Source organism: Sprattus sprattus (genome assembly GCF_963457725.1).
Source record: "Sprattus sprattus genome assembly, chromosome: 20".
NCBI classification, from domain to species: Eukaryota; Metazoa; Chordata; class Actinopteri; order Clupeiformes; family Clupeidae; genus Sprattus; species Sprattus sprattus.
The window spans coordinates 17,254,489-17,316,793 of record NC_137918.1 but is presented as its reverse complement, the minus strand read 5'-3'; the positions used below and the strand labels follow the sequence as shown (position 1 = coordinate 17,316,793).

The following is a 62,305-nucleotide window of genomic DNA, read 5'->3' as shown; positions in this document are numbered from 1 at the left end:
CTGTCTGTCTGATCATCTCTTCCCCTGCACTCTTATTCTATCACTCTGTCTGTCTGATCCTCTCTTCCCCTGCACTCTTATTCTATCACTCTGTCTGTCTGATCCTCTCTTCCCCTGCACTCTTATTCTATCACTCTGTCTGTCTGATCCTCTCTTCCCCTGCACCCTTATTCTATCAATCTGTGTGTCTGATCCTCTCTTCCCCTGCACTCTTATTCTATCACTCTGTCTGTCTGTCTGATCCTCTCTTCCCCTGCACTCTTATTCTATCACTCTGTCTGTCTGTCTGATCCTCTCTTTCCCTGCTCTCTTATTCTATCAATCTGTCTGTCTGATCCTCTCTTCCCCTGCACTCTTATTCTATCACTCTGTATGTCTCTCTGATCTTCTCTTCCCCTGCACTCTTATTCTATCACTCTGTCTGTCTGTCTGATCCTCTCTTCCCCTGCACTCTTATTCTATCACTCTGTCTGTCTGTCTGATCCTCTCTTCCCCTGCTTTCTTATTCTACTGTATTTCACTATGTATGTCTGTCTCTCTTCCCCTCCACTTTATCTGTCTGATCCTCTCTTCCCCTGCACTCTTATTCTATCACTCTGTCTGTCTGTCTCTCTTTCACCTTCTCTCACCCATTCAACTCAGGTGTTATTTTCAATCTCATGAATTCAGGTTTATTTGGTCATTCATTTTTTCAAATGGCATCCAATATGTGTATTAAATTGCTATTATTTACAGTTGTACCTTTTCATTTGGGTTATATAGTACATTCAGTTTATTGTATTAATGAACTACATCAACCATTCATGTAACTAATTTGTCAATTACATTAAGTAAAGTCTCACAATTGTCATATATCCTATATGGTAATATTGTAGGTAATTTAACATTTAGTTTAAATTAATTCATACTTACTATACAATATTAAAAATATTAATGTAATTCGTTTTTTGTATTCATTATTGTTTTGATTCTTGTTTCTACTGAAGCCAGTAGTGTGTCCATGAAGAGAAGCTGAGCAATGGAAACACCAGGAGACGCTCCAGAGGGACAGAGGTAATGCATCATCTGTTCTTCAATTCTCTGTGTTCATTTCCCTTTTCATAAAAGCAACTCAGTCACTCTCCAGCACCATTTGTGAACAACATGTAAAACACAGGTGCTATTTTATGTGATAGACACGTCCACCAGGAGAGACCTCCATCACCTGCACCCACTTGTGTGTCCATGAAGAGTGACCGGTCAAATGATAACCCCCTCAACTTCCAGAATGAAGATGGTACAACTGCATCAAGGCAAGTCCATGAAACAGAATCATGTCAAGATTATGCTAGGGAGGGTTAGTTAGGAAGTCAACAAATAGTGAATTTATCGTGTTACAACCAGATATTTGGTCAAAAAACACTTCCAGCTTCCCCTTTTAAGAATATTCAGTTAGATTTTGGGTGTAAATATCTCTGTAGTAAGTCACGGGTGCTATTTTGTGCAAATCCCATGTCCGTCGGCAGAGCCCTATTGAGATGCATTTGGACATCAGTAAAGTATTTGTAATTTGCAATGACATCAGAATAAACAGAGTTACAGAGCTCTAAGTAAGGTAATTCATTCAGTCTTATATTTATTAAAAACTGCCCAGACTACAGGTAACTTATCCAGGCTGTCGGCTACTTTAGTTTACTTGCTTTTCATATGGAATTGTGAGCACGACAGCATCATTAAACCTCTGGCAAATTCAGTTCAATGGCTGAATTTAAATATCCAAATCAAATTTGGAAATTATGCTACCCATTCATATTTTGTAATTGTATTTCATTTAAATACCAACATTCCCCTTCCAGATTCCCCTTTTATGAATAGTCACTCAGATTTTGGGTGTAAAAGCCTCTGTAGTAAATCATGGGTGCTATTTTCTGTGATAGATACGCCCGTCAGGAGAGACCTCCATCACCTGTGCCCACTTGTGTGTCCATGAAGAGTGACCGGTCAAATGATAACCCCCTCAACTTCCAGAATGAAGATGGTCCAGATGCATCAAGGCAAGTCAATGAAACAGACTCATGTCAAGGGTATGCTAGGAAGGGTGTGTTAGGAAGTCAACAAATTGTTTATTTAGAGTGTTACAACCAGATATTTGGTCAAAAAACAAAGAGTCTGTCTATAAATACTTTGTAACTGTATTTAGTTTAAATACCAACATTCCCCTTCCAGATTCCCCTTTTAAGAATAGTCAGTCATGTTTTGGGTGTAAAAGCCTCTGTAGTAAATCAGGGGTGCTATTTTTTGTGATAGACACGTCCGTCAGGAGAGACCTCCATCACCTGCGCCCACTTGTGTGTCCATGAAGAGTGACCGGTCAAATGATAACCCCCTGAACTTCCAAAATGAAGAGTGTGCAGATGCATCAAGGCAAGTGCATGAACCAGACTCATGTCAAGGGAATGCTAGGAAGGGTGTGTAAGGAAGTCAAGAAATAGTGAATGTATCGTGTCACTACCAGATATTTGGTCAAGAAACACTTCCAGCTTCCCCTTTTAAGAATAGTCAGTTAGATCTTGGGTGTAAATGCCTCTGTAGTAAGTCATGGGTGCTATTTTGTGCAAATCTCATGTCCGTCAGCAGAGCCCTATTGAGATGCATTTGGACATTAGCAAAGTATTTGTAATTTGCAATGACATCAGACTAAACAGAGTTACAGAGCTCTAAGTAAGGTCATTCATTCAGTCTAATATCTATTAAAAACTGCCCTGACTACAGGTAACTTATACAGGCTGTCGGCTACTTTAGTTTACTTGCTTTTCATATGGAATTGTGAGCACAGCAGCATCATTAAACCTCTGGCAAATTCAGTTAAATGGCTGAATTTGAAAATCCAAATCAAATTAAGAAATTATGCTACCCATTCATATTTTGTAATTGTATTTCATTTAAATACCAACATTCCCCTTCCAGATTCCCCTTTTAAGAATAGTCACTCAGATGTTGTGTGTAAATGCCTCTGTAGTAAATCATGGGTGCTATTTTGTGTGATAGACACGTCCGTCTGGAGAGTACTCCATCACCTGCGCCCACTTGTGTATCCATGAAGAGTGACCGGTCACATGATGGCCACATCAACTTCCAAAATGAAGATGGTTCAAATGCATCAAGGCAAGTCCATGAAACAGACTCATGTCAAGGGTATGCTAGGAAGGGTATGTTAGTAAGTCAACACATAGTGAATTTAGAGTGTCACAACCAGGAGTGAGAGATTTTATTTCTGAAATAATAAAATTTTTGAGGTATGGTTTTGGAATAAGCACATGCTTAATTACAGTGCATGAAATGCCCTGTATTGTTATTCCTAGGCTTCTTCTTCTTCTTATTACAGTGCATGAAATGCCCTGTATTGTTATTCCTAGGCTTCTTCTTCTTCTTCTTCTTCTTCTTCTTCTTCTTCTTCTTATTCTTGTTACCTTTTTCTGCGATTAATTCAGCCCGAACCGCTTAACGTAGAAACTTCATTCAAACTTTGTCGCGTAGGTCTTGTAAACGACACTTATGCTATGTATTTTTCACTTTTCAAAACTTTATACTTTTTAAGATATTAAATAAAAACGAATCGAAATTTTCCCATTGACTTGCATTGGGCCATTATGACGTCATAATAGGGTCTTTAAACTGGCTTGCACCTGTGCTTTACTGACAGCTGCGCCAAATCAAAGGAACCTCTTTGTCCCTCTCAATTTAACTGTAACTACACTGTAAAAAAGCAACTTGTATTTGTTGGCCTAAAACAGTACTTTATGTTGGTAAAACTTGAAAATATATAGCCCTCTTTGTTGTGACATGCGGGAAAAAGCCAACTGTCCGTTGGCACTTTACAATTGAAGTCTCATTCTGGCTGTGCTGCTGTCTCTTGCTGGAGTCCAAACAGGTACGTTTTAAATCAACCTTTAATTAAATTAAAATGATGCGCGAATTTTATTCTGAGTTGTGTTGTGCAGTAGGCCTATGTTGTACGTCGTTTAATGGAGAAAGCGACCAAGACATTTACACAAAGCTTTTCAGTCATTAGAGAAAGCTAGCATCAGTCAGGCAACCTATTCAAACAGGACAGGCATGTTATCTTCTGACTGTTGGTATTGTGTTAAAGTAACACAATGCAACAATTATACTTCAGGATTATGGTTAGGATAATCAGTTTAACCTAAAAATAACAGCTTGAAAAAAATTGGGGCGCTACAATGACTTTTAATATAGAGAATTGCATCCGCGCCATTGCTATGCAGGGTCTATAGGCACATAACTTCGTTCTGTAGTTTTGCCGCCCAACTTTCCACTGTCTGCTGAACTAGTAAGCTTATTTGCCATCTTGCTTTGTCTTGTGTTGCACTTGCTTGACTGTGTAAGGACAGTTGTTGAGTAACTAGTTTGTAATAATGTCAAAGTCAGCACATTTCAAGAGATTTCGTCAGTTTTAGCTGATAGCATATAGCTAGCGTATAGCTATTGATCCGTTGTGCTGCTTTAATTCGTGTTTGCCAGCTTGTTACAGATACAAAAAAGACATTAGGGTATTAATGCTAACTCAAAATTGTGGTTGCAACATTAGCTGACATTTTATGCCATCTTTCAGAAGTGTAGTGTTCCTACACAGTGGTAGTCATGCTCCGTCTCTGCTCCAGGTAGCAGGTGAGCAGGCTGGTTTAGTAGGGACAGAGAGAGCGCGGGGCCAGCGACAGGTTGCTGCTCGGTTCTGCAATTAGTGTGCTGCCTGCCCCACCAGTGGCGGCTGCTGATCTTTCAAAGAGGGGGAGCTCATTTTTTGGGTACATCATACAAATATTAGCATTGTCTGCCATCGTGTGTAGTTTGTTACCTGGCTAGTTCACACTTACGACCAGTGGCGATTTCTTTAAAGCTTGGCTTCCCCTAATAGGTGGTGGGCCGAGGTGCGATTTCGTGCATTTTAACGTTCCCTGGATATGGAGAAGCCATGTTTTTGTAAATATGTTCTACGTTTGTATTCACGTTTAGACAAAAATTGTTGCCACTTGCAGTTATTGCTTATTAAGTTGTTATCGATAACTTTATTCCCGAGGCAAATGGAGAGGGCAGCTACACTTTGGGTCCGATAATCGTGACGTTTTGACGTTGTTATCCAATCGCGTTCTTGGAATTGCTCCAGTGAAGTTAATGAGCAGTCCAACAACACTGTTTACATCTTTGTCCATGTAGTGTGAATTGTGGAATATATAGGTCATTTTTAGACGTTTTTGATTCAGTTTTCAGATCGAGGTGATATAGCGGCTTTTTCTTGTTAAACAAAGGGTATTTTAATCTTAAAAACAAAAAGACATTGCTCTGTGGGGAGCCTTTTCATAATGTTGTCAGACACTGATAATGATATGAGCCTGTCAGTGACACAAAAAGCACCTCCAGTGGATATACCTTCACAGTGAGCAATCGTAATCGTAGCAATCATTTTGGATATTGAAAAGGACAGCTGCCTGCATATTTACTCTACTTCTTATATGTCAATTACATCTTGTAATGTTTCATGCAACTCTTGTTTCAGACATCTGACATCTCTGCACATAGACAAACTGCAGCTTTAAAGGGCCTTCCCTTGTAAACATTTTTTTTTTGGTTGGTTTTTCTGAAACATGTTACATGGTCTCGATAGTTTGCATTTACTTGCCCCTTTTGGAAGGGATTTGATACAGTATAAATAAAACAAATGTTTTGAATGTATATGTTGCGTCTGTAATTATCTATACATTTGATTAGAAGTTCCTGGTTATAAATTATAAAGTTGAGTTACATTATAAACTATTGCAGTGTGCGATTTTAAATTCCTCTTAAATTATTCTGCTAAACCCATTTAAAGTGAATTCTGTATAAGAACTCATTACAATGTAAAATTATAAATTACTACAATTTACAGGACAGTTAGCTGAAGTGAGGATTTAAAGTTATTACAACGTTAAATAATAAGTTAGTACAATTTAGGGGAGAGTTAGCTGAAGTAAGGATTAAAAGTTATTACAATGTTAAATAATAAGTAAGTACAACTTAGGGGAGAGTTAGCACAAGTAAGGATTAAATGTTATTACAATGTTAAATAATAAGTAAGTACAACTCAGGGGAGAGTTGGCACAAGTAAGGATTAAATGTTATTACAATGTAAAATTATGAGTTAGTAGAACTTACTCTTGAGTTGACCAAAATCAGAATTCAGAGTTGAGCAAACTCAAAAGCAAAACTTAAAATATTGAGTTTAATTGCCCAACTTAAAATTTTACTGAAGTTTGTTGCCTTAAATTTTTACTGAAGTTTGTTGCCTTAAAATGTTTAGTTCACCCAACTTTTTTTTTTTTTTTTTTTTTTTTACAGTGTAGGAACATTAAGACACCTTCCATTCTCTACTTTTTTTCTCTCCATGTCTCCATCTTTCTCTCTATCCCTCTCAGTCTATTTTCTCTCACACTCAATCTCTCTTCTTCACTCCATTTTTATCTCCTTTTTTCAATATTTTCACTCTTTTTCTCTTTCACTCTTCTTTCCTTCTTTCACTTTTCTTTCCTTTCTTCACTCTCCTTTCTTCTTTCCTTCTTTCACTCTTCTTTCCTTTCTTCACTCTTCTTTCTTTTCTTCCACTCCTCTTTCCTTTCTTCACTCTTCTTTCTTTTCTTCTTTCCTTCATCCTCTCTTCTCTCCTTTCTTCACTCTTCTATCCTTTCTTCTTTCCTTCTTTCACTCTTCTTTCTTTTCTTCTTCCTTTCCTAACTTTTGCATTTCATGCACTGGTATTTCCTTCAGGAAATGCATTTTCTAGTTCTTGTTACCTTTTTCTGCGATTAATTCAGCCCGAACCGCTTAACGTAGAAACTTCATTCAAACTTTGTCGCGTAGGTCTTGTAAACGACACTTATGCTATGTATTTTTCACTTTTCTAAACTTTATACTTTTTAAGATATTAAAGAAAAACGAATATAAATTTCTCCCATTGACTTACATTGGGCCATTATGACATCATAATAGGGTCTTTACTGGCTTGCACCTGTGGTTTACTCTGCCGTGCTAAGGCAAAAGACCGTAACTTCAAGTTTGGTCAAAAATGAGTTTTTGACGTATTTGTAAAATATCAGCAGTAATTAAACAAATGTACTGATATTAAATGTACTACTAACATGCCATTATCAAATTAAAGCCAGTGACATCAGTATTTTGGTTGATTTCACGATGTATAGGCTACCGACAGTTAGCATACCAAGCTAGGTAGCATTACCATTAGAATTGCATGGCAGATATGCTAAGCTATCGGGCTATTCCCCCACCCAGTGCCTGTGGCTAGTCCGAAAAAGGTGCATCTAAATCGGGTAACTTCGCTTGGCGAGCGGGGGCATGTGGAGGGGGAAAATGGGCCTCATTCTCTATCGTTCTCTCTCTCTCTCTCTCTCTCTCTCTCTCTCACACACACACACACACACACACACACACACACACACACACACACACACACACACACACACACACGCACACCCCAATGGACTGACATAGATGTTTTATGTGTTTCATGTGACAATTCAAGTTCATTGTTTTATGTGCTTAATGTGATAATTCAATGGTGTGTGTGTGTGTGTGTGTGTGTGATAATCATTGTATTGGTAATTGTGATAAATTAAATAGTATTACTACTGATTAATTAATAGGGTCATTATTCCATTGTTATCATACCACTGAGCTTTAACATAGAAGTTACTGCCTTCTGCCTTAGTATGCTTCACTGACACCTGTGCCAAATCCAAAGAACCTCTTCTCTCTCTGTCCCTCTCAATTTAACTGTAACTAGGAACATTAAGACACCATCCATTCTCTATTTTTTTTTCTCTCCATCTCTCCATCTTTCTCTCTGTCAACTTTCTCTTCTTCACTCCATTTTTATCTCCTTTTTTCAATATTTTCACTCTCTCTTTATCTCTTCATCCAGAGCCCCTCTTGTTCACTCTTCTTTCCTTCTTCCACTCTTCTTTCCTTTCTTATTTTCTTCTTCCATTTTTCTTTCCTTCTTCCACTCTTCTTGCCTTTCTTTTTTCCTTCATCCACTCTTCTTTCCTTCTTCCACTTTTCTTTCCTTTCTTCACTCTTCTTTCCTTCTTACACTCTTCTTTCCTTTCTTCTTTCCTTCTTTCACTCTTCTTTCTTTCCTTATTTCCTTCTTCCACTCTTCTTTCCTTCCTTCACTCTTCTTTCCTTTCTTCTTTCATTATTTCACTCTTCTTTCTTTTCTTCTTTCCTTCTTCCACTCTTCTTTCCTTTCTTCACTCTTCTTTCTTTTCTTCTTTCCTTCTTTCACTCTTCTTTCCTTTCTTCTTTCCCTCTTCCACTCTTCTCTCCTTTCTTCACTCTTCTTTCCTTTTGTCTTTCCTTCTTCCACTCTTCTTGCCTTTCTTTTTTCCTTCATCCACTCTTCTTTCCTTCTTCCACTTTTCTTTCCTTTCTTCACTCTTCTTTCCTTTTGTCTTTCCTTCTTCCACTCTTCTTGCCTTGTAGAACCTGATAATGTAATAATTTCCTGATAACGTAATAACCCTGATAATGTAATAAAAAAATCCCTCATAAGTCCCTAAAAGATGTAATAAAACCTGATAATGTAATAATATCCCAATAATGTAATAAAGTGCATTTCCCAATAATGTAACAATCGCCATACCAATAATGTAATAAAATGTTACATTAATTGGAAGTTATTACATTATCAGGTTAGCCTCAATTTTGCAGAACCTGATAATGTAATAAATTCCTGATATTGTAAAAACTTTGGTCAGTGCTGAAATGTTGGGACACCAGTTATTCAGACCAAGTAGTGATGCTGTGTAGACAACCACCCACTATTGTTTTGCTCATATTTTGATCCCAATGGTATAGGCCTTTAGCCTCGCAAGCCAAACCTGTACAGCAAGAAGCTGTACAAGGGTCTGGCACAACATGATTTTCAGTGTGGGCGGGATTAACGGTTGTCTGTTAAGTTGCCTCTGCACGCAATGCCACACAATAGGAATGGCGCTGCAACCAATCCGAGCGACTGACGAATGACAAAAGACGATTTGATTGGCCTGGTACAGTGTAATTTTTAAGGGACATTGCCACACAAAATCAAATGAGAATTTGATATAAATCAAATAGCGAAATGTCAGCTATTGATGATCAATGAGGACTTAGAAACTCAATGTTCTATGTGCCCATTAGCTGCCGGTCTATAACATACCAAAATGTTCTCATTATTTCTCTATTAGTTGATTACCACTGAATATCCCTTTCACCATTGTAAAAATTGTGCATTCGCAATCATATAAAATATATACTGTATCTGCTAATAGTGAAGCAGCAGGTCTCTGGACAGCTTCACTGTTTGGACCTCTGAAACTGGAGACCTGATGCTACAGCACCAACCAAAGTTATTACAATATCAGGTAATTATTACATTATCAGGTTTTGCAAAATTGAGGCTAACCTGCACTTTATTACATTATCGGGGTATTATTACATTATCAGGTTTTATTACATCTTTTAGGGACTTATGAGGGATTTTTTATTACATTATCAGGGTTATTACATTATCAGGAAATTATTACATTATCAGGTTCTACATGCCTTTCTTTTTTCCTTCATCCACTCTTCTTTCCTTCTTCCACTTTTCTTTCCTTTCTTCACTCTTCTTTCCTTCTTACACTCTTCTTTCCTTTCTTCTTTCCTTCTTTCACTCTTCTTTCTTTTCTTCTTCCTTTCTTAACCTTTGCATTTCATGCACTGGTATTTCCTTCAGGAAATGCATTTTCTAGTTTTAGTAAGCAACTCAGTCTTTTCGCTAGGTTTCTGATAGAGGCTCAAAACCCTGTGGAAATATAAGACCAGCTTTTACAGCAGAGTTGTCACATACTGGAGACTTGAAACAAGAAAGAGGATGCAAACGCTCAATGCGTGTTTTACTTAAATAAATCAAAGTGCCACGATGGGCAAACAAGGCAAAGTTCACAGGACTGGAGAACACAGTACGTCTTGCTGATCACAAACAATTACACACAAAGACAAAGGAAAGGTCTAAGGCTTACATAGGAGCTTAATTAATACATTGGCTACAGGTGAGAATTAAACACAATTAACACAATGGCTACAGGTGAGAACTAAACACAATTAACACATTGGCTACAGGTGAACCAAACATCTAGGAAACCAAACATCGAAGAAACCAAACATTGAGGAAAAACTAAGCTGTGAGGGAAATACTAAACACAGGAGAGGATGAACGGGTTGGAGTACCATATGGAACAAGAGCAGGAAAGAAACAGAGGAGCGTGCAGCTGAGGTTGTGACAACAGTGTTGCCAAATACATGTATATCACCAAAGTACATCAGTTAGCAAGCTGGCTGGTTTTATTCAGGGTCAACTGTTCTTTTGTTGATGTTTAAAGGTTAGCTCCATATTTCATCAGTTTGATTTCCCATCCCCAGAAGCCAAATGGAGGAGGGTAAACCAGATGATGTCATCAGTGACCAGTTCACCCAGAGTCAACATGGGGATCTGAAGCATATATTCCAGGTTTGATGCAAACATTAAATGCAGTGTACTGCTATGGAGCATATGTTGATATTAAGTAATATACACCTGATGGAAATTGATAAAGTCATAATTACCATTGCATACATGTATGCTCTTGTGTGTGTGCGTGCCATGTGTATTCACAGTCTGTCCCTCACCCTCACCCATGGCCTATGCTAAACGGAACCTCCCTAGACATCCCCTCTCTACTCATGGCCTATGTAATACACATACCAGGCCTTTGTGTAAGCATGTTCCGGAACATTCCGTGGGGTGGAGGGGGGGGGGTGGTCACCTCACCTCCCCTCCCACTTACATCCCCATTTGCCAACCTTGACCTATCACCCCAAGGTATCCCATGATTGACCAGTATCTAAACAGTAACACACCCCCATTGACCTGTAACCTCCCATAGCTGACCTTATAAAAAGTAATACTGTACTATGATATTCAGTCTTTACCCTGTCTACATGATTTGGAATTGACTCCCTGCAGGCACACGTGAGGAATAAACACCAAGATCTTTGATTCACCTCGTGGTTCCATTGTCTAAAGTTTATTGTTGGATTCAGAGCTATCTCTGGGTGTCTGAAACATACCAGACCTACTTACACATCAGGTATGACCGTCATAAGTAGTAAGTTAGCACAACATGCAACATTTAGCCAGCGAGTAGTCAAGCAACCTCTTGGTTTGGGAAAGATGGTACATTTAGATGTTGATATGCAGGTGTCCACTAATACTGATGTGGGAGTGGACACACACTACTGGGACAGGTCCCTTAAACTTAGCATGGAGATCCTAAAGCACGCTGATGTTCTGGACAATTATCTTATTACCAATGTAAGCATTATATTAAAATTCCAGATCAAATTGAGTTTTATCATCTGCTTCAAAGTGGTCAATTTGGAGGGTTACAGACAATGATTTATTTAACATCGTCTGATATCATTTATTTCAAAACCAGTAAGATAGGGCTGTTAGTGTTCGAGCTAATTCAGCGATTCCTTTATTGACTGCTGCTTTCGCTTGTATTTGCTTGATCGTTCCCGTCTTGTGAAGGCAATGCCTCGACCGTGGCTTCCAATACGTGACAAAGTAATTTCAGATAACCCAATCGGAAGGATGCGGAGATTCAGTTTTGACTGCCGCAGTTGTCAATGCAGTTAAAAGTTGAATTAAGGGTTGCCACATCATGAGCTTTGTGTGGGGATGCTATCAATAACTCATAACAATATTGCAACTCATCACAATATTACATGAATTAACAATACTAATAACTGATTTCAGCGACAATTTGATGAATATGGGGAGGGATTCAGGAGTAGAAGGCAAATTATCATAAAGCCATTAGATATCTCTTAAGCTGAAAACGTAATACGGGGGGCGGGGGGGGGGGATGGGGGGACTAGACTCGTTAAAAATCGTGGGTGGGTAAGGGAAATGTGTACGATCAACGTGTGGATGGGGAATGTGGCTGGAGCGCTCACCGATGTTTCGGTTCGGGGGCGGGCACCTAAAGGTTTCTGAAGCAGAGGCCACTAATCATTATTATGCTGGCTGAGGTTTAACGTTCATAGAAGCAAATAATTCGCACATTTGTTTCATAAGCTTAGCATCTCTGTTTAAATCCGATTTACGGGTAGAATTACGTTTGTTATCCCGTTTGAAATTCTTAATCTTATTGGGACATTTGTCAGCCCAATGTCCATCCTTTCTGCATACAAAGCACTGTCCTTGCTTAGGAGGGTTCACTTGCGATGTGTTACCTGCGGGAGTAGTATACATGGGAGAAGGGGCTGTTAAATTTGCATAGGGATTGGGGGAGTTCTCTGTAGCACAATCAACAGCGGCTATGCGTGTGGCCGACACATTATGAGAGTGCATTCTCTCAACTAAACTGACATCAATTCGCTGGCCCCATTGTATAAAGTCAGGCCAAGTGTTGAGCGGGGGCAGGGTGCTAAAATATCGGGCCTTCAGTTCAGATTTAAGACCTGAAATTGCAGTGAGTATCATTACATCAGAATTAAATATAAACCAGTCTCCCGTCACCTCACAGTAGCGCCTATAGCGATCTTCGAAACGTTTAACATAATCAAAGAATGGTTCTTCCTCAGCTTGCCTGAACGCACATGAATCAACATCACTGGCAAAGCCATTTCGAGACAATTCTTGTTCACTATTCACTAATTTAAAACAATGGTGATAGTTTGCAGTAGCCTGTGAGTAAGTGTCCACTGGCGGTTCGTGTCCCTGAAGTTGACCTGGAGCCATAGGGGCGATCAACATCTGCGGACAAGGAACAACGGGAGAGCATAGGAGATCAGAAACATTACGGGAGTTAGTTGCATGAGCGGGAGGGGGCGTAACCTCTGGTTTAACTGCGGGAACAGTCGCATTTTTGTCCTGTTCTGCTTCGATAGATTGACCGTTGAAGCCCATTAAAATACCATTTTGCTTATCAATCAACAGAGCACACAAATACATGCCATAGTTTGCCTTTTGTTGTTGGTTCTTTAAACCATACCACAAGTCCAAACTCTGTCCAATAGCCCACTTGCTCCTCCATCCATCTCTTTTCATTTTATCGCATCTCCTCTTTTGTGTGTCTAGAACAAATCGCGCTAAAGAGACACTAGCACATATTAATTCAGACCAAGAGATTGCTATGACCAGACAACGAAGTTAAACACAATACACAGCACGCTTGAAACAGACCGCCAAGAGATTTGATTCGTTATGGATCTAGTAATATTCAATATAAATCAATTTTAGTGAACAGGACTTTTTATTTTATGTGCAGAGGTTTCTTTTGTTTGATGTGAGACCTCCCTACTTCATCCGAACAGGTTCTTCAAGGTTAGCTCCCGGTTAATTGGAGAGGCTTGATGATGGAGGACGTTTCTATCTGTACAGCGTTACAAACAGAGCCCACCGCTACTCTCGGACTCACTGTTGTCCAGACACGTGGCCACAAGTAGGCTACAAATCCGACGCCCGCGTCTGAGACTTTGTTTGAATATATATTGGGACTAACCTGAATACGATGCCTTCCACTGTGCGCTGCAGTGTCGGGTATATATATAAACTACTTTACAGACTATGTGGAACTTCAAGTGCTTTCCACAACTTTATCTCACTCACTCCAAACAAAAAAAAACGAATTCTGCACATAGAATGAAGTGTAAGTCGCTTACCTGTTCACAATGTTATGAGGATTCCCATGTTGATTTTCGTAGAGTTAATACTCCTGGCGAATCGAAGGACCAATATGATAGCTCTGAATCCAACAATAGACTTTAGACAATGGAACCACGAGGTGAAACAAAGATCTTGGTGTTTATTCCTCACGTGTGCCTGCAGGGAGTCAATTCCAAATCATGTAGACAGGGTAAAGACTGAATATCATAGTACAGTATTACTTTTTATAAGGTCAGCTATGGGAGGTCACAGGTCAACGGGGGTGTGTTACTGTTTAGATACTGGTCAATCATGGGATACCTTGGGGTGAAGGTTGGCAAATGGGGATGTAAGTGGGAGGGGAGGTGAGGTGACCACCACCCCCCCCCCAACGGAATGTTCCGGAACATGCTTACACAAAGGCCTGGTATGTGTATTACATAGGCCATGAGTAGAGAGGGGATGTCTAGGGAGGTTCCGTTTAGCATAGGCCATGGGTGAGGGTGAGGGACAGACTGTGAATACACATGGCACGCACACACACAAGAGCATACATGTATGCAATGGTAATTATGACTATATCAATTTCCATCACACCACCATTCCAAAGTGTGGAATTACTCACAATTGTTCATTTAATTAAAATAAGATGACCATAGTTATAGATATAGTTATAAGTTTATATGTTTAATCATTAGGCCTGTAATGGCATATTATGGTTATGACAGCGTCATGTCATTCTCATGTCAACCCTTTCAAATAAGGTGTTACCGATTGTACAAAGAAAGTTATTAATGCAAGAAATCTGGTTACTGAATACATCTTACCACGGTGTCCACAACACCCTTTACAGAACAGTGCAGACTAGCCTTAACAGGGAGATAAAGAGAGGCACACACACACATACACACACACACACACACACACACACACACACACACACACACTGGTGTATAATTCCATATCGATTAATATTAACCTCTTTTGTATCAATCAGCAGTGGAAGTTTAGGTGCATAGTTTTGAGTTCATAGCAATGAGAAAACTGGACACAAGAGAACAGCCAGCGATGGTTAGAGTGCCTTCTGAATCAATTGCAGTCTCCTTGCTCTTGGGCCTATGACCAGTTAAAGAAGGGAAGTCTGATCCTTCATGAAGAAGACCTGACTGGCATTGATGTCAATGTCAGAGAAGCAGTACACATTGGCATTATCACTGAGACCTTTAAGGAAGGATCAGTACTTTACCAGGAAAAGAGGATACAGTTCATGTTCAACAAAATACATATAAGGGATGAAGTGTTGTGAGTTCGTATTTAATATTTTCAACAGACAAGCGTTTAGATAATGTTGTATGAATTGATCCTATGTTAAAATTCACTGAGCTGTCATAGGCTCAACCGTCCCGCCCCATGTTAGAAGGGCACAGTCCCTTTTTCCATTTCTTTGGTCATTTTTAATGTCCCGCAACATTGTTAACATATGGTCATGACATAAGGTGCCAGTGTCTGTCTAAATGTTAAGTTTTTAATCTCATTACTCTCTCCCAGGAACCAGCTGACAACTGTAGTATCTCTACCCTATATATAGTTCATTCAGCAGCATGTTTCTGCAGTGTTCTAAAAACAGATGTACACCACAACAAATCCAATACCAGCCACGATGATAATCACATATACACGTATACCATAATATTATGTGTGTAAGGTTAGCTACCTGGCATTCTGTTATTATTTGCTGTCTTTTTCACAGTGGCCTTTTAATATTGTAATGACACTAAGGAATGCAGTCTTAAAGAATATGTCATACTGAGAATCATTATGTAATAGAACATTACTTTGTAATTAAAAATAAAAAGTTTAGGGTTAAGATTAATATAGTGACTAATTATCCTGCAAGTGTCCATTTGTTTAGTCACATAGTTGGCGTTGACTGGGGGTTCTTTGACGCTTGCAGGGGCGCTGCCAGGAATTTTGGGCCCTATGAAAGATTCTAGGGGAGAGGCATGTTTGCGCGCACAGCGCGCCGCAATTTTTTGTGGTGCCCATTTGAAATAAATCTTCATTATCAATGATAAATACAGCCGCGGAAAAAATTAAGAGACCACTTCAAAATTATCAGTTTCTCTGGTTTTACTATTTATTGGTATGTGTTAAAGTAAAATGTACATTTTTGTTTTATTCTATAACCTACTGGCAACATTCCTACCAAATTTCAAATAAAAATATTGTCATTTAGATCATTTATTTGCAGAAAAATGACAATTGGTCAAAATAGCAAAAAAGATGCAGTGTCTTCAGATCTCGAATAATGCAAAGAAAACAAGCTCATATTCATTTTTAAACTACACAATACTAATGCTTTAACTTAGGAAGAGTTCAGGAATCAATATTTGGTGGAATAACCTTGATTTAAAATCACAACTTTCATGTGTCTTGGCATGCTCTCCACCAGTCTTTCACATTGCCGTTGGGTGACTTTATGCTACTCCTGGCGCAAGAATTCAAGCAGCTCGGCTTCTTTCCATGGCTTGTGACCATCCAGCTTCCTCTTGATCACATTTCAGAGTTTTTTTTATGGGATTCAGGTCTCGAAATTGGGCTGGCCATGACAGGGTCCTGATCTGGTGGTACTCCATCCACACCTTTACTGGCCTGGCTGTGTGGCATGGAGCATTGCCCTGCTGGAAAAAACACTTCTCAGAGTTGGGGAACATTGTCAGAGCAAAAGGAAGCAAGTTTTTCTTCCGGGACAACGTTGTACTTTGCCTGGCTGAGGTTTGTAAAAGACCATAAGGATTGAACCAAAGCGGACTGGAGGGTCTCCTAGTTTGTCTTCTCTGATGAGTCCAATTTCACAGTAGGTGCAAGACTCTGTGGCTTGTAGGCCTCTCCAGGTCTCCGTCTAACCATCAGACGACCATGTGTTGGGCAAAGCTGAAAATTGGACTCATCAGAGAAGACGAACTAGGAGACCCTCCAGTCCGCTTTGGTTCAATCCTTATGGTCTTTTACAAACCTCAGCCAGGCAAAGTACAACGTTGTCCCGGAAGAAAAACTTGCTTCCTTTTGCTCTGACAATGTTCCCCAACTCTGAGAAGTGTTTTTTCCAGCAGGGCAATGCTCCATGCTACACAGCCAGGCCAGTAAAGGTGTGGATGGAGTATCACCAGATCAGGACCCTGTCATGGCCAGCCCAATTTCGAGACCTGAATCCCATAAAAAAAACTCTGAAATGTGATCAAGAGGAAGCTGGATGGTCACAAGCCATGTAAAGAAGCCGAGCTGCTTGAATTCTTGCGCCAGGAGTAGCATAAAGTCACCCAACGGCAATGTGAAAGACTGGTGGAGAGCATGCCAAGACACATGAAAGTTGTGATTTTAAATCAAGGTTATTCCACCAAATATTGATTCCTGAACTCTTCCTAAGTTAAAGCATTAGTATTGTGTAGTTTAAAAATGAATATGAGCTTGTTTTCTTTGCATTATTCGAGATCTGAAGACACTGCATCTTTTTTGCTATTTTGACCAATTGTCATTTTTCTGCAAATAAATGATCTAAATGACAATATTTTTATTTGAAATTTGGTAGGAATGTTGCCAGTAGGTTATAGAATAAAACAAAAATGTACATTTTACTTTAACACATACCAATAAATAGTAAAACCAGAGAAACTGATAATTTTGAAGTGGTCTCTTAATTTTTTCCGCGGCTGTATATTGTATAATGGGCTGAAATGGAAGGCACCCAATGCATTCACTTTAATTATGTCAAATTAAGATTCACTAGCATTAATAACTGATTATAAAATCCAACATTCTATAGGTAGGGACTGATATTATTGTTTCGAAATACTAGAGAGATATATTAATGCAAAGAATAGAGAGATGTCGGTAGTTATTTCTTGTATTTCGAATTTGCTCGTTCACACTAACGAAATAGCTAGCTAGCTTGCTAGCTTAGTGTTAACATAGCCCACTACATTACAATATTCCCTTTCATTAACCTCAAGTAAACCTACATTTGAGCAGGTAACAATCGTTAACAACTACAGATAACAGATACAGCCACATTCTGTAACTACCTGTACTTACAATTTCACTCCTTGCACCGTTTACTTTGAGCTAAACTCCATGGCTATAATCCTGGCTGTCTTGAAGAGACGTTAGGCAGAAACAAATACATTGTAACGCAGACCACTTTGATTGACTGACACACGCACACATTGTTCAAATCATACGCTGGACACTTTATTAGTATTTCTACATGGGTTTAGATAATGATCAGGCTATAATAAGACCACATCGGCTATGTAATCGCTGACAACCGGGACGATTTCATAGTGGTTGGTGTAAACCGGGACATTAGCGTCCCGACAGGTTTTTGCCGGGACGCGGGACACGCAACTCAAAATCGGGAGGGTCCCGGTAAAACCGGGACGTCTGGTCACCCTAGGTTAAGACCTGACCTCAGCCAGCCCAGCCGCTCTGTACACCTGCTGCCTGCCAGTGCCAGCATCTCGCATTTCGGATGCTGTTCGAATCAACGCATCGCCGAACCATTTCGCAAGCGCTCAGGGGGAAGGGCAAATGACAATATGTTAAATAACTAACGAAAACGTTATGGAAAACGACAGTTGTGAGTTTAATACGTTTATTTCCAATTACCATTTCTTTGTAATGAGACATTTTTAAAAAAAAAGGCAAGAATATTAATATTATATTATTAATTGACATCTGCGGGCCGTGGGCCGTGCTGCGTTGGGCTGGGCCGTTAGAATCAGTACCACCTTTCCCCGCCAGTCAGCGCCCCTGGACGCTTGTCTGTGAAATAAATGAAATCCAAAGCTGTCTGTGTACAGTTCCAAGTGGTTTGGTTTATTAACAAAATGGATTAATATTAATGGAAAAATATTAATGGTCACAACTGGTTTGAAAATCAAATTAATAAAGGTTTAAAGCACAAAGAGCAACGAGACCTATCCTTGCCAATGAGCATAATCACAGCGCAAGGTCAAAAGCTGTGTGCTCCTAGTCAGCCGCGCCTTCAACAGGTCACACTCCTATTAAATGGCCTTTCGAACTGTAGAGGGTACAAATTCTCAGAAAATAGAAATTAAAGCAAGCATTAAAATAACTTATTACATAAATACCGAAATGGTTCCTACAATAAATGTTACGCAATGCCCTGCAGAGCATTATTAGATATTTGTGCTTTAGGTGTTAGAGGAGAAGATCATCACCTTTGTGAAGAATGAGCTGAAGAGATTCAAGAGAATGTTGAGTCCAGATTACCAGATTACTGAGAGTAAAGAAGAGGATGAGAATGACGGCAGAGAAGGGGCTCTGAAGATGGCACTGTACTTCCTTAGGAATATGGAGCTGAAAGATCTTGCTGACAAACTTCAAGAAAGTAAGAATTCTTCCTTTATTTACATTTGCATTTTTTTCCCATAAATTATCTTAAATTATGAAAAATAGAAATAGCTATTGTTTTCCCTCAGTGTCAGTGGCTTGTCAAACATTTTTATGTTTTATTTTTTTAAATAGAGATGTACGTAGTTTTTGAGACTGAGCTCAAAAGAAATCTCAAGAACAAGTACCAGAGTGTTTTTGAAGGAATATCCAAGCAAGGGAGCTCTGCTCTCCTAGAAAAGATCTACACAGAGGTCATCATCACAGAGGGAGGAAGTGGAAAAGTAAATGAAGAGCATGAAGTCAGACAGATTGAGTCAAGATCCAAAAGACCAGCTGGACAGGAGACATCAATCAGATGCAGTGACATCTTTAAACCCTTACCTGGCCAAGACAAACCAATCAGAAGTGTTGTCACAACCGGAGTTGCTGGCATTGGTAAGACTGTCTCAGTTCAGAAGTTCATCCTGGACTGGGCAGAGGGAAAAGAAAACCAGGATATCCACTTCATATATCCACTGCTTTTTAGGGAGCTCAACCTCATGAGAGAAAAACACCTGTCTTTGATGGATCTCCTCCACCACTTTTTCACACAAATAAAGCAGTCAACTTTTCCCAGCCAAGGGAAGCACAAAGTGTTGTTCATCTTTGATGGTCTGGATGAATGTCGACTCCAACTAGACTTTCAGAATAATGAAAGTTTGACTGATGTGACAGAGGTCAACTCATTGGACGTACTCCTGACAAATGTCATCAAGGGTAATCTGCTCCCCTCTGCTTTACTTTGGATTACCTCTCGACCAGCAGCAGCCAATCAAATCCCACCTGATTGTGTTGACCGGGTCACAGAGGTACAAGGGTTCAATGACCCACAGAAGGAGGAGTACTTCAAGAAGAGGATCAGTGATCAGAATCTTGCCAGCAAAGTCATCTCTCACATCAAATTATCAAGGAGTCTCCACATTATGTGCCACATACCAGTGTTCTGCTGGATTGCTGTTACTGTTCTTGGGGTGATTCTTGGCTCTTCAGGAGGTGGACAGATTCCAAAGACTTTGACAGAGATGTATACCTATTTCCTTATTTTCCAAACCAAACAGAGGAGCCTAAAGTTTGAAAATGTGCATGACCTTGATCCACAGTGGAACCACAAAGTTATCCTTGGGCTCGGAAAGTTGGCATATGAACAGTTAGAGAAGGGTAATCTGATTTTTTATGAAGACGACCTAAAAGAGTCTGGCATTGATGTCAAAGAGGCAGCAGTATACTCTGGCATCTGCTCCCAGATCTTTCGACAAGAATCTGGGCTTCATCAGGAAAATGTGTACTGTTTTCTGCATTTGAGCATCCAGGAGTATCTTGCAGCTTTGTATGTGTTTCTAATGTTAATAACGAAAAAGAAAGACCTAATTTCTCCTAAACAAGCCTTCAGAAAAGTCTTTAAGATTTTAAAAATTAAATCAGTGCAAAAATCCATGATCATCTTCCACAAGAGTGCTGTGGACAAAGCTTTGGAGCATGAAGATGGACGCTTTGACCTATTCCTCCGTTTCCTTCTTGGCCTCTCTTTGGAATCTAACCAGACTCTCCTGCATGGCCTACTACAGAGAGGAGGAAATAAGATCGGCAATGAAGAAACAATCAGTTACATTAAGGAAAAGATCAGGAATGTTCCTTCCTCAGAAAGGGTCATCAACCTCTTCCATTGTCTGAATGAACTCAATGATCACTCCTTAGTGAAAGAGGTCCAGAGCTTCCTGAGTGCTGGGACACTTTCTGGAGCTGAACTCTCACCTGCCCAGTGGTCAGCTTTAGTGTTTGTGCTGCTGACATCGGAACAGAAGCTGGATGTGTTTGACTTGAAGAATTACATCAGATCTGATGAAGCTTTCCTCAGGCTTCAGCCAGTAGTGGAGGAATCTCAGAAGGCTCAGTAAGTATGGTGGCAGTGTGTATTCTTAGAAAAGAAAGGGTTAATGACACTAGCTGGGTTTCCATCTCACTTTTTAATGCACAATTTGACCATTTGAATAATTAACCTTGACTGGAAACTTTTTGAAATTAGTACAAAATCTTCAAAGGCAAATAAGCATTTGATTTGCTAGCGGAATTTGGATTAACTCGCCGTTCTGGTCTGAGTTTCAATTTAATTGGTTAATTCGCATGAATTTGCATATGTTGCAATTTATTTATGATTTCCAGTTAAAGTTGCCCTGACAATCTTATGTTGTGATCCCACAGCTGTCCACGACTCCTTCCTTAATAAGTAAGGTGTCCATTTTGAATTTGCATAATACAGATGATGAAGGTACACTGATTCACATTTTGTTTAGCCAAATTTTCATGAATGTTCATAAAATATTGGAATGAGTTAGATGGAAACCCAGCTAATTCTTTTGCTTTTGCCATTTGGTCTGATTTGTTAATTGGTTTAGAAGCACAACACTAATATACAGACGGCAGCAATGTCCTTTTCATATAGTCACTGGTGGCTGTTTTTCCCTTAAGGCTCAATAGCTGTGGCCTCACTGAAAGGAGCTGTACAGCACTGGCATGTATCCTCAGCAAACCATCTTCAAAACTGAAAAATGTGGATCTCAGTGACAACAGTATTGGAGATATTGGGGTCCAAGAACTCTGTAGCGGACTGGAGAACCCACACTGTGCACTGGAGACACTCAGGTAAGCGATTTTGATTCTTTAGTATTCCCTAGGAATGAGATCTTTGGGATCATTTGTACTGTTTCATTTATTGATGATCATAATCCATGGGAAGACAGTGGTACAGGGGGTAGAGAAGTTGTTTAGTAATCAGAAGGTTGCTAGTTTGATTCCCTGTCGAAGCGTCCTTGAGCAAGACACTTTAAAGACAGTATTTTCAGGCACGCACAGTCTTGAAGATCCTTCCTTTCAATTATAAAAGCTCACTGAACGAACTGAAGACGTTGTCTCATTTCACAAAACTAATATCAAGTGCATTTTGGAGCAAACACTCAGATGGAAATAAAATGTTTAGAGCACAATGTGTTTCCCAAACTTTTTACAGTCCCGTACCCCTTCAGACATTCAATCTCTAGCTATGTACCCCCCCCCCCCCCCCCCTTCATATATCATATATATTTTTTCATGTTTGTAAGCCCCCCCCACCCCCCAAACACACACACACTCACCACAGGTTAAAGAAGAGTGCCCTTGAGAGGATGCACAGAACTCTGCAATGTCTCTGCAATGTCTGGTTTGAATTTAAATAGTTTTCCACACAGTCTGTGCCTGTATTTTGTTTTCATGCTCGTCAGAGCTGAGAATCACACAAGTATGTCTGGGCAAAGTCTTTACACTGAGGTGCGTTGTTATGCCGTGTTTGACAATGTCTGTCACAACAAGTTGATTTGCACTAAAAAAAATTGTAGCTTGGCTTGCAACAACTGTACTACTGCAAACATCCTTATCTGAGGTAGACTTGGAAAAGCAACCTGGGTTGCTTTTGCCGGCAGGCGCATCCTCCATTGTAGGCCTTTTACCAGTAGTAGCGGTTGGTGTCTCTATGGATTAACTCTTTTTAGGCATCTATCCATTTTCGTGCAGCAACTGGAATGAGCTCCCGCTACGCTACACTAGGTATCAGCGAGTGAAATTGTGACAAGAGCCAACCAGTGTGCCTATGTTTTGACTAACCTACCTGTAGCTATTTTTGGCAGTTTCATTATTTCGCTTACATGAGTGTATTTTTGGCATTGTGACTGGAATATTCAGACTATTTAAGATGTCGTGTCTGTTTGAAAATGTAATGGGCTGTTTCACTTTGAAAATGCAAATCACATTTATTTCCCCTAGCGTACCCCTACGTCCCTTTGTGTACCCCTGGGGTTACGCGTACCCCAGTTTGGGAAACACTAGTTTAGAGTATCATGAAACCACAATGTCACAAACTGTTTCATGGAAAATCTGGATGACTAGGTGACTCAAATATGTTTTCTCCTAACGTGGATTGTCACAAAACCAAAATCCTTACTTTTAGTTCATTAACACTGGGACCTTGTGTCATGTCTGCACTGAACCCTGCTCGGGCCACTTCCCCCTCTTCCTGACTTCAAACTCACACACCTCTGCTACAGCCTCAGTCACCTTCATACTCCCAGCTGCACTTCATTCACAATCACAATCAGTACTGAAAGATCCTCGCTGTCCGTCTTTTGTCCAAGATTAGATTTGCAGATAGTAAGGAACTTGGGAAAGTGTTCAGCGTAAAAATTATTTTATTCCAGCGCAGCACAACAATAAACTTGCATATCACGATACACAAGATAATTCTTTCAAAGTAATTACAAAGAGCCAAGTCTCTTATAATGTACAATTAACATATAAACAACTAGAAAATGCATTTCCTGAAGGAAATACCAGTGCATGAAATGCAAAAGTTAGGAAAGGAAGAAGAAAAGAAAGAAGAGTGGAAGAAGGAAATAAGAAAGGAAAGAAGAGTGGGAGAAGGAAAGAAGACAGGAAAGAAGAGTGAAGAAAGGAGAGAAGAGAGGATGAAGGAAAGAAGAGTGAAAGAAGAAAAGAAAGAAGAGTGAAGAAAGGAAAGAAGAGTGGAAGAAGAAAAGAAACAAGAGTGAATAAAGGAAAGAAGAGTGAAAGAAGGAAATAGTTGAAGAAGGAAAGAAGAAAGGAAAGAAGAGTGAAAGAAGGAAAGAAGAAAGGAGAGTGAAGAAAGGAAAGAAAAGTGAAAGAAGGAAAGAAGAGTGGAAGAAGGAAAGAAGAAAGGAAAGAAGAGTGGAAGAAGGAAAGAAGAGTGGAAGAGAAAAAAAGAGTGAAAATATTGAAAAAAGGAGATAAAAATGGAGTGAAGAAGAGAGATTGAGTGTGAGAGAAAGTAGACTGAGAGGGATAGAGAGAAAGATGGAGAGATGGAGAGAAAAAAAAAGTAGAGAATGGAAGGTGTCTTAATGTTCCTAGTTACAGTTAAATTGAGAGGGACAGAGAAGAAGTTCCTTTGATTTGGTGCAGCTGTCAGTGAAGCACAGGTGCAAGCCAGTTTAAAGACCCTATTATGATGTCATAATGGCCCAATGTAAGTCAATGGGAAAATTTAGATTAGTTTTTATTTAATATCTTAAAAAGTATAAAGTTTAGAAAAGTGAAAAATACATAGCATAAGTGTCCTTTACAAGACCTACGCGACAAAGTTTGAATGAAGTTTCTACGTTAAGCGGTTCGGGCTGAATTAATCGCAGAAAAAGGTAACAAGAATAAGAAGAAGAAGAAGAAGCCTAGGAATAACAATACAGGGCATTTCATGCACTGTAATGACATGACATATGGGAGGGGAAGGGTGTGTCCGTGGGTCAATATGGGAGGTATCAGTATTAGGGGATATGACTGCTAATTAAACTGGTTTGAGTTCTAAACCTAATGAAATTGTATTGAATACATCTTGGAGTACGGATCTCACACACCATCATTCTTGATAACAGCGTTTTCCTTTTCTCTCTACAGCCTGTCAAACTGCAGAATTACAGAAGAGGGCTTCAGTTCTCTTGCATCAGCACTGAGATCAAACCCCTCACACATGAGAGAGCTGTGGCTGAATGGGAGTAAAGCAGGAGACTCAGGAGTGAAGCATCTTTCTTCTCTTCTGGAGGATCCCGACTGTAAACTGGAGAAACTAGAGTTAGTATTACAAGCCAAATACTGAGTTGCTATCAGTGAATTTGTCAGTGACAGTGACTTATCATGCTCTTCACATGTAAAGGGTCACTATTAATCCACCAGAAAACACTTTTAATCACTCTGATTTTCCATCTTTATTACATACACACACACACTTTCACACACAGCCAAACACACACACAAACTTACACACACACACATATACAAACATACACAGACACATGCACACTTACAGACAAACTCTCACACACACACACCAACACACACACACTTTTACACACACACACACACACACACTTATGCGCACACACTTAGAAACACACAAACAGACGCACTTACACACATACTTACACACACACACACACACAAAAACACACAAACACACAAACACACACACACACTCTTACGTGAACACACTCATACATAAAAACTTACTAACACACAGGCAGAATATACAGTACATATTATAATTTTTTTCTCATCACATTTTCTTTTGTCTTAAAGGATATACATAATATTTTCCTTTTCTTTCTACAGCGTTGGACACTGCAGTATAACAAGAAAGGGCTTCAGTTCTCTTGCATCAGCACTGAGATCAAACCCCTCACACATGAGAGTGCTGGGGCTGACTGGGAGTAAAGTAGGAGACTCAGGAGTGAAGCATCTTTCTTTTCTTCTGGAGGATCCCAACTGTAAACTGGAGAACCTAGAGTGAGTACCACAAGACCAAATACTGAGTTGCCATCAGTGAATTTGACAGTGACTTATCATGCTCTTCACATGTAAAGGGTCACTAATAATCCACCAATAAACACAACTTATGAATCAGATTTTCTATATTTCTGACACACACACACACACACACACACACACAAACACCCACACATGTACACAAACACAAACATACACACCCACAAATACACACACACATACACACTTACACACTTACACAAACACCCAAACACACATGCACACTTAGACACACACACACACGCACAAACTTACACACAAACTTATTAGCACGCACACACACACACATACACACTTACAAACCCACACACGCTTACTTACGCAGACACTTACAAACACACATACACACACAAACAAACACACTTACACACATGTTTACACACATTATATACATAGAGAGTGAGTATCACAAGCCCCTTTTTTCGACTTTAAACTCACACACCTTAGAAGGCTCAGTAAGTATGGTGGCAGTGTATTTTCAGAAAGTTAAGGGTTAAAGACACTAGCTGTGTTTCCATCCTGAAGTCCACGCTCCCTGTGCAGGGAGATGGTTGTTTTTATGGAGAATTGCTTTTAATGCTCAGCCAGCTTTTGACAGAGACTATTGCACCCCCAGAAACATTTAACCCTTTTCTTTTCAAATGTATACAGTTTGAAACAAAAATATAAATAAGCACTTTGTAAGGACAATAGGACTAGTCTCTTTCACCTTTCAGTGTCTGGGGGAGGTTTCAGCTCCTAACTACCCGCCCATTAGCAAATGCCAGCTATTCATATGATAAGGAGATGGTAATATAGTGATCGCTATAGGGTCATGATGTGGCAAGAAAACCTGTGGGGGGTAGAGGGCCACAAAGACATTCCAGGGCCATTACGTAATAGCCATTGTCTCTGACCAAGGTGTCCCTTGTCTGTTTATTCCTTCTCATCAATATGCTTTTGTAGGGACAACACCTTTAGAAGAGGTACAGGTAACTCTAAAATTATAAATAATTATGTAGTAGTGAAACCACACAACCTTTTTGTATTCTAAACTTACATTTGTAAAACTAACACCTCTGTAAAGTAAAATGTACATTTTAGTTTTATTCTATAACCTACTGGCAACATTCCTACCAAATTTCAAATAAAAATATTGTCATTTAGATAATTTATAAGCAGAAAAATGACAATTGGTCAAAATAGCAAAAAAGATGCAGTGTCTTCAGATCTCGAATAATGCAAAGAAAACAAGCTCATATTCATTTTTAAACTACACAATACTAATGCTTTAACTTAGGAAGAGTTCAGAAATCAATATTTGGTGGAATAACCTTGATTTAAAATCACAACTTTCATGTGTCTTGGCATGCTCTCCACCAGTCTTTCACATTGCCGTTGGGTGACTTTATGCTACTCCTGGCGCAAGAATTCAAGCAGCTCGGCTTCTTTTCATGGCTTGTGACCATCCATCTTCCTCTTGATCACATTTCAGAGTTTTTTTATGGCATTCAGGTCTCGAAATTGGGCTGGCCATGACAGGGTCCTGATCTGGTGATACTCCATCCACAACTTTACTGGCCTGGCTGTGTGGCATGGAGCATTGCCCTGCTGGAAAAAACACTTCTCAGAGTTGGGGAACATTGTCAGAGCAAAAGGAAGCAAGTTTTTCTTCCGGGACAACGTTGTACTTTGCCTGGCTGAGGTTTGTAAAAGACCATAAGGATTGAACCAAAGCCGACTGGAGGATCTCCTAGTTCGTCTTCTCTGATGAGTCCAATTTCACAGTAGGTGCAAGACTCTGTGGCTTGTAGGCCTCTCCAGGTCTCCGTCTAACCATCAGACGACCATGTGTTGGGCAAAGCTGAAAATTGGACTCATCAGAGAACTGATATTCTGTCTTTAGGGTTTTGCTCCGGGGTTATCACAATTCTTGATTTGCCTTTCTTTTTCAGAGTTGGAGGATCACAATTTACTTTCGAGGCTGTTCCACTCATATTCCGGAGCTTCCTCTCTGTAATGTTCTTGAGATTCACTTTTGGCATGTAATTATACAGAGTTGGGCTTACTCTGATACTGAGGTAGTCATTTCGCAACTTGGGACATGTTTGCTACTCGTGAGTATCTAACCTGTGTCTTTCAGGTAGATTTTTAAATCTTGCGCTTCGAACCTGCGCTCTTCAGGTTTCTGGTGCTCTGCTCTAGCCGCTGAGCCACCGTGCTGGTACAGATGTCCGCTCGTCGGTGCGAGCAAGTCACTGGTTTATCATTCCCCCCTAAATGGTAGGGGGTTTTCCCCCGGGTATTTCTCTTCTGTTACTGGAGCTTCTGATCTAGTTATAGTTAGTTTAAGTGGGAATAGTTTAGTGGACTTATGTGAAGTTTAAATTATGTTCACTTAAAGGCGCCCAAGGCAACATTAGAGGCTTGAGACTCGAATAATAAACGTTCAATTTCTAGTCTTTTTTTACACATAGTAAGTTTCAATAACACCACCATACCATTACATATCGACATTCAAGGAGCAAAGATGAGATGTCGTTGTGTGGTGAGAACTGATAAAAAAATCGCCTGGCTTCTATTTTCCATGGTAGATTGCAGGTTATGCTAGTTATCGCAGGTTATGTTAGAAATGGCTTGGTGGGATGGGGAAAGATAACATCTTTCCATCCAAACGCAAATTTAGCTAATCGAAATCTGTAAGTGGTTTCCAGATATATATATAGTTGATCTGTCTTATTTGACGAAGCAGTGAGTTAGCTGTCTTTCAATATCTCTTGTCGAATTATCTGACATGTTTACGGCGGTATGTGTTTAAAAGTTTTAAGTTAGGCTATGTGCTATGTTCCTAACTTATATATTATTATTTCACCTTAATGTTCTTGAGATTCGTTTCTGGCATGTAATTATACAGAGGCAGGCTTACTCTGATAACAGTCATTAAGAGTCGTTAACAGTCGTTAAGCAACTTGGGCCATGGTTGCCACTAGTGGGGATCGAACCTGTGACTTTCAGGTTTTTGAAATCAGTGAAGCAGTGACGGGGTGCCTCCCCGGGGGGGGGGGTTGTTTTCAATCCAGGTAAATTCAATTAACATATGAAAACCTCGGCCAGCTGGGCAAGGGGAAGGGGGGCCTTTCACACCATTGGGCTTCCATGGCAATACACAGGGTCGGCGACTGTCGTAAATCCCACATTTCATGCAGTGATTGTCATTGTCATTGTCATTACAATTACACAGAGTGCAGGTACAGAGGCAACGGAATGTAATGAAAGGTTGGAAGATTACAGCATAACATAAGGGGAGGGAAGAAGGGAAAACAAGCCCCAGACTATGCTCCTAGAGGAAAAAAACACCTCAGCGCATAAGCACATACATTTTAAACATGACTTGCAATGGGGAAGGGGGATGGAGGTAAGCCAGAGACTGGGTGTTCTAAGCCCAGCCAGTGGGGGTATGGAGGTAAGCCAGTACAAACAAGCAGCCATCCAGCCCTGCCTGCTGCCTTTCAGCGCTGGTCACAGACCCGCCTGTAACACTGGGGGTACGAAGCGGGCGAAGGCGTGGGCTGGGGGTCATGGAGGGTGAATGCATATTAGTGTGTAATATGTACGTGTGTATGTATGTATGTATGTATAAAGTTTGTGAATGAGTAGGCCTGGGTTGTTGCATTCCTAGGCGCCAATCAGTCAGATTCTCAGTTTGCAAGATTGTGGTTGCCATGGAGACAGCCTTGATCAGGTCCCGGACAGAGACAACAATCCACAGGTGTCTGTGGGAAGGGGGTAGGGAATGCAAGAGAGTCTCACTGCAGCGCTCACCAGGGAGAGGTTGTTGTTCCAGCATCGGCCTTGGCCAAGGCCCGTTCTGGTTTAGGTGACCGAAAGCAGATAAGATTGGGATTGATTGGTCTTGCAAGTAGCCGCATTCCAATTTGCACGCCTACTCTTTTGCCATTTTCTCCCATTTTTCCATCAGGTCTCCGAAATGATCCATTTTCCTTTGCAGATCCGTGAGCTTCTCCGTGTTGTTATCCATGTGGCGGTTTAAAGCACCAATCTGAGTGCCAACAGCTCTGCCCACCGCATCAATCATGTTGGGCAGCCTTAGGGGACTTTTGACAGCTGTCACCATTTCATTAATTTTCCGATAATTCAGGGCAGCGCCTTATCCAATCAGCAGAAAGCCTGTAATCATGGTTCCGAATAGGTAGATGTCTTCAATGTCTTCCATGGAAAGGGCCGCTAGGCACACGACACGCCACTCCTCCCACGCATCCATCGAGTAGCCAGCTGGCACTCTCCTTACTCCCTACTCCCTTCACTCGCTTGTCGATTCTCACGCTCGCATCACTTATGGGTTATACCTCACGATGAAACAAGCTCCGGATCCCTGATCTCCGCAGCCATCACAGTGTTCTCCTCTTCCAGGTCGTTTAGTTTAAGTTCTGGTCCCACGCTCCTGCACCGTAAGGACCAGTATTTGGTCTGGTTTCAATAAACTCCCTAGCCTGGTGACACCAGCCTACGTATTTCCGCCTGAATTGATTTCAAGCTCATACTCAGTCTGGCCCAACCCCATTGACAATCGTCTCCAGAACTCAAAATTTTGCAGGACCAATCAGCGAACAGTTCAGAGCTGTGACGCAAAACTCGCCTTGGAGGAAAAGACACGAAAAGCTATCGGAAAAGTTGTCTCAACTCTCGAGAACATCAGAAAAAGAGTATTTTCTTGTAAGTTTTATGATTGGAAAGGACGTCGTAGCTCTTCTCCCAACTGGCTTTGGGAAGAGTTTAATCTACCGAATGCTTACTAAACGTTGCTGATTGGTTAAGGGAACTCCAATGATTTTAAACCTCAAGATAAGCACCCGCCCATCTCGGAAACCAAAATGCATTGGGTTGGCCCAGACTGAAAGACGGAATGAAATGGAGTCACAGGCTGGTAATGGCCAGGCTATAAACTCCCACCTCCCTGCAAACTCTGTGTCGTCTGATGTTTCGTGACACCTTAAGTACTGCATTCTTGCTGCATTATTTTCAACCTTTCAAATGCTCTGTCATCCAATATACCTGATGTAGTCAACTACTGATCCCCTCAATAATCTACACAAATATACTGCATGTCATGATATGTATATGTATGTATATGTATAATGTGAAAGCCACTAGAGACGCTGTTGTTGAATAAACTACCATAAGATTATGGAGGACCAAACCTGCCATATTTACAAATGAATGAATGAATAAATAAATCTCCACATCCATGCATTTAGACAGAAATAATTCCTATTCCTATTTCTATTTCTATTTCTATTCCTTTTCTCAATATGTTAATGAGATGTGTCTATCAAAAATAGGTAAGCGGTATTTGACACACCATTGGCTAATCGTTTTCAATGCGTTGTATTCGATTATGTTAGGGGACGTTCTCTCAACTAGATATTTAGTCATCATAACTAGCGATAGCGCAGTTCGCTAGATAGCTAACTGCAAGCAGCTTAATTTAATTTGGAGCAGACATATGTGTATTTTGCGATGTATTGAGTTGGGAGTGGGGTCTCACACACTGTTTAATCCACAACTGGCAACTTTCCTCCTTTGTTTTGGGCTTTGGAAATGCAAACAAAAACGACGTGTCCCTATAATCTCTCAGGGTACCCTGTGTCAGATCTACAAGTCCCGTAGGCACACTTTCGCCATGTTACTCAGACCTCAAAGTTGTCGGACCTTCTTTTCTCAGTAGCGGTTGCTAAGGTATGATTGGATATACATTTTAGTTTTCAACGAGATCGGCCAGCCTGGCCAAGTCTCTGGCAATTGCTCTTTTGATTAGCCAATGGTGTGTCAAATACCGTCTACCTAGTTTTGATTGACACATCTCATTTACATATTGAGAAGAAGAAATAGGAATAGGAATAGCAATACGTAGAAATAACAATAGAAATAGAAATAGGAATAGGGATTATTTCTGTCTAAATGCATGGATGTGGACATTTATTTATTTATTCATTCATTCATTTGTAAATATGGCAGGTTTGGTCCTCCATACAAGAATGCTGCAACATCTGGCCCACAATGTCTTGTTGTGTTTGCCTTGACTGAAATATGACTATATTATCACTGTAGACTCTCAGACTGCAATATCACAGAGGAGGGCTATGCTAGTCTGGCTTCAGCCCTGAGGTTAAATCCTAATCATCTCAGAGAGCTGGATCTCAGAGGAAATGATCCAGGGGAATCAGGAGTCAAACTGCTTTTAGACCTAGAGGAGGACCCGCAGTGTAAACTGAAAAATCTCAGGTAAGGCGCTTCAAATAAATAAATGCAAATAATGAGACTGCTATTACGAGTGTATACAAGTTCTATGACTACAACAAGTCTTCTTCATTGCACTCTACTTTATTTTAAGCTGTTGACTAAGGACCATAGATGAACATTATATTGAATGTGACAGGATGAGCTCAGCTGTTGCAGTAAAAACTCAGCCTGCTAGATTTAAAGCTGCTGCATCAGGCCAAGCAGACTTATTTAACTAATACACTATACCAATGGGAAGCAGTGCTTCCTTTCCCATGAGCACCAGTGATGTTTTTTTGTGTCAGACAACAGATATGTTTATTGTCTCTATTTGTACAGGTTCCTGAAGGGGAGTGCTGCTGAGGAAGCATGTGCTGCTGTGGCTTCAGCTGTGGGTTCAAACCCCTTACTCATGACTGAGCTGGATCTGAGTGAGCTCATACCAGAAGCCTTGGGAGTGACTCAGCTGTGTACTTTCCTGGAGGATTCCCACTGCAGACTGCAGAAACTGAAGTGAGTTAATGCTGTCACATTCTTTTTAAATAACATGCATAAGCTGCATTCTTCTCTTTTTGGAGGATGGAAGTCTAGTTAAGTCTTTAGACCTTGAAGGTGCTTTCTATAAGCAATGAATACAGAGGTTTTCTTAAGTGACAGTTGGCCAATATCTAGCTCTGAACTATGTCCCAGAAGAAGCCTGTTAGCTTAGACATTATCACAGGGTTAGAGATCTCTGCTGTAGATATGAACTACTTTATTGCATTACCAGAGGTACACACTCAGGAAAGCATGCCAGTAGACACAAGTAGCATTCCCACCAATGATAATCTCTCTAGATGTCCTCACTTTAGGGAGGTGAACCTTCTTACAGTCAAAGTCAATCTTGAGTTGTTGATTGGCAGCAATGTTCCAAAGGCTTTAGAACCATGGGAAGTGGTCAACAGCCAAGGAGATGGGCCACACGCAGTTACAACCAAATCTGGCTGGGTTGTCAACCGTCCTCTAAATGGATGTTGATAGCTGTCCTAAAATCACGGCAAACACAATATCTGTTGCAAACCTGGAGGAGCTGTTGTTGCAGCAGTACGACCATGACTATAGTGAAAGCTCAGAAGACAAAGAGGTTAATGTCCTTTGAAGGCAACAGATTCATGACTAGAGCAGATAACTCTGAGAGGTGGTGCCACAGGACGAGCTGAAAAGATCTGATGGCAAAGTCTGGGAGCAACGTCCCACATCACGGTGTACACCACCTCAAGAAAGGTTCCATAAGGGTAGTTTTCCATTTGGGTGCAACTTTTCATGGCACATGTTTAAATTCTGAACTTTGGCAAGGTCCAGATTTGACAAGCTCTGTCTTTAATGTTTGTAATGACTTTCCTAGTCAACTATAGTGTACTTTTTCACTTATAGCATCTGTATGCAAGACAATAATGAGTGACGACCAACCACATTTGTGACCCGGCACGCGAAAAGGGGGAACAAGTCGGCCGAGACGATTTCGAGAAAAACGCAATTGAAGGTTTTTTTTTTCAAAATTAGTGATCCTTGTTTTTTTGCAGAATGTGCAAGTTGAAGTCATGAAGAAGCCACTCCATGTTTCAGATAACAGTATTGGTTACCTTAAAAGTATACATTTTGTCGTTGAAGTCGGTACAGTTTGGTTAAATTCAGCTTCGCTCTCCTGACGCTCGGGGGGGGTGTTACCTAATTTCCATATGAACAGCTGAATCGCGTTTGTTATTTTTTTCGACCAATCAGCTGCACGTTACAAGCGATTCACATGGCTACTTATACAGCATCATACTCCACTACTCTTATCCAGATGGCAATCTGACTTTCGAATCTGAAGATGAGTGCACAGATGATGAACGCGATTTCATCAAACTGGAGAAAATCCCTAGTCTACAGCTGACCTTAGCCGACGAGGAAGAATCTTTCGGCCTTGCAGCAGAGGAGCTGGAACATACCATACCAGACGCTATCTCTACGGTAACTTTGACTGCAAATGCAACGCAAGAAGAAAGGAGAACTCTCTCCTCGGGAGACATTCGTGTAGCAACAATCTTTCTCCAGAGCTTATGTACAACATACTAAGTGATTCTCTAGCAGCCGAGAGAGAGTGGCAGGACATGCGAATCATTGGACATCTTGAGGCAAACAGACGTTCAGTAGTTACTTCGGAGATGACTACATCCACCAAAAAGCCAGCAGCAGACGTAAAGGAAAGGGAATTAACCCCTAAGTTAAAAACATGTAATCTACTTCGGCAGCGGAGCATTTTACTCCCCTGCAATCTCTACGTTCAGAGACAGACAGCAGGAAAGGTTAATAAACGGAATGAAATAGCTACACATTACACACGCTATGCTTCAATAAAACTCAGGTTTTATGAGACACCAACAGAGGCTCAACAGACAAGTCTTACCATTGAAGATCTTTTTGCACTCCGACGTTCGTTCTGAAAACTATCTACATCCAACCAGCGAGGTTTATCCATGTTGTTGTGGAGAACGAGAGTTGCACCAATCACACTTCTTACATTGGACATATCCACCAGCCTAATTAGAATCTGCATTGTCTACTTAGCAGAAATATCTCCATACGGTAGATTTCCCTTTGTTGAGTATCATTTTAAACTTTCCATATAACTGTATTGCCCCCGCTTGTCAAGTGAAACGTGTCCAGAAACAAGGCTCCTTTGTCTGGATAGCCAGAGCTAGCATAACTGCCATTCAAATCCAATGGTAATGCTACCTAGCTAGGTATGCTAACTGTCGGTATCCATCGTTAACTCGTTGATCGTTAACCATCATGTCACTGGCTTTAATTTGAGAATGGCATGTTAGTAGTACATTTAGTTGTACATTTAATATCAGTACACTTGATTCATTACTGCTGATGTGTTACTTATATGTTACTTATTAGCAGCTAGCTACCTAGCCACTATGTGTTCCAATGCGTTTTCAGTGCCTGTTAGCATGACTCATGATGTGAAACTTATTTGTTTCCCTTTTCAGAATTGTCAAAAACAACCTGACTGATATTATCAAACACTTTTTAAAATCTTTTTAATAGTATCTTTGTTCTTATTGTCTAATGTATTGGATTCATATTGACTTCTATTTTGCAGTCCTGGTTTATACCTTGGATTATGGGAATGGAACATTTTATCCTGTGTATTAATGCATGCTATTCAAGGCCTTTTGTAATAAAAGCATTTCCATTTTAGTACCTTCTAATTCTGATTCATGTCCAGTTCAAGTCCTAATGAAAATAACACTACATCATTAACAAGACTACACAACTTGAGTCTTCAGTGACACCTGTAGGGGGAAGGGCTACAGATACCAGATGTCAGTGTGACATCTGTGAGGAGGGCTAATCCCAATGATATGCAAATGAGCACAACTGTCTTCCCTTTGTCCCAGGTGAGGTGACTATTCAGACAATCTTAGAGGTGCCTTTTCTCAACAAAAGCTTTTCAGAGGTGTATACATTCAAATGATCACAACTTATACAAATATTATCAGATTTACATGAGTGAGACATCATTGGATAGCTTTACACTTACACTTCCAGAATCTGTGAATAACTCAAAATGTCTCCGGGGAGACTTGTGGCTGGTTTAGCCATGCGTGGTCACATTTGGTTACAGTTCTACACTGGTTTATTTCTTAATGCATACATCTACTATTAAACATAGCATAGCATCCCCTAATGGTATTGTGTGTCAATGCTATTACCAATATATCACAACTTCTCCCCACTTATTCTATTACTGGCTATATCAACATAGAACCAGACTAGACAAAGTTTCCCTGAGAACAATTTGTGATCACATATTTTTTTTCTTAACTTATATACACAACATGTCTCTGACCAACAATCTATCTATAAATCCAGAAATCTCTGTGTGTGTGTCCGTCTAGGGCATATCTCCCTGACGGTAGTTACGTTAGTTATGAGATTTCGCATGTAGCTTACGCATGTCATGAACCTGTGCATCCTTGATTTTGAAGATTTTTGAATTCATAGTTCGCGAGATTTTTGTATTTTACCGCTTCCCGTAGGCACTATGGCTTATCGTTTCCCGTAGCAAGTCCCACTGACCGATTGTGCACCGAAATGACGTTACAATCAAACAATATACGCGTAGCGGTATTAAACTATCCTGCCTTCACTCAAAGTTCAGAATAGCGTTGGATACGTTAAGGAGGTCCGCATTCAAATTCTTCTTGGTGAACAGATACAGACTTTTGCTCAGATAATCTTAAAACAAACTCATTTCATAAGCATGGTTGAAATGTAACTGTGATTACAGCACTTATTCATGGCATATGCAAAACGCATGAATTTTACTCTATACAACTCTCTCTCTGAATTCATAGTTCGCGAGATATTTCTATTTTATCGTTTGCGTTAGGCACTATGGGTTATCGTTTGAGTATACACTGCTACAAATGGTAGCTTACTGATAAGCCTCGGAGGCTTTCAGATTGTGATATCATTTTGAAGAATTTTGAATTCATAGTTCGCAAGATATTTGTATTTTAAAACGATGCATTGTGATGTCATATTGTAACCATGTCGCCTATTTGAAAATTCTCAACTCTGTCTATTAAGATCTATCTATAAATCCAGAAATCGCTGTGTGTCAGTCAGTCTCTCTAGGGCGTATCTCCCTGACGTTAAATACGTTAGTTATGAGATTTCGCATGTAGCTTACGCATGTCATGAACCTGTGCATCCTTGATTTTGAAGATTTTTGAATTCACAGTTTGCGAGATATTTGTATTTTATCGTTTCCCGTAGGCACTATGGGTTATCGTTTCCCGTAGGCACTATGGGTTATCGTTTCCCGTAGGCACTATGGGTAGTGAGGCATTATGGGTAGTGTAGTAATTCAGAGAAAGAGGTGAAATGCATTTGTGGAGGGCGCCGCCCAGGGTTTGTCGCGTAAAATTGCCTATACAACGCAAGAGCGGAGTACTACACGGCTACAAATGGTAGCTTATATTGATAAGCCTCGGAGGCTTTCAGATTGTCCATTGCTTTCCCATCTGTTGCTATGGAGTCCGCGAAATACGCGCAAATCTCGCTGTAAATTACGTTGGGCCACATGTTATCCTCCCAGTCCTGCATTGAATTCGGTTGGGGATAGTAACGCCATCTCCAGTCAGAGTATTTAAACTGTGTTCCCATTGTAAGGACATTATTAGCTTACGATCTGTCTGAGAGTGGGCTGTCAAAGCTAGCATCATCAAAGTCATACAGTACAGTTCATACATTCAATAAAATTAACATTTGAGTCCAACTGCATGACCATTCTTACCTTACACTTACCCTTACAATAAAGAAGTGATCCTATTTCAACCATAACTTCATTTTAAATAATTTCTTTCTTTTTGACATTTAGTTTATAGTTTAGACAGCAACTTTGACATCTATATTCAACTGCATCCACTACATAATCTCAAACTTTAAAACATTTCTTAATGAAAAGGAAACATGCATCACAATAATACTTCAGTGTAACCTGTACCTATGTGGAGGGAAATATGTCTTGCTATTACACTACCCAACAGATACACCTACGTCTGCTAACACTACAGAATGCATAATTCCTACGGGCACTGCACTAGTATTTCTAAACTAAGGATCGGGGGCAGACTGCCCCATCACCTTGAGTGTGTCAAGGGATTATTCTGCCCTTTGCTTGAGACAACACTTTCTAACTGAACAGATAACAAATCATTCACCAGTTGATTAAAGAGTCTGTCTATCTGGTGGTTTGCGGTTCCGGCTCGGGAACCTGCTTAGTGTCTGTTGGGGTGTTGCTGAAGTGTCAGTGGGGGTGATGTCTGACTGACCTGATGGAGGATTGTCCCCCTCCCTGACTGGGATGGAGGCTTCCATCTCTTTATCTGTGTTGGAGGGGTCTGGCAGGCTGTCTGTGCTGAGTGTCGGTTGTTCATCAGCTGGAGATTGGATGATGTTGGGATGGCAAGACAACATTTGATCTGCATGCCGGTTCCACCTATGTGTTGATCCAACACTGACCTGGTAGTATACTGGGCCAGCCTGAGGCGTAACGGTTTCCGGTGTCCACTGTCCTCCCCCTTCTGGTAATCCCTGACCAGGACTGGATCGCAGACGCTGAACGGTTACTGCCTGGGTGTTTTGTGCCTGATCGCATCGGCCTCAGCAGATCCAGACGAGTGCGACGCTTGCGGTCTAAAAACAGCATAGCTGGTGCTTCCTGAGTAGTGTTCCTATATGGAAGCAGAAAAGCCTCCAGTCGCCTCTGAACTGATGACGTTCCTTTTGATGATTTAAGAGAATGCTCAAAAGTCTGTACAAAGCGTTTAGCCAGACTGTTCGTTGCCGGGTGAAAAGGAGCCGAGCGCACATGCTTATTGCCATTTGACTTTAACACTTCCAACACTAAGGCCTTTTTTGACTCTGTTAAGTATTCTGCCATGCCTGATATTTTTGTATATTTCACCTAACTAAAAACCATGAGGCCAAAGTGGCATTTATGATTATATTCTAGAACACCTCAGAAAAAAAAATGAAAGTAAAAGGAATGTAGTAAAACTAGTTTTTTATTAAAATGAAATCTAAAGACATTAAAATGAAATCTGGTTTTAGAGGTTCTCAGACTTTGTACAAAAACAGATTGTTAATATTTTGGAAGTTTTCTTTTTTACTCTGAACCTTGTAAACATAGGTGTTTGCTCCACACAGGTCAGTTTAGCATTCAGAAAGTGTGTGTGGTTTCAATAGTAATTATAAGTTATATAGAAGGTGACACTTTTCTTCACCACTATGCATATTGATGAGAAAGGAGTGAACATTCTGGGACATCTTGGTCAAAGACAATGGCCATGACGTAATGGCCCTGGAATGTCTTTGTGGCCCTCTACCCCCTACATGTTTTCTTGACACATCATGAACCAATGGTGATCAGTGAATTACCATCCCCTTATCATATGAATAGTTGTCATTTTCTAATGGGAGGGTCAAAACCTCAATCATAGGCTGAAATGTGCAAAGGATAAGTTATATTCTCCTTACAAAGTGATTATTTATACTTTAGTTTCAAACTGTATATATTTAAAAAGTAAAGGGTTCAAGGTTGCTGTGGGTGTTAGTTTTATGTTTGTTGGACAAAAACTCGCTGAGATTTTTAATTCTATTAATAAAAATACCACCAAGGGCCCCACGGGGCCCCTTATAATTGGAAGGGTTAAAAAGGTTGCAAGCTCCTCAGATGTGAACTGTGGCTCATTATCACTGACGAGCACCTCTGGAACTCCATAGTGGCTGACCAGACGTCTTAATGCCTGGATAGTCTTCGCTAAAGTGGTTGCTTCCATTAAGATGACCTCTGGCCACTTGGAGTGGGCATTGACCACTACGAGAAACATGCGCCCCTCATATGGTCCAGCAAAATCAATGTGAATACGCTGCCATGGGGCTGTGGGCCATGGCCATGGGTGAAGAGGAGTGAGGCATGATGTTTTCTGCGTGCGCTGAAAAGGCAAGCAGGTCTTGCATTTCTCCTCGATGTGAGCAGTCTCGCTGTAGCCATTGAAGGAATTACCTTGCTAGGGCTCAGTATGGTCGTTAAAGGATGGTGATCTGTGAGCAAAATGAAAGGCCGTCCCTACAAATAAAAGTGAAAACGCCTGACTTCTAAAATGATTTCCAAGGCTTCTTGTTCAATTTGGGCATAGTATTGCTCAGCTTTGCTCAGTGTTCTAGAAGCGAAGGCTATGGGCCTTTCTTCACCACCTGGCATTCGATGGGAAATGGCCGCTCCAACTCCATAAGGCGAGGCATCGCAGGCAAGTTTCACAGGAAGTTGTGGATCATATTTGTATCATTAACAATTCCGTTTCACATTTATAGTCATGATTCTACAAGGCATCGTGTCATAATATAAATAAAAGGACTACACCAGGATGCTAATCCAGACTATTCTCATTTGTAGATCCACGTTGGTGGAATGAACTGCCTAGCTAGTACTACCAGAACAGATGCGTCCTTCTCTACCTTTAAGAAGCTTTTGAAGACCCAACTCTTCAGAGAGCACCTCCCTTCCTAACTGACACTTCCACTAGTTCTTGACTTGCACTAACAGCAGTTACATTCCTGCACTTCTTTTTTATTTTCTACCTCGTTTTTCTATTTCTTATGTAAAGTAGTATTTATTGTTACACTAGGTCTCTATTGCTCGTAGCTTGACTGTTCTCTCCCTTGTACGTCGCTTTGGACAAAGGCGTCTGCTAAATTACTAAATGTGAATGTAAATGTACACAAACACAGCAAATGTAAGTGAATAAATAAATAAGCACTAAACTCAATCGCGTTAAAATAGCCATAGTGGAATACAATGGACACGTCTACATCCTGAAGTACCTCCTCGTCTGCACCGTATAAGTTATATCTGCGTATGTGCTCGCTTTCCGCTTAGACATGCCTCGCCTTACGTGGGCTGTCGTGTGGATTCAGGAGATTCCGACAGCACACGTCTCTACGGTTGCATGCACTAATAAGGAGCTGGCGGGGCGTGTATGTATGCAAATCCGCTTTCAAAAGAACGCGCATCAATTTAAGAAACTTTTCCGGGGGAGCACAGCTGAGAAGACTTTGGCTGCTTATGAACGCATTTTCAAGCGTGCGGGAATGCAGAGGAGGTGTTTACCTAACGTTGATTTTACAAAGTCCGTAAGAAACATTTCAGAAGAAATTCAGAAAATGATCAAGAATGAGGCCCAATGTTCTGAAAGATTCTTCAGCCACATACTGCGCAACACTCTCCCCCTCCTCCTGATTACGTTTGTGAAAGCGGAATCTTTCGGCAATAATAATGGGCTTTGGAGAAAAGTGAGCATTTAGTGTGTCCACTATATCCTTGTTTGTTTTAGTTGCTGGTTTAGCAGGAGCTAGCAAGCTACGCACTAATCCATTCATACTGGTTTATTTATGAACACACACATTCAATTCAATTAAATTCAATTTTATTTATGTAGCGCCATGACAATAAAATTGCCCTTAGGCGCTTAACAGAGCCCAGAGCCTAATACATCTACTATTAAACATAGCAAAGCATCCCCTACTGGTATGGTGTGTCAATGCTATTACCAATACATCACAGTGTTCTTATAAGATTTCAAGAAGAGCCTGTCATGACAGATATTCAGATCCAAATGCGATGATGACTTCTTGAGACTTCTGTGGTGGCCTACTGGTATGAAGCCCCCAGTTGAGCCTCACATGTTGTTGCACCTTTTTGGAGCAGTATCATCTCCAAGTTGTGCAAACTTCGCAATAAGACAGACAGCTAGAGGCAACAAGAGCACATTCCATCCCAAGGTAATAAGCACCATTGAGAACAACTTTTATGCTGATGACTGCTTGAAGTCCCTCTCATCTGAACAGGAAGCAGTAGAGCTGGTCAAGGAGCTTACATCTCTGTGTCAAAAGGGAGGATTTCGTCTGACCAAATGGATGAGCAATAGCCAATCTGTTCAGACACAAATTAGGAGGACAGAGCCCATGAGTTCAGGGAGCTGGATCTATATAGTGACAAATTACCATTTGAGAAAGCACTTGGATATTTATGGAGTGTAGAGGATGCATATATATATACCAGGGCTTATATATATATGAAGCCCTGGTATAACATTCGGCTATTGTAGCGCTATACTATTAATTATGTTATACCTAAAGTGTACAGATGCTACTTAAATAACTTTTGATAAAACAATAGGATATGGTTTAGCAACTAGAAAATGCATTTCCTGAAGGAAATACCAGTGCATGAAATGCAAAAGTTAGGAAAGGAAGAAGAAAAGAAAGAAGAAGGAAAGAAGAAAGGAAAGAAGAGTGGAAGAAGGAACGAAGAAAGGATAGAAGAGTGAAGAAAGGAGAGAAGAGAGGATGAAGGAAAGAAGAGTGAAAGAAGGAAAGAAGAAAAGAAAGAAGAGTGAAGAAAGGAAAGAAGAGTGGAAGAAGAAAAGAAAGAAGAGTGAAGAAAGGAAAGAAGAGTGAAAGAAGGAAATAATAGTTGAAGAAGGAAAGAAGAAAAGGAAAGAAGAGTGAAAGAAGGAAAGAAGAAAGGAAAGGAAAGTGAAAGAAGGAAAGAAGAGTGGAAGGAAAGAAGAGTGAAAGAGAAAAAGAGTGAAAATATTGAAAAAAGGAGATCAAAATGGAGTGAAGAAGAGAGATTGAGTGTGAGAGAAAGTAGACTGAGAGGGATAGAGAGAAAGATGGAGAGATGGAGAGAAAAAAAGTAGAGAATGGAAAGTGTCTTAATGTTCCTAGTTACAGTTAAATTGAGAGGGACAGAGAAGAGGTTCCTTTGATTTGGCGCAGCTGTCAGTGAAGCACAGGTGCAAGCCAGTTTAAAGACCCTATTATGATGTCATAATGACCCAATGTAAGTCAATGGGAACATTTCGATTCGTTTTTATTTAATATCTTAAAAAGTATAAAGTTTAGAAAAGTGAAAAATACATAGCATAAGTGTCCTTTACAAGACCTACGCGACAAAGTTTGAATTAAGTTTCTACGTTAAGCGGTTCGGGCTGAATTAATCGCAGAAAAAGGTAACAAGAAGAAGAAGAAGCCTAGGAATAACAATACAGGGCATTTCATGCACTGTAATTAATGTTTACAAAGTTCCAGTTATAAGTTAAAATAGCAAAATACTGTAGCGTGTAGTCAATCTAACATGTCAGTTAGGTGAAATGGACAGTAGTTGGTGGTTATGTCCATCGCTCACGAATAGTGAATCCCTATTGGTTAAGGCGGGATCTAAAAAAAGACGTGAGAGGAGAGAGCTCTCCAGACAGGTGGAGAGAAGAGTTAATAGGATACCGACTGCATCGAGGTAACAGTAAGAACTAGAAAATGCATTTCCTGAAGGAAATACCAGTGCATGAAATGCAAAGGTTAAGGAAGGAAGAAGAAAAGAAAGAAGAGTGAAAGAAGGAAAGAAGAAAGGAAAGAAGAGTGTAAGAAGGAAAGAAGAGTGAAGAAAGGAAAGAAAAGTGGAAGAAGGAAAGAAGAGTGGATGAAGGAAAAAAGAAAGGCAAGAAGAGTGGAAGAAGGAAAGACAAAAGGAAAGAAGAGTGAAGAAAGGAGAGAAGAGTGAAAGAGGGAAAGAAGAAAGGAAAGAAGAGTGAAAGAAGGAAAGAAGAAAAGAAAGAAGAGTGAAGAAAGGAAAGAAGAGTGGAAGAAGGAAAGAAGAAAAGAAAGAAGAGTGAAATAATGAAAGAAGAAAGGAAAGAAGAGTGAAGGAAGGAAAGAAGAGTGGAAGAAGGAAATAAGGAAAGAAAGAAGAGTGAAAGAAGGAAAGAAGAAAGGAAAGAAGAGTGTAAGAAGGAAAGAAGAGTGAAGAAAGGAAAGAAAAGTGGAAGAAGGAAAGAAGAGTGGATGAAGGAAAAAAGAAAGGCAAGAAGAGTGGAAGAAGGAAAGAAAAATGGAAGAAGAAAATAAGAAAGGAAAGAAGAGTGGAAGAAGGAAAGAAGAGTGAACAAGAGTGGCTCTGGATGAAGAGATAAAGAGAGAGTGAAAATATTGAAAAAAGGAGATAGTTAAATTGAGAGGGACAGAGAGAGAAGAGGTTCTTTGGATTTGGCACAGGTGTCAGTGAAGCATACTAAGGCAGAAGGCAGTAACTTCTATGTTAAAGCTCAGTGGTATGATAACAATGGAATAATGACCCTATTAATTAATCAGTAGTAATACTATTTCATTTATCACAATTACCAATACAATGATTATCACACACACACACACACACACACACACACACACACACACACACACACACCATTGAATTATCACATTAAGCACATAAAACAATGAACTTGAATTGTCACATGAAACACATAAAAAATCTATGTCAGTCCATTGGGGTGTGTGTGTGTGTGTGTGTGTGTGTGTGTGTGTGTGTGTGTGTGAGAGAGAGAGAGAGAGAGAGAGAGAGAGAGAGAGAACGATAGAGAATGAGGCCCATTTTCCCCCTCCACATGCCCCCGCTCGCCAAGCGAAGTTACCCGATTTAGATGCACCTTTTTCGGACTAGCCACAGGCACTGGGTGGGGGAATAGCCCGATAGCTTAGCATATCTGCCATGCAATTCTAATAGTAATGCTACCTAGCTTGGTATGCTAACTGTCGGTAGCCTATACATCGTGAAATCAACCAAAATACTGATGTCACTGGCTTTAATTTGATAATGGCATGTTAGTAGTACATTTAATATCAGTACATTTGTTTAATTACTGCTGATATTTTACAAATACGTCAAAAACTCATTTTTGACCAAACTTGAAGTTACGGTATTTTGCCTTAGCACGGCAGAGTAAAGCACAGGTGCAAGCCAGTTTAAAGACCCTATTATGATGTCATAATGGCCCAATGTAAGTCAATGGGAGAAATTTATATTCGTTTTTCTTTAATATCTTAAAAAGTATAAAGTTTAGAAAAGTGAAAAATACATAGCATAAGTGTCGTTTACAAGACCTACGCGACAAAGTTTGAATGAAGTTTCTACGTTAAGCGGTTCGGGCTGAATTAATCGCAGAAAAAGGTAACAAGAATAAGAAGAAGAAGAAGCCTAGGAATAACAATACAGGGCATTTCATGCACTGTAATAAAAGTGAACTTAAAAAGACTACTACAGCAGTAGTTAGAAGGTTGAGACACTTTTAGTTTAGTGTAACTAATGCTTTCATTGTTTTCATTCAGCCAACGAAAGGGCACAGCATGTTATGTTCTTTTGTGGATGCTGGCTAGCTTGCTCAACAGTGTTTACTGATAGTTAGTGCTAGCTAATCTAGTAGAGGAGTAGTGGTGGTATTAAGGTGTACCGCTGTCGTTTTGAAAGAGAATGTGCTGTTCAAATAGCACCCGAGTAACCGGGACACTCGTGGTTCCTTTGAGGCAGCCTACATGGGAGCCACACCACTGAATAGCGCTCTAGCTACCAGGGCCGTTAGCAGTTCCATTCAGCTACGTGGGACAACCCGTTTGCCAGGAACGATTGCCGGCTAACTACGTGGGATTTCAAACGGACGGACTGGATGCAACATCAACGGTGCAAGCGGCACTAACTTGGTGGTCGTGAGTAGCCCTTATTGGGCACAAAAGAACAGTTTACAGGCCTGCAACGGGGTGGGAACTGATTATTACAGGGCATGAAATGTATGTATAAAATGTATAAAAAGTATAAAGTTTAGAAAAGTGAAAAATACATAGCATAAGTGTCGTTTACAAGACCTACGCGTCAAAGTTTGAATGAAGTTTCTACGTTAAGTGGTTCGGGCTGAATTAATCGCAGAAAAAGGTAACAAGAATAAGAAGAAGAAGCCTAGGAATAACAATACAGGGCATTTCATGCACTGTAACTAATCTAAATTTTCCCATTGACTTACATTGGGCCATTATGACATCATAATAGGGTCTTTAAACTGGCTTGCACCTATGCTTCACTGACAGCTGCACCAAATCAAAGGAACCTCTTCTCTGTCCCTCTCAATTTAACTGTAACTAGGAACATTAAGACACCTTCCATTCTCTACTTTTTTTTCTCTCCATCTCTCCATCTTTCTCTCTATCCCTCTCAGTCTACTTTCTCTCACACTCAATCTCTCTTCTTCACTCCATTTTTATCTCCTTTTTTCAATATTTTCACTCTCTTTTCCTCTTCCACTCTTCTTTCCTTCTTCCACTCTTCTTTCCTTTCTTCTTTCCTTCTTCCACTCTTCTTTCCTTCTTTCACTTTTCTTTCCTTTCTTCACTCTCCTTTCTTCTTTCCTTCTTTCACTCTTCTTTCCTTTCTTCTTTCCTTCTTCAACTATTATTTCCTTCTTTCACTCTTCTTTCCTTTCTTCACTCTTGTTTCTTTTCTTATTCCACTCTTGTTTCTTTTCTTATTCCACTCTTCTTTCCTTTCTTCACTCTTCTTTCTTTTCTTCTTTCCTTCTTTCACTCTTCTTTCCTTCATCCTCTCTTCTATCCTTTCTTCACTCTTCTTTCCTTTCTTCTTTCCTTCTTTCACTCTTCTTTCTTTTCTTCTTCCTTTCCTAACTTTTGCATTTCATGCACTGGTATTTCCTTCAGGAAAGGCACTTTCTAGTTTTATGTGTTTTTTTCCATGCCGGCTTTTGTATTTTCTTTTATATCTGTATGCATGTCCCTGTTAGTAAGAGGTGACTGTAACTTCATGTGAACACATGTCTAAAGTTTAGGTTATACAAGGGAGAGTTTTTGACCGTTACTATTTTCAATTGTGAGTTGCTGTTGCAGTTCATTGATAAGCGATATTGCTATTATCATTATAGATTTAGTGCCCATACATAGAGTTGGCTTTACCTTTCTTCAATAAAGTTAAAATAGCCTAAATATAACCAAATCTTATTTGTGTTAGTAAATCTTTTTTATTTTAAATACATGACTATTTTGGTTAAATACATTCTTTGTAAATAATTGTAAATGTGTTATGGACTCCACTCACTTCAATAAGTAGACAGCGCCAAACGCAAGTAGCTGTGTGGGCGGCTCTATGGCGCATTTGCTATTATAACGGCGGAAAAAACCCACTTGCGCCCGACGCAAATGTCAAATGGGTTGGTCCAAAGGAGGTTACTCAGCCATAGGTGTGGTTTGGGCGTAATATGCAATAAACCAATCAGAGGGTCATCTCACGTTCCCTTTAAGAGCGAGCAGCGCATATTCCATAGCGGCTTGTTATTATAATGGTGGAATTACTTGGAGGAAGACCGTGAGGCCACCAGAACGTGTGTTACCAGAAACAATCACGGCAATATTTTCCCATGCTTGTTTGGAGAAATGTTTATACTTTTCATTTCTCGTTTGTATTTTTTCAGTTACTAGCATTCGTTTTTTGGTGGCAACATATTTGATATAAAAGTCACAAAAACATACTTTCCGATGTTTTGGGTTCACCCTCACTGAATCACTAGTTTATGTATGCATGGTAATAATATTGCATCCATCGGCACATGCAGTTCAACCTCACGTCTTCTAAAGTCCTCTAATCTATCCTCATTTATGTCATTGACACATCCATGATTCATGGCAATGTTGTGTAAAACACTGGGGGGGGGGCACGTATGTGAATATGGGTGCAGTCTATAGTGCCAAGGACGCCAGGGAACCCATACGTCTCCCAGAACGCCTGTGCTGTACCCGATTCAGCACCCTCCGCGGAAGATAGGAATAGGAATAGACTTTATTTGTCATTGTGCATTAGATAAACAACGAAATTAGTTTGTGCAACCACTAAAAAAAGTGCAGTTGTGCTGGATGGAGGGTAGGAGGGTAGTGTGAGGCAGCGCGTCCTAAAGATGTCGTCCAGGGGAGCCAGCGGAAGTCCAACTACTCTCTCAGCAGATCTTATGACCCGACTGAGGGATTTCCTGTCCTTGTCTGTGCAGTTGACATACAGGCACTGATACAGTATGTGATCACACTTTCAATGCAACAGTGATGCTTTCAATGCAACACCCCCTCGAGGGAGCGCGCACCACTCGCTTGATTGGAAAGGAAAGCAGTTCGCCTAAACAAACGCAGTGAAAAATACTATACTACAATTTCATTATTTGTGAAAGAGATGGAAGAGAAGAACACAAGTGATTACAGTCTTTAGAACTGTTCTAAAGAGTACAAACAACCGATGTTTTTCTTCCAAAAACCTCGGATAATAGCGAACGCAAAAGAACACCTTTTTGTTCTGTGGAAATATATAGCCTACCCCAGCCATGACTACAAAATTAATTAACTTGATTTTCCTTTGAGCAGGTTGAATGTATTTGACACGGCGTTTCACAAGACTAAATATCGAGGGGGTGCATCTGCCGTGGAGGGTGCTGAATCGGGTACAACACCGCCATTCCAATTAACCTTAATCATTTGGGTCAATGTGTACGCTAGATGTATGCCTATTTTTTAAATATCTTGGATATGGATATCACAAAGATTTCCTCACGTGGTAAATACTTTATTTTCCTTGTAATTATATATGGCTTGCCAAAAAATTGGTGTAAATCTCTCATGTAGACAAGAGAAGTAAAGTGTAGGCTATAGGTCCTATACTGTACGGCCAAGTTCGCGCCGTTAAAATAGCGTCTGAATACCCGCTACAGACTCTAGACAATGCGCCTGTGACATTAGACTAGGTTTATTCTGGTCAATGGCGCATGGCTCACGGCGTTGTTTTGAAACTGCAAAATACCACTTGCGCCAGAGAAACACCTTATCTGTTCCGCCCCCGCCCATGTCGGTGGAAGTTCATTTCGACGCGCGCCTCTGGAGGGAAAATCCCGCTGTGCGCCGGGTGCAAGATAGGAATGATACATGCGTCGGTGACAATGTCAATTGCGCTGGGTGCAAGATAGGGCCTAAGGGCTACATATATATGAAATATAATTATTCTGTTCTACATTTTAGTTTAAACTAGAAAATGCATTTCCTGAAGGAAATACCAGTGCATGAAATGCAAAGGTTAAGAAAGGAAGAAGAAAAGAAAGAAGAGTGAAAGAAGGAAAGAAGAAAGGAAAGAAGAGTGGAAGAAGGAAAGACAAAAGGAAAGAAGAGTGAAGAAAGGAGAGAAGAGCGGAAGAAGGAACGAAGAAAGGAAAGAAGAGTGAAAGAAGGAAAGAAGAAAAGAAAGAAGAGTGAAGAAAGGAAAGAAGAGTGGAAGGAGGAAAGAAGAAAAGAAAGAAGAGTGAAATAATGAAAGAAGAAAGGAAAGAAGAGTGAAGGAAGGAAAGAAGAGTGGAAGAAGGAAATAAGAAAAGAAAGAAGAGTGAAAGAAGGAAAGAACAAAGGAAAGAAGAGTGAAAGAAGAAAATAAGAAAGGAAAGAAGAGTGGAAGAAGGAAAGAATAGGGAACAAGAGTGGCTCTGGATGAAGAGATAAAGAGAGAGTGAAAATATTGAAAAAAGGAGATAAAAATGGATTGAAGAAGAGAGATTGAGTGTGAAAGAAAGTTGACTGAGAGAGAAAGATGGAGAGATGGAGAGAAAAAAAATAGAGAATGGATGGTGTTTTAATGTTCCTAGTTACAGTTAAATTGAGAGGGACAGAGAGAGTAGAGGTTCCTTTGATTTGGTGCAGCTGTCAGTGAAGCACAGGTGCAAGCCAGTTTAAAGACCCTATTATGATGTCATAATGGCCCAATGTAAGTCAATGGGAGACATTTATATTCGTTTTTCTTTAATATCTTAAAAAGTATAAAGTTTAGAAAAGTGAAAAATACATAGCATAAGTGTCCTTTACAAGACCTACGCGACAAAGTTTGAATGAAGTTTCTACGTTAAGCGGTTCGGGCTGAATTAATCGCAGAAAAAGGTAACAAGAAGAAGAAGAAGAAGAAGAAGAAGAAGAAGAAGCCTAGGAATAACAATACAGGGCATTTCATGCACTGTAATTATAATGGAATTGACCCCGCATTTGTTGCTTATTATTTAGTGCGCTAGTTAGTGCATTTATGTCCATCTGTGGGTGAGGGTGAGGTGCGGGTGCTGTCTTATTAGTGTGCATCCTCTGCAGGTGGTGAGAGTGCTGTCTTATTAGTGAACACCCTCTGCAGGTGGTGAGAGTGCTGTCTTATTAGTGTGCACCCTCTGCAGGTGGTGAGAGTGCTGTCTTATTAGTGTGCACCCTCTGCAGGTGGTGAGAGTGCTGTCTTATTAGTCTGCGCCCTCTGCAGGTGGTGAGGGTGCTGTCTTATTAGTGTTCACCCTCTGCAGGTGGTAAGACTGCTGTCTTATTAGTGTGCACCCTCTGCAGCTGGTGAGGGTGCTGTCTTATTAGTGTGCACCCTCTGCAGGTGGTGAGAGTGCTGTCTTATTAGTGTGCACCCTCTGCAGGTGTTGAGAGTGCTGTCTTATTAGTGTACACCCTCTGCAGGTGGTAAGACTGCTGTCTTAATAGTGTGCACCCTCTGCAGGTGGTGAGAGTGCTGTCTTATTAGTGTGCACCCTCTGCAGGTGGTGAGGGTGATGTCTTTTTAGTGTGCACCCTCTGCAGGTGGTGAGAGTGCTGTCTTATTAGTGTGCACCCTCTGCAGGTGGTAAGACTGCTGTCTTATTAGTGTGCACCCTCTGCAGGTGGTGAGAGTGCTGTCTTGTTAGTGTACACCCTCTGCAGGTGGTGAGGGTGATGTCTTATTAGTGTGCACCCTCTGCAGGTGGTGAGGGTGCTGTCTTATTAGTGTGCGTCCTCTGCAGGTGGTGAGAGTGCTGTCTTATTAATTCATAGAGATGCTCCGATCAGCATTTTTTGGGCCGATCACCGATTACCGATCACCAAAATCATGATCTGCCGATTGCCGATCACTGCCGATCACAGGGTGGCAGGGTAATGGTAATCTTGTAAAGATTTTGCACTGTTAAAAAGGCTGCCGCTATCAATCATCGGTTAGCCTGTTTCATATCAACAGTAGGTACACTATAGATAGTAGTTAATGTAGGGTTTAATCATTCACTGTTTCATGATTATTATTGATTATTATTGTTTACATCATTTAGTTATTCCGCTATTTCAAATGGTTACCGTTATTTACGCTCAAATGGAATGTTCACCGTAATGCAGCACGGAGTTAAAGGGACAGATCCACCTTCATGTTACAGCCGTAATATATTTAGATTCATAACTATAAGTCTTGTTATTTATCATTTCTGAAAAAACCACGGCCCTCAGTCATTCATATTCATCCTACCAATTCATTTCTTGCAAGTGTGTGTGGAAAATAAATATCGTTCTTCTTTTCATCATTGGAACTTTGGCATTATTTGTTACCGGACAATCTGTGACGATTGGCTATTATAGCTTTCATACCGATCTTTTTGGGATCCATTCAGCGCAACATCCCCCTATATATGTGCACAATTTGTAGAAATTAAACTATGAATGACCTGTATTGAAGAAAAAAATCTGTAGAGTAGGCTACAGTGAAGATTTTGATGAACTACAAGTGTTTATTTGATGCAAAACGGGTAACAAAAGAACAAAAGTTAAATTAACAAGGCAGAGAAACATAAGGTGGCCAGGCAGATTGGCCTTTTTATGACATATTAAAATTAAACAATTCGCCACAAAATGGCAGGCAGATTGGCCTTTTCATAACATATTAAAATTAAACTATTCACCACAAAATGGCAGGCAGATTGGCCTTTTTATAACGTATTAAAATTAAACAAAAATGAACCCAAACTTGCTAGGCCTCAGCCTACAGAGGACAAAATCCTTCAGAACTTAATCATTAATGGCAAGTTTCTCTTGATGACTATTAGCATTTCGGCATTTTTTGCTGTCAGCCGGTTCCTTTTGTCATCAATGACGTTTGCAGCTGTGCTAAATAGTCGCTCACTATCCACACTTGTGCATGGGGAACTAAGATAAGCTCTCGATGCCTGAGCAAGTGCAGGGAAGCGGCATTTATTCGCCTGCCAATATACAAGTGGCTGTCCACTGCGTGGCATTACGGGCTCAGCCAGGTATTGGTTTATCTGCAAGGCAACTGTGATTTCCTCATTAGTTTGTCCTGCATCCTCCTCCACCAGTTCAGCAAACATTGCCTGTAAAGAGCAAGCTGGTGTGCTGTTGTCTGTTGACCTGCTGGAACCGGGCACCTCCATGTTTGTATTTGGCAGTTCAGTGTGGCATTGGGCTGTAATGACGTCCCGAAACAGATCATGCACAGCTGGTTTGAGTGCCTCCGGAAAGTATCTGTCTTTGTATCTGAAATAGATGTAAAAATTAAAAACTATGTGAAATCAACTATAGTGACATCATGCCATACAGGTCACACACATCCATTTGTGTCAGGTTACATAGCCTACATTTTTTTCCAACTATGACAAAAATATAAAATTTAAGATTTAAGCCGTCCTTCAAAAAAGGCATACGAAAAGCATAATTACCTATTTAAAACAAAAAAATAGTTGGCCTAAGACTGAAAGACAGGGAAAGTGATAATTGATAGTAAGTTTATCTTACCTCGGATCTAGCATCGTTGCAATTGCGTACAGCTTCTGTGTGTCAATGCCGGCAAAACGTCTTTTGACAGCTTCCAGAAGTACTGCTTTTGTAGTTTTCACCCCGTGGTCAGACTCCACCGTCTTCTCCAACAGCCGGGTGAGCGCTTTTATGCACGGAATCACATCCGCAGCGGACGCAGTTGATGAGCTGATCTGTTGGGTTAGCTCTTCAAACGGGGCGAGGATGGAGATTATATTCTCGATCAATTTCCACTGGTGAATTGTCAACGTGCAGGGCAATTCGTGTTCTGCTGTATAGGCTGCGAGAGCCAATTTTTGTTCCAACAGACTCTGGAGCATGTACAATGTACTGTTCCATCGAGTGGACACATCCTGGCGGAGTTTTTTAATCGGCTGGCCGAGTTGTTTCTGAACATTTCCCAGCCGGTTGTATGCCAACGGAGAATGCTTAAAGTGCCCAACAATGCGTCTCCCTGAGGCTGTGATGTCAGAAATACTTCGCTGGGACAATATCCCCTCATGCACAGCAAGCTGGAGAGTGTGTGCCATACATGGCAGGCCAGGGAAATCTGCGTCTCGCATTGCTTTTTGCATGTTTTTAGCATTGTCAGTTAGAATTGCGTGGATTTTTGGTCTTTGGATCCCCCATGATTGAAACATGCCGTTATATGCATTGACCAAAGCCTCAGCAGAATGCGACCCCGTGAAATCTTTACACTGTAGCACAATGTTGTGCCTTTCAAAGCTGGAATCAATGAAGTGTCCTGTTAAGCTAAGCAGGGACATCGGACAGGCGTCTGCACTCCATATGTCGCTTGTAAAGCTTATATGTACATTTTCTTTAAGAAGTGTATCAATGTGGGTATACACGGTTTGATACAACGCGGGGAGACACACATCAGTTAAATATTTTCTGCCTGGGGTCGTACCGTGGATCTATGCAGGTTAACAGGCGACGAAACCCTTTATCCTCCACAACGGATAGAGGTTGTTCGTCGAGGCAAATCATTTCCATTATTTTGAGCGTGATGTCTTTCCACCTCTTACTCTCTTTAATGTACGGTACACGTAATTTAAATGCATCACTCACTGTAGGCTGACTGAGGGATGGGGATGAGATCGTCGCTAGCTTTGGCTCATTTAATTTCTCATACTCCGCATATTGCGTTGTATGGCGTGTCCTAAGATGCCTAATCATATTAGTGGTGTTAAAGCTTCGTTGGTGGCTTCCCCCTCGAGGGATATCAGAGCGACATTCATTGCAAATGGCAAACTTGACGTCTTTGTCGGACGCTCTGCTCTGCTGTAAAGGGACCGTTAGATGCGCAAACAGGTTGAAAAGTCGCAAGCTCTGCTCTGCTGTTGAGCAGAGCTTGCGACTTTTCAACCTGCGTGCACATCTAACGGTCCCTTTAGACGCGCACACAGGTTGAAAAGTAGCGCAATTCATTTACGTCACGTGATCGGCTATTTGAGCAGTGCTTTTTACCGATCGCAGATCAAGCTATTTTTACCCATATCTGCCGATCATGATCGGTTACCGATCGATCGGAGCATCACTAATTAATTGGTGTGATTTGTGCACGGTGGGAGAAGGCAGGTTATGGAACAACGCCGTAGTTGATCTCAGCCTCAGTCTCAGTTTCAGCCTCAGCCTCAGTCTCAGTTTCAGCCTCAGCCTCCGTCTCAGCTACGGCCTGCTCTGTCTCTGTCTCTGTCTCAGCCTCAACCTCAGTCTTAGTGTCAGCCTCAGCCTCAAGCTCTGTGTCAGCCTCAGCTATTCAATAAATTCAATTGTATTGATATATCGCCATAACAATACTAACAATTGTCTCTAGGCGCTTTACAGAGCCCAGAGCCTGAACCACTTTAGTGCAAGCACAATGGCAACAGGGTCAAGAAAAAAAATCCTGTTAGTCAGGGAGAAACCTTAAGCAGAACCATGGCACATAAGGGGGGACCCATCTGCTTGAGGTCTGCCGGGTGGAGATAGGAAGGGGGGGAAGGGGGAGGGTTGTGTAGCAGAAGGGGAAGAGAAACAACAGGTTGCACAAAACCAGCAATTGGTAGATGTACGTTATATATACACAGACATCTGGTGGTAGATACATGATACAGGCAAGACCAGTTTAGTGGGTATACACTGTGCTCATAGGGTTACTATTACAGGGGATAGGGAGGTAGGGACAGAGAAACATTTCAGTGGTGGCAATAATGTATATTGTATATAGATGCTAGCAAAGGGTATGGGGTAGAGTAAGTGGGTGCAATTGGCCGAGGGTTTCTACAGGTAGACCAGGTGGAGAGACTGCAGCAGTGTCCCATAGTTGACATCTAGATCCGGGTTTTTCCTGCATAGAGGAAATTTGGGTGCGCGCCTAAGCCGTTTTCCCGAGCGCCTATGAAAAATCAGTGATGCAGCCTGATAGGATGCTCTCAATGGTGCATCTGTAAAAGTTTGTTAGTGTTTTAGAAGACATGCCAAACTTCTTGAGTCTCCTCAAGAAGTATAGCCGCTTCTGTGCAGTTTTGACTGCTGAGCCTGCCTGCATGGACCAGGTTAGGTATTCCTTGATGTACACACCGAGGAATTTGAAGTTGGAGACTCTCTCCATTTCAGCTCCCTCGATGTGTATGGGGTCCTGACCCCTCCTCTGCAGCTTCCTGAAATCCACGATCATCTCCTTGGTTTTGCAGACGTTGAGAGACAGGTTGTTGTCTTGGCACCATTCTGCCAAGCCCCTTACCTCATCTCTATAGGCGGTCTCATCGTTGTTAGAGATGAGACCCAGGATGGTAGTGTCGTCTGCAAACTTCAGAATGATGTTAGAACTGTGTGTTGCCACACAGTCCTGTGTGTACAGGGAGTACAGGAGGGGACTGAGTACACAGCCCTGGGGGGCCCCGTTACTCAGGGTCAGTGAGGAGGAGGTGTGGTTGCCCATTCTCACTACCTGGGGTCTGCTCGTCAGGAAGTCCAGGATCCAGTTGCACAGGGGTGTTTTAAGACCCAGGCCCCTGAGCTTCGGGACGAGCTTGGCAGGCACAAAAGTGTTGAATGCTGAGCTGTAATCCACAAACAGCATCCTCACATATGTGTTGCTCTTTTCCAGGTGGGAGAGGGTGGTGTGTGTTGCTAGGGCAATGGCATCGTCAGTTGATCAGTTTGGACGGTATGCAAACTGAAAGGGGTCCAGGGTTTTGGGAAGGGTAGAGCAGATGTGGGTTGTGGGAAGATGTTTCCACTTCCATCAGCAATTGGAACATGCTATAAGGGAGAGGGAAAATCTTTGTTAATAGACATCAATTTGGGTAGAAGATTTAACAGTAGGCAATATGGCTATTTTATAGGGGTGGGAATCTCTTGGCACCTCACGATTCGATTCGAAATCGATTCAGAGGTCAACGATTCGATTTAAAATCGATTATCGATTATCGATTTAAAATCGATTTTGTAATTTAAATTTTTTTTTTTTTTTTTTTTTTTTTTACACATCCATTTTATGTTGAAATGCAAGCTGCATCGACTATTGCATTGCTCATAGAAAGTCAAAATTGTGACCATTAAAAGCTTTTACTCTAATAAAGCAAATAGCGAAGGTAATTCATCTGTTGATTTTCTTCAATTTAGACTCTGAGTTGCAAACTCAAATTATTCAAAAGTCAAAATGCATCGATTATCGTTTTATCGGTTTCGAATTGATATTCGATAATCAATCGATAATTGCATTTCAACATGAAATGGATGTGTAAAAAAAACGATTATCAATTTTAAACCGATAAAACGATTATCAATCCATTTCGACTTTTAAAACATTTGAGTTTGCTACTTAGAGTCTTTGCTACACTTCCTACTTTGTGTTTGATAATTAAAGAAAATCAACAGATGAATTACCTTCTCTATTTTTTATGAGAGAAAAAGCTTTTCCTTGTCACAATTTTGACTTTCTATGAACAATCCAATAATCGATGCAGGTTGCATTTCAACATAAAATGGATGTGTAAAAATGGATGTGTTTTTTTTAAATTACAAAATCGATTATGAACTTTTCTGAATCGAGACAGAATCGTTTTAGAGAGAATCGATTAAAATCGAATAATCGATTTTTTCCCCCACCCCTACTATTTTATCAGTATTATTATAGGCACTAGCAATGTGATATGAAAAAAGAGAGAGAGAGAGGGAGAGAGAGGGAGAAGCTGCCTAGGTGTATAGGAATATTATTATTATCACGGTACATCATACGCTGTTGTCACATGATGGCTCTCGTATGTGACATGAAAGGGAGTTCCACACGCAAGGTTGTATATAAAAATAAAATGTATTTAAAGTATAGTAGAAACAGTCAGTGTAATGGTCTATAATCAAAGTGTAGTGCAAGCGGCTGTCTCAGTAAAGTACACATGTTAAAAAAACAAACATAACAACTAGGGCTGCAACGATTACTCGAGTTACTCGAGTAACTCGATTACAAAAAATGATCGAGGATTTTTTTTTTGCCTCGAGGGTTCGTATAGTTTATATCATGCTCTGGTGTCACCATTTCATACGGACTTTTATTATTGACGCGCGTGCGCGCGCATTCAAAGATTTACGGTCTCTGTAGACAGCAGCTTCGTCAATCTAGGTTTCAGTATGGTAGTGACCAGTTTAGTTAAGCACACAAGATTCACATACACGTAGAACAATAATGATGTAAGCACTTGAAACTTATTTGTCACAGTATGGTGAAGTACTATTTTAGGCATTGTGTGCCTACCTTATGATAGTACGTAGTTTCATGAAGTGCAGGGTACGTTATAGTAGCGATTAGCGGGCTAAGCGGAAATGTAGCTATGTTCTGCTCTTATGTTGATTCGATGTAGTAAGGATGGGTTCATCCTTATAAGTTTATATTTCGACTGTTTAATTTATTATGGATGATATCATGTTGCCTAGTGTGTCCACTATCTATTAATATTAGTTGTGTAATTGTTATCATGTAGCAATAACTCATGTTAATGTAATTCAGTGCAGTGCTGATTTGCCCAGGCTATTCTCATTGAACACACATATTGTACGATCGTACGCATTGTCATGTAATGGAAATTGATTAATTAAATGGAGATAAAGAATACTGCTTTGGTAATCGTGGGTGTTCTAACAGTCACTGCCCGAGCGATACAATCAAGCAACCTAGAACCAGCAAATACAGTTCTTTAACTCATTAACGTTAACAGTTCACCACAGTCCACCATCACTTCAATGTAACGTAAATGTTGACGCTAGCTGATTTACGATTGCTAGATACTATGGACACAAGCGTAAATTTGAATTTACGGTGTGTGAGGTTATTTGTAGACTATACTATAAATCATAGTGATGCTAGGCATGATGTTACAGTAAGTAGCAGAGCGAGTACAAATGCACCAAGATCTAGGTGTATTTGAACCTGCCGCTATTCTGAATGTAATTAGCGTCTACACAGACCTGGTTGGGTGTTGCACCTAGTGAATCAGCGTTACGATAAAGAAGGACGTGTAGACACTAATTATATTCAGAATAGTGGCATGTTAGACGCTAATTACATTCAGAATAGCGGCAGGTTCAAATACACCTGGCTAAACAGGAAACAAACAGCCCACACTGAGCATTTTCGTGCACCTAGCCTATTGCTTATTATAACTAAATTATTTCAGGCTGCAACTGTCCCTAAACCCAATGTACTGGTAGCCTACATTGTCTCTATAACGCTCGCATGGTGTTTCCATGGCAGCAGTCTAAAGTTTGCAACGCAAACCAGTGAGCAGCATTTATCATCATAGCAAGCACACACAGAAACACACACGAACATTACTCCCAAAACAGCACTATAATGCTTGTGAGTCAAGTTTATTGAATCCACGTTAGTTCTATCTATCTCAATCTGTCTGCTAATCCTTCAGAAAACAATGACTAAGTGTTACATAAACACAAGACGTTTATAATTTGAATGCAATGGGGTTAGTTACTTTGATGACATTTTGGAGGTTTTGATAACGCGATCGCAGCAACTGCGCGATGCTAGTCGGTCGGATACGCTAGCATGGCGGCTAATAATGCGAGTCACTATTGACGTTGTTGAAAACGCAAAATTACTTTAATCCGATTACTCGATTAATCGATGAAATTCTTGATAGAATACTCGATTACAAAAATATTCGATAGTTGCAGCCCTAATAACAACATGTCGAGGAGAAGGAGCCTCCTGCACTCTGCACCAAGGCCTTCTTATGGTGCAGTTCATCAAGGCCTGATTCCTCACACCTGCGCAGACTCTGCTACCTCAGCTGTGGAACACAGAGAGCACTGATAGCAGGGGGCGGGGCAGACCAGGCTGGGTCGTAACACTGTCTGTAGCCCAGTTTTGTTGATTAGGGGGGAATTGCAGGTGTTATGTTGAGTTATGCTCGCATTTAGCATTTTGTTTGGTTTGATACATATGGCTAAGGCCTGCTCTGTCTCAGCCTCAGTCTCTGTCTCAGCCTCAGCCTCTGTCTCAGCCTCAGTCTCAACCTCAGTCTCAGTCTCAGCCTCAGCCTACTCAGCTGGAGCCTAGTCCTATTCCTATTCCTGAATGTGAAAGCATTGGCAAAACTAAATGTAGCCCTATGGAAAATTAGGCTTGATGTTTAAAGTTCATAGATTCATAAATAGGAAGTAATAAATAGTACAAATAGAATAAGTTAATTCATAGAATAAATAGGATTTAAAAGGTTATAAACGATTCAATGGTTTGGTATTGCATATGTTGCAATAGTCATGGTATTTCATGGTAAAGGTTTCATCTTCTTCATTATTTACATGCTCCCCCTTGGTTGTGTCATAAGCAGACATAGGATGTCTTTTCAATGTTATGCTGAAGACACACAGCTTTACATCAGAACTGCCCCAAGCCCCACTGCGGCCATGTCATGTCTAACCGTCTGTCTTGGGGAGATAAAGGCATTAATGAGCAAAAACTTTCTCCAGCTAAACAGTAGCAAAACTGAAGCTTGTTGGCACTCCACACCAGGTTCAGTCATCCTCCATACCTCATCTCACCTTCGACGGCTAGGTCATTCCCCTCTCCTCCACAGTCACCTGACCTTTAATGACCATATAAAACACCTGTGCAAAATCTCCTTTTATAATCTAAAAAACATCTACAAACTCCGCCCCACTTTGGATGTAGGGAAGGTCGTCCACGCTTTTATCTCCTCAAGACTGGACTATTGTAATTCGCTTTTCTCTGGGATAACTGGTAATAGAATATTAATAAAGCCCGCTAAAGTTGAAGAATGGACTGGAGGCAGAGTCAGTTTCAGTTGGCTTGTATTTCAGCATGGAGACCCCTCTCGCTGTTGGTTCAAGAACGGTCTAACCTGGTAGCAGTATGCAATGGCATTTATACAATTCAGGTTACAGTACAAAGGGAGAGGGCCACACCCTTTTAGGTGAGAGAAGGGGGGGTGGGGGTTAGTCAGAGGTTCACCTATGGGGGGATGATGCCAGGACACTAGCCTCCTCTAGCAGGAAGAGGGGGAGGGGAGGGTCACATGTCATTTGCATTGGATCTCAGTGAGAGACAGACCTAGTACACAATCAGAGTGAGTTGTAGATACAGAGCAGTACATCTTTACCTATAATAATAACAATAATTCCAGTTCCATCACTGGCAAGAACATCCGGAAGGTGCAATACATCCGAAACAGCGCTGCCACAATCCTGATGAGATCCTGGAAATATGAGCACATAACACCGATATTGGAACAGCCTCCCTGACCACCTAAGGGCAATGCAGACGCTGGACTCCTTTAAAACTAGACTTAAAACATTTTTATTCAGGAAGACATTTCTGGCTTTGTGATGAATTAGGGATGCACCGATACCAGTATCGGGTATCGGTTATCGGGTCGATACTTCGTTAAAATACTAGTACTCGTTTTTGAAGTGCCGTACCAAGCACCGATACCCAGTGTTGCGCCTGAACACGTTCATTGAACACAGCAGTACTGTATCCAGCGTGTACAGGGTGTGTGAGAGCGCTGAAGTTGGGTAGAGGCTGAGAGCGGTATTGCAGACAGATAGAGATTTTAGAAAAATGATAGCTCTCAACATATTGAAAATGTTTGGAGCTGTGAAATAAGTGAAAACATTTGAATTATGAACTATGAACTATGAACTGAACTAGTTCATTTAAAAAAAGTGTGAACTATGAACTGAACTAGTTCATGTAGAAAGTGAATTTTCCCAACACTGCCGTTAGACTACCACTTAACAGTATTTCACTTCATCAAACTGGTTGGGCTATGCGGACACAAAATGTGATAAATTGTCCTACCTGTCAAACCAGTCTCTGCCCTACTAGTAAGTACCTTATTTGCCGTCTTGTTTTGTCTTGTGTTGCACTTGCTTGATGTTTGACTGTGTTAGGAAAGTTTGTCATAGTGTCAAAGTAGGTAAATGTCAACAGGTTACGCTAAATGTAGCCGTTAATCTCGTTAGCGACTAGCAATTCCGTTGTGCTGCCTTAACGGCGATTTGGGCTCAGTTTAAGATAAATGACGACGACAGGAGGCACAATAGCACAGTGTAAGATCTGCATTGCTACGGTGTTGAGGGGTGGAAAGGAAAGTACTTTGTTTAACACAAGCAATTTGATTAAACATCTGAAGACGCACCATAGTGCTAAATACACAAAGTTCACTAATGCTAGTGGCGCGAGACCAAAGAAACTAATCTTAACTGCAAAAGAAAAAAATGCACACGCACACAGTCAGAGAGAGAGCTAGAGAGAAAGACTTTTAGTGCCACATAGGTTAAGGTTTGTGTACTTGAGCGGGAGACTATTTTGCCTATTTGCACTTTCATGGAGACCAAAACTAAGAAGTGTCGGTACTCTGTATCGACACAAATAATAATACTCAAACTCGTATCGGTTTGTCAAAAAGTGGTATTTGAGCATCCCTATGATAAATCACTGTCGCTGAGTTTTCTAGTTTTATTTTATTTTATTAGTATAGTTTGTTCTGAGATGCTTTTGAATGAATTATTATTATTGAATGAATTATTATTATTATTATTATTATTATTATGTATTGTGTTATTAACCTGTTGTGAAATGTATTTTGTTTTCTTTTATACTAAGTTCCTGTTGCTTGAAATGCTTTCAATGTATTTTGTTTTGAATACTGTAAGAAAAGAAATTCAAATGTAAGAGTTGACATTATGTTTATTTTGTAAGCCAATGATATCTGAGTTGCTGGTCAGGTGTCAAGGGGAACAGATTGGTGTCAAGGTGAAACGTTAGCCTAGAGGAGAACGAAGCTGCAGCGAAAGCAAGGAGAACTATTTGGATTTGCTCCATGGCACAGCTAAAGTTTTAATGTGGGGAATACTCTCAGTTCAGCGTACAACTGCTCATGTATTGCTGAGGTCTTCTAGAATATAATCAGATATTCCATTTGTGCATCAATGTTTTTAGTGAAGGGAAATGTACAAAAACATCAAGGCATGTCGGACAAGTGTTAATACTAATGTGGATATGTAAATATATTTTTTTTTAAGTAAATAGTGTATCTGTGTTGCATTTGAATGGTTATTTGAATTAGCCTGAAGTGTATTGCATAGCCATAACTCTTGTTTGAAAAGGTGAACACTTATCTTAGTGTATTGTGTGATGGAAATACAGTAAGTTAAGTTAAAAACTATACATTTAGAGGTGAGTTATTGTCTATTAGTTATAATCAGTGTTGGGGTAGTTACTCAGAAAAGGTAACTAGTTACAAGTTACTAGTTACTTCCGAAAATTGTAACTAGATTACTTTACTAGTTACTGCATTTGAAAAGTAACTTCACTACTAGTTACTTTACTTTTCATTTTTTTTAAGCAAATGTCCAAATTTACCGAAATTAATCAGAAAAGCCCCCAAAACCTGAAGTTTTTCTAGAAATTCAGCAATTGTGTCAACGCCTACTACATTACTGATTTCTCAGCCCCTGTAACAGATAGGAACACAATTCAAAAAGTATTTGAGAGCTTACACCTGTGGCTTTTATGGGAATTTGAATTTGTATTTACAAATATTTACAATATTTACATACACCTTCTCAAAAGTAAACAAAATATGTAAAAGTGCAAAAATGTAATAAGCTATATGACAAAGTATATAACAAAGTGAAATAAAGTATATAGCTATATAATTATAGATAATTCAAATAAAAAACAAGACAAATTTCAAGTACATCTTATTTATCAACTGATAAATACTGTATGCTGGGCTGAAATGGAAGGCAACCAAAGCATTCACTATAATAAAGTCAAACGAGGATTCAGTAGCATTAACTGATTATAAACAACATTCTATAGGGACTGATTATTGT

The 62,305-nt window shown here is 40.4% G+C and overlaps 1 protein-coding gene across 1 annotated transcript; it reads left to right on the top strand.

Annotated features, from left to right (window-relative positions):
* Positions 1-19,036: 19,036 nt before the first annotated feature.
* On the top strand, positions 19,037-32,390 carry LOC308381610 (protein NLRC3-like; the record flags this gene model as incomplete). Its single annotated transcript, XM_080859200.1, has 4 exons — positions 19,037-19,172; positions 19,310-21,107; positions 31,703-31,876; positions 32,213-32,390. The coding sequence occupies 4 exons, from the start codon at positions 19,037-19,039 to the stop codon at positions 32,388-32,390; spliced, it is 2,286 nt and encodes a 761-aa protein (XP_080715326.1).
* Between the last annotated feature and the right edge of the window lie 29,915 nt (positions 32,391-62,305).